The sequence below is a fragment of the Trifolium pratense genome, linkage group LG7 (assembly GCF_020283565.1).
Source record: "Trifolium pratense cultivar HEN17-A07 linkage group LG7, ARS_RC_1.1, whole genome shotgun sequence".
NCBI classification, from domain to species: Eukaryota; Viridiplantae; Streptophyta; class Magnoliopsida; order Fabales; family Fabaceae; genus Trifolium; species Trifolium pratense.
Genome location: NC_060065.1, coordinates 50,275,222 through 50,333,610, shown reverse-complemented (window position 1 = coordinate 50,333,610; position 58,389 = coordinate 50,275,222). Strand labels below are relative to the sequence as shown.

Sequence of the window (58,389 nt, the reverse complement as noted above, 5' to 3'; positions counted from 1 at the left end):
TTGCATTAATAGGAAAATAATTTGCCCAATCTCATAAACACCACTAAATTCAACAACAGACACAATCTTGGATGCAACTTGTACGTGGAAAAAATATATTACTTCCAATTTAGTATGTTAGTCAATGTCAACATCTTATCTCATCTATATATTTTATAAATTTTGCTATTAATATCTCTGGTGGGGTACTTTTTTAGCCTCACATTCACATTAATAGGAAGAAAAAAATCGAAGGTTGGTCCTGTTAGAATCCAATGAGAAATAATAACATGGGCACAAATCCAAACAAATTATTCTTAGACACATTCACATAGGTGAAAAAAATTTAAAGAAAATATGAATAAAATTATATTAATTGATGTGACTATTTAATTTTTGTTTTAATTTTTTTGATTGATGTTTTTGTGCCTAAATTTATGTCTAAATGTTTTGTGCCTATGCAAGAATGTCTCTAGGTCCAATATATACCCAAAAAAAAAATGAATAATAGGTCCAATACATAAACAGTTCATCGAGTCGGTAAAAGGACATGTCATTTGTTTATTTTTAGGCTTAAATACAGTTTTACTCCCTTTATTTTGAAAAAAATCGGAATTTTATCCCTCCTATTTTAAAATCTGGAATTTTACCCCGCTATTTTATAACTTTTTGGATTTTGCCCCCCACCAAAATTCTGCATAAAATCTGTTTCTGAGCCTCAAGTTCAAAGCTTCGTGCAGAACTCAATTTAGATCAATAATTCACCAAACTGGTACCGAAATGACCGGAATCGAGTTAGTTTTCAACGAGATCAAACTCCACTAAATTTGGAGTTACAGAGAGAGTTTAATAACTGTTTTAGTGAAGGTCTATCCAAATTAATTATTGTATTAAACTACTACTTGTATTTTCGACATGTCTCTTACCAACCTAACGAAATTACCCTTGTTGGCATTTCAATTTTGTCGAATTTGGAGTTACAATGCGTTCGGTAGACGATGTTGAATTTGAAGGTCAAAAGTAGATTTTTGCAGAATTAGTAATTTGACAGACCTTCACTAAAACGGTAATTAATCTCTCTCTGTAACTCCAAATTTAGTTGGGTTTGATTCTCTGTAAAGCTAACTCGATTACGGTCATTTAGGTATCAGTTTGGTGAATCATTGATCCAAATTGAGTTATGTGAGAAACTTTGAAGTTGAGACTCGAAAGCAGATTTTGTGCAGAATTTGGGGAGGTCAAAATCCAAAAAAATTTAAAATTGGGGGGGTAAAATTCCGGATTTTAAAATAGGGAGATAAAATTCCGATTTTTTCAAAATAGAAGGGTAAAACTGCATTTAAGCTTTATTTTTATTATAGTTTGACTACTCTCTCAATGAAGGTTTTATTATAGTTTGACTACTCTCTCAATGAAGCTTTATTATTTTTTATTTTTTTATCAATCATACATACAGTGAATAATATATATGGTATCATTTATATAGTATATACACATCCTTATTTCTTCATCTGTTATGTGTTTTTTGTTTTACGTTGTTTTCATTTCTTTTGTTTCTATTTTTTATTTTCATTTATTTTGTTTACATATTATTCTCTATCACATTGCAGTATAGATTTATATTTATTTTGAAATTTTATTTTTGACAAATTTATTTTGAATTTTTAAAATTGAAAAATTATTGTGAAAAAATTGTTTGACATGCGGAGAAGAGTTATAGCCTAGGAAGCACCGACACTTCTCAGATTAGTCGTGTCCGTGTCCGACACGTGTCGGTGTCCGTGTCCGACACCGACACTTATGATTACACTAAATTATGTCATTTTTCAAAAAATTTATCGGTGTCGACGTGTCAATGTCTGTGTCGTGTCCGGTGTCCGTGTCTGTGTCCGTGCTTTATAGATTATAACTCAAATTATGTGTGGTTTATAATTATGATGAAGTAAATAGTTTTAAAATTATTGATATGTTTTAAAATTATAAGAATAAAAATGTAATTTAATTTTAAAACCCCTTCCCCTCACCTCTGAACCAAACATGTTTGTATTAAAATCTCTCACCTTCCCTCTCCTCTTCTGAATCAAACATAAATGTTTTTAAAATTCCTCCCCTCCCCTCCCCTCTATAAAATCTCTCCCCTCCCCTCCCGCTCAACTGAACCAAACAGACCCTTAAGAATCGAATTGGGATTTGTTTTTTTGGGATAAAGTCATGTTGTCAATTCTATCAACACCATATTAGTGCAAAATTATATATTTCTTCTGTCTCAAGCAAAAATGAGTTAAATAAACTTTTTTAGTCAATGAGTTAAAAAAACTTAGACATTTTATTAACAAATTTTTTGAATATATTTGACAGATATCAAATAAAACTAATATTTTGAATAGTATGCATGAAATTTTAGGTTCCATCCTAAAAAACAAATGACAGATGCCAAATGACAAATTTTTTGCTTATATTTGACAGGTATCAAATAAAACTAATATTTTGGATAGTTTGTGATTTCTGTGTTCAAATCCTGTGAAAATATCCAACCCAACCTAACTATAAGTTATTATAACAATACCGACAGTTGTGCAAAATTATATATTGAATCCAATTAATCAACAGACCAAAGAATCACAGAAAATCTCAAATCTCAAATATAATAAACCTGCTATTATTGTGATTTCTATCCCTATCAATTGGGGTATGGCAAACCAAGAAAATCTCCCTTTATATGAAAAAATATGGCTCAAACGCACATTTCAGAGAGCTATAGACATCTTGATTTTACTTCTCTTATTCTCTCTTCTTAGTTACCGTCTTTTCTCCATCAATAACACCTTCACACTTCCATGGTTTCTTGCTTTCTCATGTGAATCTTGGTTTACTTTCACTTGGATTGTTCTTCTTAATGCCAAATGGAGTCCTGCTGTCACCAAAACATACCCAAACCGTCTCCTTCAACAGTATGTAATCACAATCACAATCCATCATTTTCTCCATAACTTCCTGGTCAACTGCATTTTTGTTTTACTTTTTTGAAAACTGTTTTCCAAAGTTTGCGAAAATTCTTGTAGTGATAGCTGAACATCAAGATTAATCTTGATGTTGCAGTTTATATTGCGGTCGTGGTTAAAACATATTGTTTATACATAGCAATGAAGTCTTGCACTGATTTTGTATTGCTATTTCAGTAGTCTTATCAGGTTCGATTCTCTCTGGTGCCAATTTGAGTGGACTAATTTAGCTTCTTCAAAAAAAAAAAAAAATCAGTAGTCTTATATAAAAGTTGACTGAATTTGATGTATAAAAATAATTTCTCATCCGAATTAGAATCTCAAGTCTTGTAGTACTAATTTTTTGTATTATTTATCCGAATAGAGTACCTGAGCTACCGCGTGTGGACTTGTTTGTGACAACAGCAGATCCTGTTCTTGAACCACCAATCATCACGGTGAATACGGTGTTATCTTTGTTGGCACTTGATTATCCAGCTAATAAGCTAGCTTGTTATGTTTCTGATGATGGTTGTTCTGTTTTTACCTTTTATGGTCTTTTGGAAGCATCCAAATTTGCTAAGTTTTGGGTACCTTTCTGTAAAAAGTATAACATTCAAGTTAGAGCACCTTTTAGATATTTTTCTGAAGTTACCAAAAGTGAAGATTCACAACAATTCAAACAAGAATGGTTACTAATGAAGGTAAGTAAAATAATATTAGCATGCAATGATTACTACACTCACTACAAGAAAAACTGCATTTATTGGCGGCCAAAAACCCTCAAAAACAAGCAAAAACCGTCAATAAGTATACATTTATTACGGCCGAAACCGCCAACAGGCACTTATTACGGCATGAACCGCCAAAAAGTTACTGACACACTTTTTTAATTACTGGCTGGCCAGGCCGCCAAAAACTAAACCTTTAAACTTTCTGGCAGCCCTATCCTTCTCTCTCTCTCGTGTACTACAATTTTCCAGATTGTTTGTTTGCTTCATGATTCAAGGAGCTTAGATCCACTCTTCACCTCCCTTGTTCTTCATTTTTAACTTCATCTGCAACCCCATATTTCTCCTTCTTCGCCCAGAAAAAAAGGAAAATAGCACCACAAGAGTAGTGCCACCATAAGAGGGGAGAGAGAGAGAAAGAGGATAGGAAAGCATTGTTTTTTTTCTTCTTCTGATCTAGTGCCTTCGCATGTTTCGATCTGGATCATTATTTGAATTTTGGGACTATTATTCCTCATAAAGTTTCCACCTTTCATAATTTTTCATCACCAATTTTCGATCTGTTTTTTCTATGGGCTCTTATATTGTTGTTATAACATATTCCCCTTAAATGGTTTCTTTCTCTCCTAGATCTCTCTTAATCTCTTTTAGTTACTATTTATTTTGTCTTGAAGCTATTTTTTTATATTTGGTTTAGTGTGAAATAAGATGAGAAAGAGAAGATGAGGTTGAAAGAAAAGAAATAACGCTAGATGTAGAAAATGAAGGCCAATAGATGTAATGTAATTATCAACATGATGTTTTTCTTGTAGTGAAATTATGGGCCAATTTTCATGAATTTTTTTTTATTTTTTTTTAATTTTTGCATACTTTGTGGCGGCCTGGACCGTCACTAATTGAAAAGACAATTACAGAGGGTCAGGACCGCCAGTAATTGTTTCGTTTCATCAAGTTTCTGGCGGCCTGGACCGCCACTAATAGAAAAGCAAGTTTCTGGCGGCCAGGACCGCCGGTAAGTTTAAAGACAATCATTTAAATAATATTTTTTTAGTTTTTGGCGGTTTTTTGTACTTATTGGGGGCTTAGGCCGCCAGAAACTTACTGAGGGCCTAAACCGCCAGTAATTTCCGTCGGTAAATTGATGTTTTCTTGTAGTGACTATCTACTATATATCTAGTATCGCCACTTCAAATTGAAAACGTCCGGTGTCTGACATTGACACTAATGATGGTTTGACTTTGGTTTTTGCAGGATATGTATGACAATCTTTGCCAAAAAATTGAAGATGTGACCCGAAATCCGAGTTCATTCAAATTTGAGGGAGAATTTGCAGTGTTCTTAAATACAGAAAAAAGAAATCATCCGAGTATAATTAAGGTAATAAATATAGACTTAATAATATTAATTGCGTCTATAGAGTATATATTTTGTGTTGCCTCTGAATATGTTCATTCCTAGTCGATGTGAAACTAACCTGATCATGCATGAATTCTAGCAAAACTGAAAAAACTTACATTACTTGTTGATAGGTTATATTGGATGGTCTTTCTGATGGATTGCCTCACTTAATATACGTATCGAGAGAGAAGAGACCAAAGTATGAACATAATTACAAAGGCGGAGCTATGAATGTGTTGGTAATTTTGCTGACTATAATATCTGATTCTGTGAAATACTAATTCTTATGTTTCGAGGATTCATTCTCGTCTTTCTTAATTGAAATTTGCAGACAAGAGTTTCTGGATTGATGACGAATGCTCCCTTTATGTTGAACGTAGACTGTGACATGTTTGTGAACAATCCAAAGATTATTCAACATGCTATTTGCATTTTGGTTGATTCTAAAAATGGAAAAGATGTTGCTTTTGTTCAATGTTTCCAACAATTTTATGATGGAATTAAAGATGACCCTTTTGGAAATCAATGGGTGGCTGCATTTGAGGTTTCTTCTTAACTTCTAATGCATATCTCACTTTACTACATAGCTGTTATAAATTTGTGTCTATAAACAAATTTGGCTTTGTTTTTTGCAGTACATAATAAGGGGCATGGCAGGACTTCAAGGACCTCACTATTGTGGAACAAACACCATCCACAGAAGATATGCTATTTATGGTTTTTACCCTAATGAAAGACAATATGTAAAAAAAGGTCTTCCTCTAACAAGAAATTCACTTATCATAAATGTTAAATGGACGCACAAAATTGACAAAATTATAGTGCCCCTTTGTGTATTTTCATAAATTTCATTTAGTCTCTTTATTTTTGTTCTTAACCCTCCGATTTTCAAGGATAGATCTCTGATAATCCAGAGTTCGACCGTGAGGTAAATAAAGTATAACCCAAGATTGTTCTGTCCAGAATTCAAACATAATAAGTTCCCGAATGATTAGTCCTTAACTAGAACTAGAAAACAACTTGTGTCTAATCAGTTGGTTGAATTACTAAAAAAACTCACAATTTTTGTTTTTTTTAAGAAGCTAAATTAAAAATTAAAAAAAAAAAAGAAAGAAAAACTCACTATTTTGTATCTTTACTAGGAAAATTAGCAGAGAAGATACTAATACAGCAATTTGGAAGTTCAAAGGAGTTTATCAAATCAGCAACACAAGCTATAGAAGGGAGTGATCATTCTACTAATGGAATTAGTTCTTCCAATTTTATTGAAGAAGCAATCCAAGTATCTAATTGTGGATATGAATATGACACTTGTTGGGGTAAAAAGGTACATTTTTCAATATTTACAAAATTTAAATTTTGTTAATAAGCTTTAGACTATGAAATTACACAAATGAAAAATACAATGCATAAGAAACTTGATTATTTTTTGAATGCTCAGATGGGTTGGGTATATGGATCAATAACTGAAGATGTACCAACTGGATTGAATATTCATAGAAAAGGTTGGAGATCAGAGCCTATTACGCCTGATCCAACCGCGTTTATGGGCAGCGCTCCGGGAGGATTACTGACTACAATGGTCCAACAAAAGAGATGGGGTTCAGGCCTCACTGTTGTCTTCTTTAGCAAGCATTCTCCTGTTATGGGCATACTCTTTGGTAAAATTCAATTCAGGGCAGGCTTGTCTTATTTTTGGCTCACTAATTGGGGTTTGCGTTCTGTCTTTGAAGTTTCTTATGCAGCCTTAGTTGCTTATTGCATAATCACCAATACCAATATCTTTCCCAAGGTTAGATTTTCACATTGATCAACTTCTAGTAGCAAGTTAAAATAAATATTGAGAGTTCTTTTGCATTAACTTATTTGAATAAATTGGGGGCCAAGGGACCAGATAAAAACTAAAATTTTGTTCTTCACTGAACTACGAGACAACTTTTTGTCATCTACACTATATATCTAAAATACCAAAATAATATTTTGTCCGTCAAACAAGACAAAATTTGTTTAATACCTTAAACTTTATCTTATACAGTTCTATGTTACTGATTTTTTCAATAAGTACATTTTACGGATCAAACGGACAATCCTACTTAAATATTCATGAAGATAAAACCTCATTGATTATGAGCTTAATATGCTACTTTTTTCACCTTTTTTACTTTCTCATATTCCAGGGACTTGGGCTATGGATTCCTTTGACTCTTTTTGGGATCTATACTATACATACACTACAAGAGTATCTATCAAAAGGGTTGTCAATAAGATGTTGGTGGAACAATCAAAGAATGATTACAATAAGATCAACAAGTGTATGGTTTATTGGATTTTTAAGTGCCATGGTTAAGCTCTTAGGGATATCTGATACAGTCTTTGAAGTAACACAAAAGGAAAATCCAAATTCTGTTGCTGCTGCTGGAGATGATGCAGATGCTGGTAGGTTCACATTTGATGAGTCCTCAGCTTTTGTGGTTGGCACAACCATTTTGCTTGTGCAATTGACAGCACTTGTTGTTAAGATTTTGGGGGTGCAATTAGAAGCTCACAGTGGGAATGGTTGTGGAATAGGTGAATTGATGTGTAGTGTGTATTTAGTAGTTTGTTACTGGCCATTTCTGAAAGGGTTGTTTGCTAGGGGTAAATATGGGATTCCATTATCTACCATTTTCAAGTCAGCATTGCTTGCTTTTATTTTTGTGCATTTTTGTAGAATCACTGTTACAAGATCAACAATAAATTAGTCCAAGTGAAAAGAATTTTGATTCCCTTAAGTATGTAGTCAAGGGTTCGATTCCTAACTCATATGTACCGAGAAATTCGGTTGAAAGGAAAAACTCACTTTGTCTGTCCCATAAATTTCCCGACAGAGATTAGTGATCATTAACGAGGGTGAAAATTTCACACCAATGTCAGGGTAACTCAAACAAAAAAATTGTTGTATAAGTTGATATTGTTCTTGAAATTTATAATGGAATATTTCTATGTATAGTTTGTTCTCCATTTTTTTTATCAATAGTTTGTTCTCATTTTTCTCATAGCCTTCTGCTACTTTTTATTAAGTACTGCATTGGTCTTAAAGTAGTGTCATTTTATTAAAGATAAAATAGTGTTGGGGATAATTTGAGAGGGTTGAGAAAATGAGTTAAGATGAATTTAAGAAAAATAGTAAAATTGTATTATTCACAAAATGATATTACAAGTGTTTATATATACTGAAATGTTACTTGACCTATAAGTAACTAACTAACAAACTAGGTCAACTGTAACAACTAACTAACAGTTAATAGCTAACTAACAAAATAGAAATAACATAATAGGATGTTCAAAACCTACGAGGTCAGAACCAGAACCTACTTCAGGACCCAGGAGGTCGGAACCTAAGCTTGCTGCATCAGAAGCACAGACCTTCAGGTCAGAAGCCAGACTTAAATTATCAAACCAACACTAAGTATGTAACACCTTTCTTGTTCAAAAAATGTATGTAACACCTTAGCTAACTATAAAAATTTACATAAACAATTTAAATAGGTCACATATTTCTCTTTTGAATATTTCACCTTTAAGAGTATTCAATTCATCGTTAATCTATTCTTAGTATTACCTAAATTCAACTTATAAAAATATTGAAATTGTTAAGTCGAACGTTATACCAGCGTTCAAACTTAGTCATCTATTTTGTATTTCTGAGTTTCCAATATTTTTTCAACTTCGTCTATGAATCCTCTGGTAATAATCAAAACAAGCATGAATTAATATACCGATTTGCGGATTAGTTTATTGCAGGTTTGAGTGGTCTAAGTTGTGAGAAAGTTAGAGTTTTTTTTACTCATTTGAGTACCCCACAAATATGAAATTATATTTATAGGTAGATTAGTTTCATAGCACGTTTATATATATGACCTAAGTCAAGACAAAGTTAGTTTTTTTTCTGTTATTAATCACTTGGGTATCTCACAAAAATGAAATTCTATTTGTGGATGTTATAGTGTTGTACACAACTTTCCACTGAAGAATCTTTGGATACAACAAAAAATTGGACAGCAATGTCAATAAGGTTTTTTTGTCATATACTATTTATATATGTGAATGGACATCTTTTTTTTTTTTTTTTGACAATTCCTTGAATATGGTCCTGACAGCTGTATTTAGTACCCAATACGTTAATTATTAGTACATCATGACTGTGCTAGTCATGTGTGATACTGCAATAAAATACCTCTCACACTCACATGTTCGTCATTTTTTCTTCTTTCACCACCGGTTTAATCTGGTTTAAAGTTAGTTTTGGCATTAAGTGGTTTCAGCCCCTCTTGATCACAGTTGCGGGGATCGAACTGTGGTCCACCCTACCAAGTTCAGCGTCAATTATCACTGAACCAACTAACAATTGGTCATGTTAGTCATCATTTGTTTTAATGTTTTAAAATATAAGTAAAAATGAGTAATAAAATAAAAAATAAAGTAAAAATTGGTCAATTTTTTTTGATGAATTTGATCTAAATTTTTTTTTCAAATACATATATTAGTTATCTTATACTCTTATTTGTTTAAATTTTGGGATGGATGTAATATATTGAAATCTTGCAAAGAATGGCATGTGACAATATTAATGGAGTAGCCCTATATAAAATACTGCTTATCCAAAAAAAAAAAGTAATAATAATACTGAACCACATATTAGTGATCTTTAGTGGCATTTTAGCACACTTGTCGAACTGTGTAATCAATGATTGTCTTCGCATTTTACAATTTTCATTTCTATTTCTCTTTCGTTACCTATTGATATTCTTACAAGTTTATTGTAAGAGAAACTATATTGGAATTCGAGTTTTTTGTGAGGATGAAAATGAAACTTCAATCTTATTATAAATGTATGGCTTAGTTTCAACCGCATAAAACATGACCATGATTTGCTGATGTGATAAAAGAACAAGGTAGCACGCAGTAATTATTCTCATCCATTAATTTCACATCATATAGTTTACGATCACATGCATCAAAATAATCTAAACTGTTCATTATAATCAGACAACCGATACGGTTATCCGTTTCCCATTAAACATAGTACAAAAGCACATTGGTCATAATAAAGACACACACTCATTCCCCTGTTTGCTCTGTTTTAGTTCAACATGACCAATCAAAATCCTCTCCCTCTCTATGACAAAATTTTGGTAAAGTATACATTTTCAAGAGTGGTGGATTCAATCACTTTGCTCTTCCTTATCTTGCTTCTTGGTTACCGTATTTCCTATAGCAACATTTATACATTCCCCTGTTTTGTTGCTCTGTTTTGTGAGTCATGGTTTACCTTCACTTGGATTCTCACCATGAACCTCAAATGGAATCCAGCATATACCATAACCCACCTAGACCGTCTCTTGCTCAGGTATATTGTTATGCCTTCGATTACTGTATGTTAAAGTTTTTTATAAAAAAATTTCTACCAACAAAATGACAAACATCACTGAAATACGCACACAATTATGAGGTTCTGGTTGAAACTCAGTCAAAATGTTCAATTTGAAAATATCGACATTTACATTTGAACTGGACATTTCGGACAAAATATTATTTTTTAAATCTCTTTTAATTGTTTTTATTAATCTATTATTGCATTTTTAAAATTGACAATCCGAGAAAAATTAAAAATTGTTTTTAATAGCTTTTTTAGAAAATTATTCTTGATAAGTGATAACTGTTTATTTTTTTCTTGAAAAAATAATTCATTATGATAAACAAACACAAAATAGATTATCATCTTTAAAAAACTCATAATTACTGAATAGTAGTATTATTTTTTAATAGATATGTACGATGTTATTTTTATCATTTTTCAATAATTGGTTTCTATGTCCGATGTTATTTTTATCATTTGTTTTTGTTGATAATGTCGTTACTTTTATCTTGAATTTTTTATTTTCAAAAAAGTCATACTTTAATTTATTCCAAGTTTAAAAATTCTAAATTTTAGTAAATATTTTTTTTTTTGACAGAGTAAATAAACATTTAATAAAGTGATAAACATGTCTATGAAATATATTCAAACATTGCGTAGAAAATTTCAGCCAGACTAAAAATTGCAGGTAGAGAATTTGTGTAGAGGTTAAACATACTACAAAAATTAAAGACTAAACTTAAAAAATTCCTAATAAAAACATATTTAACCATTTTTTTTCATTAATAGGGAAGACGAGCTTCCACCATTGGATTTGTTTGTGACAACAGCAGATCCTGTTCTTGAACCACCAATCATCACTGTGAACACAGTGTTGTCTCTGTTGGCACTTGATTATCCAGTTAATAAATTAGCTTGCTATGTTTCTGATGATGGTTGTTCCCCTCTCACATATTATGCCATTGTTGAAGCCTCTAAATTTGCCAAGGTTTGGGTACCTTTTTGTAAGAAATACAATGTGCAAATTAGAGCACCTTTTAGGTATTTCTCTGATGAGAATCTTGTTAGCAACAGAGAAGAGTCACCAGAATTTTATCAAGATTGGTTAAGAATGAAGGTACGATTAATTACGTTGATTTTGATTTTCAGAACACTCATTTCAATTTTTTCAGAGAAGAGTCACCAGAATTTCAATTTTGTCGGTGAATTTCTAAAATATACTTAAAATGTAATGGTTATTTAAATTTAAAATAAAAGTGTTTCTTAGTTTAATTTTGCAACCTTTTGTCAATATGAGTGAATCGTAAATATTGTTTCGGATTAACATGACAGAAAAATTTTCAATGATTGTTTTCCTTCATCAAGTGACATGAATTTCTCTATAAATAAATAAATATACTTTTGAAGTAGAAATAGAACATGAAATTCAGTCCCGTGAGCTTAACTCAATTAGTAGGGACATTGCATTAAATATGCAGGGGATTGGGGTTCGAACTCTGATCATTCCACTTATCCATCTTTAGGGGTGGAATTTCTAGCCACTAGTCTACTTGACCAAAAAAATAAAATGAGATTCATACTTGTATGACTCCAATTTCCAATAAAATATTTCTAAGTCATTTCTTCTTTTCTTTATAGTGCACCATAAAAATTATAAATTATTGTTCATCGATCTATACGATTGATATGTGTGTGCAGTTCATATCAAGAATTCCAAATTATTGACCAATTTATCCATTTGCATCATGTTTTTCATCATCTTCTTGTTCAAGTTATTTGCAACATATGATCCAATATTTTTAAACATGTGTCCAAGGAAATTAAGACCCATAATTATTATATTTGTTTCATCTGAGCATGCACTTGAGATATCCTCAAAGTTTAAGTCATTTGAATCCACCATGAAAATTACTCATCAAGTTAACAACAAAATGTCAATTTTCTTATATAAAATTTGGCAACCTTCTAAATATGTGACTCTAGAAATTGAATTCACGCTCTAAAAATTGAATTCATATTCTAATCATGGGAGAAACACTTACTATTATGGGTTGGGATTGTCTTCCGTGAAAATAGCAATGAAGGGGTCGAGTGTTGTTATCCACTAAAACTCTAAAAGGACCGACCATGATTGCACTGTGGAAAAAGTTAATGGTAGAGGACCCCTTCTTGTCATTATTATATAAGAAAAAATTTACTTTTTAGATTTATTGTAAAATTGATGTATTTAGATAATATTATAATCTAGATGCATTAATTTTATAATGAATCTAAAAAATACACTTTTTCTTATATATAGAACTAGAAGGAAGAGTATGTTGAACAAGTTATTACTTTAAACGGTAATTGTTAATTTAGATACATAAATGTTGTTAATATAATATTTTATTTATTTTTCTCTAAATAATAATAATAATTTTTAAAATTATAAAAATATTTTTCAATTATCATATATTAAATCAAATTATTTTACACCAAAATTATTTTATCTAAAACCAATGAAATTGGATAAGTTTCGTTCATATTGTATGGTGTAAAAAATTCAGATGGATATATATGAGGCTAAGAAAAAATTGAAATGTGTTTGTACGTAGTTTGTCTTTTGTTTGCTTTTCTTTCCCCCTAATAAAAGAAATCATCAAATACCCTTTCATAATTATTCTTTTCAACTTAATATAATTAATTGATAAAATTTGTTATTTAATTTATTGTTGTCTTGATTTGCAGGAGGAATATGGGAACCTCAAGAATAAAATTGAGAATACAGAACAAAATTCACTTCCTCTTATAGGAGAGTTTGCTATTTTTTCAAATGCAAAACAGAGAAATCATTCAACCATAATCAAGGTACATTAAAAAAAATCAAGTGTTAAAAGAAGCTTTTTAGATAATTATTATCAAATATTAAACGATTTAATTTTTATAAATATTTACTAGACCCTTACCCGTACGATACATGGGTGTTATGCGATAGCTATTTTATATTATAACGTGAAAAAATTATTTGTATAAGTTGAAACAATTAAGTATTATCAAAATTATAACAACAACAACAACAACAACAACAATAATAATAATAATAATAATAATAATAATAATAATAATAATAATAATAATAATAATAATAATAATAATAATAATAATAATAATAATAATAATAAAAGTCATCATTTTAAACGTCACTACTGTGAGAAGTCGTGTTTGTTCTAAGCACGTGTCTAGTAGTCCAATGTGCGGAGGATGGTGAAGTCTAGCTTGTTTCGGCACAGGCATATGAATTGATAGCTGACTTCAAACGTCGAATTAGTGAACTGATATTTTACGATTGTTATTTGCAGCCATGTAGATGGTGTAAGAGAGGCTAAGAAATTTGATGTCCAGTCTTGTGATTTTACAATTGTATTTAATATTTATAGAGAACATAAAGTATATGCAGGTAACAAATAATCCTATGCATTAAAGGTGTATTAAGAACAATCATATGCACTAATATGCACTATAGAATGTGGCCATTCATGTACCAAAAATAAAAAATGTGGCCATTCAGTTTCTAAAAAACGGTGGCTTGGGTTAAAAAGAATGTTATTTACAACAAAAAAATTGAAAATTTACAAAAAAAAATAAATTTGAAAAATCATCTATATAAATGTCATTGATGTAGGCATATGAAGAGTACATAAAAATGACAATAATACTCTACCAAAAAAAAAAAGATGACAATAATATAATATAAGGAAGTGATGTGGCATTGTTAAGTGATTTAATTGGATGTAAGTGGCTGACATGAATTAGGGTTAGATTAGTTGTTCCACAGCTATTTAGGAATTATTATGATACTTGTTGTACAGAAAAGGAAAGGCAAGACTGCAGCAAAGTGAAATCTCACATTGATGGCACAATCAATGGAGAGCTGTTGGAGATTAAAGGCTATAATTGCAGCAATTCAAATTAGTCGACTAACCAGTATTTTTATCTCCACAAATAAAGGAAACTTCTCTATTTTTTTTGGATTCATCAAGCTGTGATTGTGCAGAGCTGTTGCACAGATAAATAAAGGCTCTTTCTTTTTTTTTAGATAAAATCATGAACTCCTTTTTTAACAATGGAACTCCTAATATTATTTATTATTTTTAAAAAAAAAAACTTGATATCTGGCCTAAGAATCGATTAATTCGAAGGGACTAATCCCACCGTCCACTTGCGAGGATCTTATTTAAAGTCAATTTTTTTTTTTTGTTAAATAAAAATAGCCCACCGAAATTGTCAGTAGGAGAAATCGAACCTAAGACCTAATTGAGAAGAGCAACACTCCAAGGTCCTTCAGAGGAGAGTGATCCGGAACTCCTAATATTATTGCATAGTATTATTGATATTATTGATATTAATTGTGCATGTATCAAAACATATAGTATTTGTTTCCTCACGTTGGTAGGTTTTTTTTTTTTTTTATGTTACCCTCACGTTGGTAGGTGATATGGGAGAACAAGAGCAAGGAAAATCATCTAGATGGCTTGCCTCACTTAATCTACATATCTAGAGAGAAGAAGCCTCAACATCCACATCATTACAAGGCTGGTGCTATGAATGTGCTTGTAAGTTGTTGTTTTCTTCTTAATTCTTTCATTTCATTGTGTCTCTTGCAATACATTAATATAAGTTTTATTCATGTAGCAACATCTAAGTTTGTTTCTTGTGATAAAAAAAAAATAGCGATTTTGTTATTTTAATATGAATCTAAAATTTCTCATCATTTAAATCATGAACAGACAAGAGTCTCTGGTTTGATGACAAATGCTCCTTTCATCTTGAACTTAGATTGTGACATGCATGTCAACAATCCAAAAATTGCTCTACATGCCTTATGCGTTTTGTTAGATTCAAAAGGAGAAAAGGAAGTAGCATTTGCACAATGTCCCCAACAATTCTATGATGGATTAAAAGATGATCCTTTCGGAAATCAGCTTACTACATTGTTTCTGGTGCGCCAAATTTTAAATCTCTGAAATTTTTTACAAACTTACAATTTTGGCCCCTTAACTTTTAAAATAGCATGTTTGGCCCCTTAATTTTGACAAACTTGTGATTTTTTTCCCCTAACTAAAAGGAGGCCCCACTGATTTTGACCAAGTAAATGCACATGTGGCAAGTGACTCACATGTCACATCAGCATATATGTCTTGCCACGTGGACAATGACTCGCTTGTCATGTCAGTATGGCTTGCCACATATGCTTATGTGTCATGTGATTAATTTTCCATGTGGCAAGACATGCTGACGTGACGTGGTTTGTCACATGTGCGTTGACTTGGTCATGGGATCAAAATCATAAGTTTGTGAAAGTTTGGGGGCAAAAGTACTATTTTGAAAATTAAGTAGTCAAAATCGCAAGTTTGTGAAATTTAAAGGACCAAAAATACAATTTAGCCAAAAATAATTATCAAAAATAAAACTTATGTTTTATTATTAATATTTTGTCCAATATAGTACATAGGGGGCGGATTTGGAGGACTTCAAGGAATGATATACGCAGGAACAAATTGCTTCCATAGAAGAAAAGTAATTTATGGCCTTTATGCTGCTGATCAAGACATTCAAAATGGAAAGAAGGGTTGGAATGGTAATTTACATTAACTATATTTTCATAAGAGAACCTAGTTGTCAAGTCTTTTTCTTAGAAACTAGACACTTTTTTTTTTTTTTTTTTGCAGAGAGTGTTTTAGAAATGAAAATGGTATTTGGAACTTCAAAGAGGTTTGTGGAATCAGCTAGTCAAGCATTGGAAGGAAAAATATTTGCTCCTAAAGATAACCTTTGTAACTATCTTGAGGCAGCAAAAAAAGTTTCTAGTTGTGGATATGAAGACAACACTGCCTGGGGTAAAAAGGTGAGTAACAGAAGATATAATTAACGGTCAATTTTATACTTTACAAGTGAGTGAGATAAATTGCGGAAGAAAAAAAAAGTGAGTGAGATAAATTGAATTATTGTGTTCAAATCATCGGTAAGATCTACTAAAAAAAATTATTTATTTAGGGTCAAAATTCGAATCTTGGACACCGTACATTTATCCATCTTAAAAGTAAAATTTTTACTTACTTTCTAGTTACTAGACAACTTGATAAAAAAAAAAAAGATTACAATTTAAAATGATGTCTGTATCGTAAGCATAATCTGAACTCCGAACTTGATATGATAATTGTAAGGACATTTGAAGTGTTATGGTGCGGATTCGAACTCACGGGTTTTCACTTTTCCAGAAAGTGTGAGATTTTTGAAAGAAAAAGAAAACTTAAAAATGTGTCATTTTAAAATTTCTTTCTTCTAAAAATATTTAGGCACATCTTAATTCTCTTTCCTAAAAGCATGTCTCATTTAATTTCTACGGTGTGACTTCTCAAAATCCATAGAAGCTTCTAAGCTTTTTATAAGATATTTTAACATCATATTTTTCTTCAAAGATTATATTTTAACATGATATAAAATGCTCAAAATGTAAGGTTTGGGCCTTAAAATATGATCCCGAATGTTTTTTAGGATTTTTAACCTGACTCGAAAAAGGCCGAATTTAAATATGAGTTTGTTGGCCCGGTTTGGTAAAACCCAAAGTCCATTCGGTCCGATCCGCTTAGGGCAGGTAGTCCGTTTTGACAGTTAAAATGAGCTAGCCCGTATAGGTCGACCTGTCAAACCCTAATAAATATAGGGATTGGGCTTTAAAATATTAGTCCGAAATTTTTAGGCCTTTTTAGCCCGAACCAAAAAGGCCCAAATTTAAATATAGGTTTTTTAGCCAGGCCCAATAAAACTCAAAATCCAACTGGTCCATTTATGGTCAGATAGCCCGTTTTAATAGGTAAGAGCATGGATTTAAATTAATCTTGTATTGTTTTGGTAAATTAGGCAGGTTGGATATATGGATCAACATCAGAGGATATACTTACTGGGTTGGACATCCATACAAGAGGATGGAGATCTGAAATATGCTCACCAGATCCAATTGCCTTTAGGGGATGCTCACCTCAAGATAACATAGTATCTTTGATTCAACAGAAAAGGTGGGCCTCAGGGTTAACTGATATTCTACTCAGCAAGCATAATCCAATATTGGGCTTTCTCTGTGGTAAGCTCCAATTTAGAGAGGCTTTGGGCTATGTTTGGCTCTTATGTTGGGGCTTAAGATCAGTACCTGAAATTTGCTATGCTGCTCTACCTGCCTATTGCATTCTTACTAACTCCAGCTTCTTGCCTGAGGTGAGAAAAAAGGAAAAAAAATATTTCATGCATATTTTACTTTAGAGTCAATGAATTACCTTGTTTAATGCTGCAATTTTATTTTTATTAAAAAGAAATTTGGCCAAACCTTTATTTAACTTGGCAAACCGATTTAGTGACCGGATTATTTCGGTTTTGATAACAATTGAATTTTATAATTGGTCACTACAACAGTTTGTGACCGATTTACAAAATATCCTTAAACCTCTATAGTTGTTAATATTGCGACCGATTTACAAAATATTCTCAATAGTAGTAGCTATCTACTTATTATTATTGTTAATAAGTCTCACAATAGATGTGAGATGGTTTGTGTGAGTTCATATAGTAGAGGCAATCTTTACCTTACAAGTCGGTTTTGTAGGGTTGAGTTAAGCCTAATTCTCAATTATAATATGGTATCAAAGTCTCCTCCGCGATTCGCTGGGTCGTCTACTATTAGATTTCTGGACAGGTCACCCACCATTTATTTTCGCACCCCAAGCCCAATAGTGTTGTATTGGGCGCGAGCGAGTTTGTAAGGATGAATGAGCCCAATACTCAATTCTAAGAATTTTATTCTCAATAATATATTTATTATTTCATTTAGTGCATCCCTTATTTTAAGGTACATATAAACAATTTTAAACTAACCATCTTTTATATTATTTTTTCTACATTTTCAATAATTTCACAAACTAATGTGTAAATGATGGCTATACAGAAACTTTGGATACATGGTGCTTTGTTTGTGACTTACAACATATCTACTCTATCTGAGTCCTTAAGAACAGGGTTGTCAATTAAAACATGGTGGAACACTCAAAAAATGATGAGAATTACAACCATGAGTGGTTGGTTTTTTGGATTTTTGGCCATCTTACTAAAAAAATTAAGGATATCTGAACCTATCTTTGAAATAACAAAGAAAGAACAATCATCAACTTCTTTTGATGGAGCTAACCAAAATAGTGGTAGGTTTAGTTTCAATGAGTCTCCAATTTTTCTACCTAGTACAACAATATTGTTTGTTCAACTCATAGCATTGGGTACTTGCTTATTTGGATGGGCCCAACATGTTAGAAGTGGGCTTGGATATGGGCTTGGAGAAGTGTTATGTAGTGCTTATTTGGTTGCATGTTATTGGCCATTTTTGAAAGGGTTGTTTGGGACTGGAAAGCATGGGATTCCCTTATCTACAATAATCAAGTCAACAATGTTGACTTTTCTTTTTGTGCATTTTTGCAAACTTACCATTATAGTGTGATCATGTTCATTTGGTTGTTAGTCAAAAATATATATATCCATTTGATTGTATTGAATGTATTAAACTGTTAAATTACCGTTACAATAATTCTAGAAAAGTTTATGATATGTTGTTGAATGTTCTGGTTTGGAATTTAATTATTTTTTTGTTTGATAATCTAATCTATATAAGAAAGTTGAATTGTTCTGAAAAACTCACAAATAGTCTTGCTTCAAATGTTGTCATGTGTTTAAAGTAAGGGTATTTGGTGTCCAAAATTTGTGTAACTAAACTAATATTGCTACAAACTAAGTCATATTGTGAGCCAACCAAGCCATTTTGTATACTTGTGAGAGAAAAAGTTGCTTTTTGGCAAGCTATGGTTACATGGAAATAAATCTGGTTGTTTTTCAAACCAAGCCAACCAAGCCATTTTTTATGCCAAATATTAAATGCAATCACATGTCATTGTCGCCTTTTTCAACTTTGTCATACACTTATCTAATGAGTCATACTCATATTCAACTCTTTATTTTCCACCAAAGAACAATTTGAAATTATATCCTTTATAACTTCTACTGATAAATTTTTTAAGTCATGTACTGTACGATATAAACTATAACTGATAAAAATGTCACTGATAATTTTTTTACACGAGTAAGTTATAACTGACATAGATTTTAACTATCAAATGCGGTATAAACTATCACTATAAAAATTTCAAAATAATTAATATATGTGAGACAAGTTATGACTAATAAATTCTTTTTAAAAAAACTATTTTACACGGCATAACTTATAACTAACGTAAATTTCCAAATAATCACTATATATTGGATAAATTATCACTCATAAACATTTCAAAAAAATTATCATATGTGAGACAAATTTTAACTAATTTTTTTTTCAAAAAAAGTTTTTTACACGGAATATAAGTTATAAGTTATAACAAACATAACATTGGGAATAGAATCCAAGGAAGTGCTCACATCACATGCAACAATAACAGAAAAGTGGAATATTAACATAGTAGTTGGTAGGTAAATTCATGTCAGCGATGTATCTAAATCTTCTTGGTCTTGGTTGATTTTATTTATGAATTTTGGGGATTTTGGAAATTTTATGGTTTAATAAGAATTGGAAATTTCAATTTTGTAATTTAGAATAAAATTGAGGTAAACAATATAGATTTATGTAATTTTGAGATGTATTTTGGTATAGTGTAATGAAGAAGATGATGAATATAAAAAAGATGATGAACATCATGAATGTGTTAGGTAAAATGGTGTTCTCTATTATTTACATAAGGCAATGCACCTTATATAGGCAAGTATACAAGGAGATTTAACACTAGCTTGCACAACAAGCAACTAGTTGGCTCAAGCCAACCTGCGCGCGCGCCTGTGGGCTTGGCAAGCCAGGCCTGCTTAGCTGCTTAGCTTACAATCCAACAAACCCTCCCTTAAGCTAAACCTCTAATACAAGTGTGAATTACAAATTCTAAACAACAGTAATGACATCACAAATGCTAAGTCTATCTCTCAATTTACAAAAGCTCTCAAGCTTTAGTGCCTTGGTCATAATGTCTGCAACTTGATCTTGAGTGCTGCAGTGCTCCAACTCAACAATCTTCTCTTTGGTAAGATCCCTCAGAAAGTGGTATCTAACATCTATGTGTTTGCATTTACCATGTAAAACTGGATTCTTTGACAGCTTAATGGAAGAGCTGTTATCACAAAGTATCACAGTTTCTCCCACCTGTGCTTGACCAAGTTGATCAAGTATCCTTCTCAGCCATACTGCTTGACAGGCACTAGATGCTGCAGCTACAAACTCAGCTTCAGTAGTGGAAAGAGTCACTATAGCTTGTTTTTTTGAAGACCATGAGATTGGTCCATTTCCATACATGAACACATATCCAGATGTGGATTTTCTGTCATCCAAATCACCTGCATAGTCAGAATCTGTCCAGCCTTGCAGTTTCAATTCACCTTGATTCTTTTTGTACAATATCCCTAAATTGATTGTACCCTTCAGATACCTCAGAATCCTTTTCACAACAGCCAAATGTAGTTCAGTAGGCCTATCCATATATCTTGCTACTAAACATACAGAGAAGGCAAGATCAGGTCTTGTGGCCAAAAGATACATTAGACAACCTATCATTTGCCTATATTCAGTAGCATCAACAGGCTTCCCACCTTCATTCTTTGTTAACTTGCAGCCAGTGACAATTGGACTGCATACTTTGTTACAATTCTCCATACCAAACCTCATCAATATATCTTGAGCATATTTTTGTTGATATATGAATATCCCTTTTTCAGCTTGTTTGATCTCAACACCCAAAAAATACCTCATCTTCCCTAAATCTGTCATTGCAAACTTGCTTTTCATTGATCTTTTGAAACTTTCAAACATCTCTTCATCATTACCTGTGTATATCAGATCATCAACATATAGACTTACTATCAGAATTTTTCCTTCTCTTTCATGTTTGATAAAAAGAGTGTGCTCATATGGATATTTGGTGAATGATTCCTGCACAAAGTATGACTCAATCTTGCTGTACCAAGCCCTGGGAGCCTGCTTCAAGCCATATAGGGCCTTTTTGAGCTTGTACACCTTATACTTATCATTGGTCTGGTAGCCACATGGCTGCTCAACATACACATCTTCAGTCAATTCACCATGTAAGAAAGCACTCTTTACATCAAGCTGATACACTTTCCATCCCTTGCTAGCAGATAAGGCCAATATACACCTTATTGTATCCCATCTGGCAACAGGTGCTAAAACCTCTCTGTAATCAACACCATGCTGCTGACTGTAACCTTTAGCTACTAGTCTAGCCTTATACTTCTCAACCTTTCCATTCTCATTGTATTTAGTTTTGAAGATCCATTTCACTCCAATTCTTTTACTTCCTTCTGGTAATTCAGTCAATTCCCAGGTTCCATTCTTTTCAATGGCTTCAATTTCTTGATCCATTGCTTTTCTCCACACTTCATGCTTTGCAGCTTCTTCATATGTGTCTGGATCATCATTGCAGAAAACAGCTAAATTGTGCAAACCATCATCCTCAATTTGCTCTTGTCCAGTCACATAGTCTCTCATCCAACCAGGTGGTCTCCTTGGTCTGGGAGAGATAATGGGATTACCATGTAGATCTTCATCAGAGCTTTCAGTGTCACTAACATGTTCAACATCAGGACTTTGTTGGCTGCTTTCTCCAACCTCCATTGGCCCATCATTACTCACTTGATCTTTTTCATCATTGTTGCTTAGAGCTTCAATATCATCTAGATCAGTTGCTTGAGCCTTTGCAGGCTTATTGTCTTTCATTTCCCATCCTTTTGACTCATCAAAGATTACATCCCTGCTAACAATTATCCTTTTATTGGCTGGATCATAAAGTTTGTATGCTTTTGATTCTTCACTCACACCAAGATGAATACACTTAATACTTTTTGAATCTAATTTCTTCCTTTGAGTGTCAGATACATGTGCATAGGCCACACAACCAAAGATTTTGAAGTAGTGAACTGCTGGCTTCACTTTACTCCAAGCCTCTTCTGGTGTTACTTCCTTCACTGACATGGTTGGACTTCTATTCAACACATATGTTGCCCAAATGACTGCTTCAGGCCAAAATCTCTTAGGTACCCCTCTCTCAGTCAACATACTCCTGACCATATTCAGAATAGTTCTATTCTTTCTCTCAGATACTCCATTCTGCTGTGGAGTATAGGCTGCAGTGAGTTGCCTTTTGATTCCATGTTGACTGCAAAAATCATTAAATTCATTTGAAGTGAATTCACCTCCTCTATCAGTTCTTAGACATTCAATTTGACAACTTGACTCTTTTTCTACTATTGCTTTGAATTTTTTGAAAGTAGATAGTGCACTAGATTTTTCTATGAGAGGATAGGTCCATGTTTTCCTGCTAAAATCATCAGTGAAGGTAATGAAGTACCTGCTTCCTCCATTTGATGTAGGGTTGATAGGGCCACAGATGTCAGAGTGTATCAATTGAAGTCTTTCTGTAGCTCTCCAATTTGAAGTTTTAGGAATAGAATCCCTATGTTGCTTGCCTATAATGCAGCTTTCACAAGTTTCTGCAGTTTCTTGTAAAGCAGGCAATCCCTTAACCATGGATTTCTTTGCTAAAATGTTCAACCCTTTAAGATTCAAGTGGCCATATCTGCAATGCCACAGTTGTGTAAGATCTGAACTTGTAGTCTTGAAGCACATTGGAGTGATCACTGAAGCATGTATCATGTACATTCTATTGGCTGACATCTCAGTGGACATAAGCAAACCTCTGCTTTCATGATACACCTTGCAACTGTTATTGGAGAAGACAATTGTCAAGTTTTTCTGTTGTAATTGGCCAATACTCAGCAGATTATTCTTCAACTCAGGAAGATAATACACACTAGTTATGACCTGCACTATTCCTCCAATTTGCAATCTCAAATTGCCCTTTCCCATGACTTGCATTCTTGAATTGTCACCCAATTTCACAGTTTCTCTAAACTCTGAATCAAATTCAAACAGCCATTCTTTCTTTCCAACCATATGATTGCTGCAGCCAGAATCAAGAAACCAGGTCTCATCTTTCAATTCACTTTTGACTGGTTCTTTAAGCTTTTCTTGCGCCAAAAGCAAGACTTCACCATGTTCATCAAACTCTGCATAGTTTGCTTCTTCCCAAGTTGGACATTCACTCTGGTAATGTCCAAGCTTGTGGCATCTGTAACACTCAACAAGCTCTGATACCAAATGTTAGGTAAAATGGTGTTCTCTATTATTCACATAAGGCAATGCACCTTATATAGGCAAGTATACAAGGAGATTTAACACTAGCTTGCACAACAAGCAACTAGTTGGCTCAAGCCAACCTGCGCGCGCGCCTGTGGGCTTGGCAAGCCAGGCCTGCTTAGCTGCTTAGCTTACAATCCAACAAAATGTTCATATGAATTCTGAGTTTTTCAAAATTTCAATAAAAATTTATTAAATAAAAATAAGATTTTCTTATGTAGCTTGTCAACTCATATTTTTTAAATAAAAAATGAAAAAAAGGATTAACTTGTACATATTCATAAAGATAAAGGACTGAAATATTACGCAAAATATAAATGATTAATATGTTACAAATAAATAAGATGAAGAACTTTGTGTGTAATTCTGCCAAAAAGAAACACATTTTTTAAGACACACATTTTTTATGTTACAAATAAATAACTTTTGAGACACACATTTTTTATTTTTTTGAATTGAGACCGATCAAATTATTTTTTCAAATGTGAGTACGTGAGAATTGTGAACTTCTATTTTTGAAAAACAATGTTTATTAGTATTATTGAAGTTTTGAACAATTTTGGACCACTCTTAAGCCTCCGAATTTAAAATGCCTTAAAGTAGTAATATTAAGAATGAAACTTTTTCCTAAGAGCAGGTGGGTCTAAGGGTCACTTGATGTTCATCATCAATCAGTGTCAAATTTCTATTATGGCACATAAGTGATAAGGTCTATTTTAGAAAGAGTTTTACTTCTCGCATCTGATATACTTGCGTGTCTCCTGATATTTCAAATTTACTCCTCTCGCTATTTAGAATGCGAGTGTGTAGAACTGCAAAATTAAAAAATCACAGTTCGCATTCTAGGAGGATGCGAACTAATTCATCGTATAAAAATTAATTTTTTTGTTCCCATCATATTATAAGGTAATAATATCATGAATTAAATTGTATTAATATTGAGAGATTCCATAGAATATTTATAATTAATATTTGTAATTATATCCGTATCTTTTGCACCAAATAAAAAAGTAAATAAATATAAATTCACATTAAATGACAAATTGTATTTTAGTTCACAAACGTCCGCGCCCAAACATAATTTTTTCATTCATGGGCACAGACGTTAGGTTTGAGTATAAAATATTATCATTCGTTACTTACAAGTTACAGTGCGAAAAGTGCTCGCATCCTAGAAAACAAAAGGGTTAGTTTGGTCATTTCAAGAAGTGACCGAAGAATTTCAGGGCGCGTAAAGATGGATTCTTTCGGAAAAGTTAAAAGGATAATAATATTTAAATAAAATATACTATTAAACAACTTGTACACAAAGTTCCGCAAGCCAAAAAGCCTAGAAATAAGTAGGAATACACAAGCGAATTGGTATTACATATGCTTTCGGATTAGGATTCTCTGCAATTACATGTTAGTGATTGCATGCACTTAAAAAAAAAATAAAAAATAGCCTTCTAACCTTGATATGATCTTGATAGATTTCATATGACATCACACTTTTATATTAAATAACAATTGAAATATGAATTTTATAGCTTAAAATGTGAACCTTCTCATCCAATTATGTATACCTAGCTAGTTCTACGCTATAGTTAGCCAACTATGGAAATCCATTAGAGGCATGTATTTTTTAGCGCAATTTTAGAAACAAATTTTTTGAATTTTGTGAGATTCAAATGAGCGGAAAATTCTTCCTAAAGTGTTTTAATGTTATTGCATGCCCGCCAAATTAGAGATGGAATTCAGGATCTATTAAAAAATATTGGCTTAACTACACATTTGGTCCCTTACGTTTATTTTAGGTTTCAATTTGGTCCCTTATGTTTAAAAAGTATCAATTTGGTCCCTTACGTTTATTTTAGGTTTCAAGTTAGTCTTTTCCGTTAGTTTTGTCACTAACACCGTTTGAACAGTACACGTGTCAGTCCACATATGCAAATTGACTGCCACATGTGACAAAATTGACGGAAAGGACTAACTTGAAACCTAAAATAAACGTAAGGGACCAAATTGATACTTTTTAAACGTAAGGGACCAAATTGAAACCTAAAATAAACATAAGGGACCAAATGTATAGTTAAGCCAAAAATATTCATATCATTTTATCTAAACACTTATATGCTTGCTTTTTTCTTTTAGTCAAATAGCCTAATGGCTAGAAAATCCACCTTAAAGATGAATAAGTGGGGTCTTCCGAATTTGAATCTGAACTCTTATACATGTGGTGCGATGTCCCTATCAACTGAGCTAACCTCACGGGATCTTCGATGCGTGCTTTTGATGCAAGGAATTTGCAATTTGCACGTATATTTATAATTTCTTTTTTTGGCCTCTTCCATTCCATGTATAGAATACCATTCATGTTTCATATTATATTGAAACTCTTTTGGCCGTGTATGTTTTGTCCAACTATATATGTCAGCGCCACGTTCGTGGGATAAGATTTTCCTTGCAATTATTTTGATCATTACAAAAAAGAAATTATGTATTCTAAATACATATAATTTTGATCCTTTCAAAATATTCTCTATAGATAATATAGATCACGGGTGTCATTATACTTGTAAGGTTAATTTTCTAAAACCTTAATTTTTTTTTCAAGTTGATTTCAAACTTCTATTCTCAAATCTTGACAATTGAAAATCAATCTGACCAACCAAAATCTATGGGATTCTTTATTGTCAAAAATTTCACACATTCACATAGTCAACCTTAATACAGGTCGGTATCAAACAATTTCAATTGATTTTTTAAGGTCAATAAACCAATTTTTCAAGTCTTTTTTTAAACTTAAAATTTTAAATCGTATGATCTTGATTCAACGACTATACACTACCAAGTGAACGTATGGAATATGCATTATATGCATATGGAATCCCCCAAATCTCTCTATGACCACACCAACCATATAATTGTCTGTCTTTATAAAAGGTACATGTACTACTTGTCCCCTCTAAGCATGAAGCCACAAGTGGGATACAAATACAATACAATAAAAGGGCATCAATTTATTGGTTAAGCAATTTTCCAAGTAATTTGCTCAATGGCCAACAAAAATTCCCTCCCTCTCTATGAAAAAATATGGGTCAAACACACATTTTCAAGAGTTATGGATTCCATAACATTGCTCCTCCTCTTCTTACTTCTTGGTTACCGTATTTCCTCTAATAATAACTACACCTTCCCTTGGTTTGTTGCATTTCTATGTGAGTTATGGTTTACCATCACTTGGATTACAACCATGAGCACCAAATGGACTCCTGCACATACCAAAACTTTCCTAGATCGTCTCTTACTTAGGTATATCTATATATTTTCCCTATGCTTAATTTGTTGAATTCCTCAATTCAAAATGTTACAAATCTAACAATGCTTAATTGTTTTTTAGCTAGTTACATATTCATTTAATTAGGCCATGTAATATATATAATTTTTGTACATCGATAAATGTTAGTATATTAGTTGTTGAATTCAGATTTCTCCAATCATCGATTGCACACATTCACGTAGTCAGCACTAATGGTCGTTGAATATATCAAGATCAAATGGTCTAGATTTCCATGTAAACTTTGGTATTTTTTTTAATCTAAAATATCGATTTTGAAATATAAATTGTCTAATCTCAATCCAACATCTATCAATGTGTTCACTGCATAATGCGTGCAATTGGTGATTGTAGGAAATCCGAATTCATTAGTTATGTTAGTATTTCTCTTTTACTGTGATTTAAACTTCATTCTTTAAACTCTTATCTTAAATCAGCTGAGTTACTCGACCCCTATAACCCCCTATAGTATATAAAATATGATGCTCTATTTCCCACATTGAAGTCTATACTTTACTCCTAATTAAACTCTATACTAATATTTATACTATTAGGCAAGGTATAACTATAGATGAAATTTTGCACATATATAATGTTTGATTTTGCTAACTATATTTTTGTTGCTTTTTTTCAAAAGGGTGTCTAATTCTGAGCTTCCAGCATTGGACTTGTTTGTGACAACAGCAGATCCTGTTCTTGAACCAGCAATAATAACAGTGAATACAGTGTTGTCTTTATTGGCACTTGATTATCCAGCTAATAAGCTAGCTTGCTATGTTTCTGATGATGGTTGTTCACCTCTTACATTCTATGCTCTTGTTGAAGCTACCAAATTTGCTGAAATTTGGATACCTTTTTGTAAGAAGTATAATGTACAATGTAGAGCCCCATTTAGATACTTTTGTGATGAATCCATGGCACATAATGACTTGCCAGAATTCAAACAAGAATGGTTAACAATGAAGGTAATTTTATTCAATTTAGCTGCATTTCAATATATAAATGAAATTCCAATTTTATTGATTGTTAGTTGGTCCGATGGTAATTGGCGCTGGACTTGGTAGGAATGACCACGGTTCGATCTCCGCATTTGTGATTAGAGGAGACTGGAACCACTTGATGTCAAAACTGTCTTCCGAACCAAATTAGGCGGGTCCAGGGGGCTGTGGTGGAAAAAAAATCCAATTCTTTTTTCTTTTATTTAACAAAATGGAGACAAAATTGTTTTTTGTTTTGTACTCCTAAAAGCTGAGGGTACAGCTACTAAAGTATGGCTTTGCCGGTAATTATTCAGTGTACAGTTGTAAACAAAATATATATATATATATATATGAGAAAATGACTATTTGTGCATGTGCAAAAATGTTGGTTATTTACTAAAAATGAATGCTTGTACAATTTGCAGGAAGAATATGAAAAACTTAGTGGTAAAATTCAAAATGCATCCCAGAAGTCAATTCCATGTCAGCTTATGGGAGAATTTGCTGTCTTCTCACAAACACAGGCCAGAAATCATCCAACTATAATTAAGGTACATAGGCATGAAGTAAAGGAATGTTAACTAATGTTCCTGAGTTACCTTTTTTTTTTACGGCAAAAGAATATTATATATATAAAACGAATGATGGAAAAATCGAATGATGGAAAAAGTACAAGAGGTACTCAACCCACTCTTGTAGGAGAAGTACGGCAAAAGAAAATCGAAAGACTAAAAAACTAATGATTTTCCAAAACACCAATCAAACCTTCACACACCATTCATACAAAAGACAAGGAGAGGAGTTCTTCTTTGCAAGAAGCCATTTCCTGAGTTACTACTAGTTAAGGACTTTGAAGATAGTAAAATCATCTTGGAACTTGTATAATTAACCTTTTAAAGATATAAAAACACTATTTTCAATATCAAATTTACTTGTTTTGATTTCCTTAACTAGTATATTGGAGGCACTAGTTAGTAGTTAGCATGACTAATAGTCATAAGTAAATGATCTTTTTTGGTATAATATATCCGGGTGAACATCCTCGACGTGCAATGTTAATCTCTTAGTCGGGTAAGATCACAATAGATGACAAAACTCTCTTTCAAGATATTTAACATTGTTGCATTCTTAAAACTGACTTCGAAGCCAGAACATCTGATTAAACTAAAAGAGATCTCTTATCATCACATTCAAAATGTATTAGTTATAAGTAAATGATCTTGATTTGCAGTGAAATAGGAATCAAAATCTCTATTTACTCAAACCAACATTATATGTTAGTTGTATTAATTTTAATAATAAAAATTTACCTCATATTGATAGGTAATTAGAGAAAACAAGGGTGTTTCTGATGTGATGCCTCACTTAATCTACATATCTAGAGAGAAGAGGCCAAAACAACCACATCATCACAAAGCTGGTGCAATGAATGTCTTGGTAACATTTATATTTCTTCAATTCCTTCAACTCTTTCATTACAACATTCTTATAAGTTCTCATAATTTGTATTATGAACAGACAAGAATCTCTGGATTGATGACAAATGCTCCATTTATGCTAAACTTAGATTGTGACATGTATGTGAACAATTCTAAGATTGTACTACATGCCCTTTGCATTTTGTTGGATTCAAAGGGAGAAAAAGAAGTTGCATTTGCTCAATGTCCACAAAGATTCTATGATGCTGTCAAAGATGATGCCTATGGAAATCAGCTTGTGGCTTTGCCTATGGTCAGTCAATTTTCCTTCTTAAAAAAAAATAAAAATTAGCTAACAATATTAAATTTTCATTATATACAACAAATATAATTAGTGATTGAACTCGAGTGACTAATGAGTTTTGGTTAACGGCAAACCGTTTGAGAGAATCAAAGTTCGAATTTTGAATAGAATAATTTTTTTATAGATTTTACTTACTTTTCAGCCGAACTCCGGATTATACTCATAACTCTGAGAAATCGAAAGATTGAGACAAAAAAATAATAATTTCTTGTTTTGTTTATTGTAGTATATAGGAAGTGGATTTGCTGGACTTCAAGGGATTATATATGCTGGAACAAATTGTTTTCATAGAAGAAAAGTCATGTATGGTCTTTCTCCTAATGACATTCAAAATGCAAAGAAGGATCATGGTTTCACCAACGGTATATATATACTATAATTTTTTATTAGTACTAATTCATATTAATTAGTTAGTCTAAGAAATATAAAATTTTAGTATGATATTTACTATCTTGTTGTGCAGGAACATTATTATCAGATAAAGAAACAATACAAAAATTTGGAACCTCAAAGGGATTTGTTGACTCAGCTACTCATATTTTGAAAGGGACTACATTTGACCATTACAAATCTCTTGATCTTGAAGCAGCAAGTGAAGTTGCTAGCTGTAATTATGAATACAACACTGCTTGGGGTAAAGAGGTGGGAAAATAGCAACATTATTTGAATTAATGCTAAAACTTAAACCAAATATTTATTTCGCAAAAATTTCATTAGAGCCATCAAAATACGCATAGAAAATTTAAAAACGCGGTACAAAATTTGAAAAAATGACTAAATTGACTGTACTTTTCAATCGATAGACTAAACTACTATTTCGCAAATTTGAGGACTAAATTAACCGACTTTACAATTTGAAAATTAAAATGCTTATTTACCCTAATTAATTAAATTTGTATGTATATTTAGGTGGGATGGTTATATGGATCAACATCAGAGGATGTACTAACTGGGCTCAAATTCCACACAAAAGGATGGAGATCTGAGCTTTGTTCACCAGACCCAATAGCCTTTATGGGCTGTTCACCACAAGATAATTTGGGCCAAATGGCCCAACATAAGAGATGGTCATCAGGGTTGTTTGATATCTTCCTTAGCAAGCATTGTCCAATTTTTGGTACCATTTTTGGTAAACTTCAATTAAGAGAGTGCTTAGCATATATTTGGATCACTAATTGGGCTCTAAGATCTATCCCTGAAATATGTTATGCCCTTCTACCTGCTTATTGCATCATTACCAACTCCAGTTTCTTGCCTAACAAGGTTAGCATATTTCAAATTATATATTGAACTGTTGTTTATTATCTCCTTTTAATTATATCTTTGCAAATATAAAATGTTTGAATTTCAAAGTAATGAAAGTGTGCATACCATTTTATTTTACAAAAAATATGAATATTATAGCATTAAAGTCTGTACAAAAATATGTCACAAAGACTTGTTTATCCAGGCATTTTAAATAAAAATAATAATATATTTTTAATGTATCTAAATTTTATAACTAGATAATTTTTTTAATAAAAAAACAAATTCAAAATAAATTCATTTGTTTTTATTGAAGAAAAAAAATGGTGTTTTTCAAATTTATTCTAATAAAACTTAAGCATCATAGTCCTTTAACTAAAACTCAGATGGCAAGTTCTATGAGCATAGCTCAATTAGTAGGAACATTGCATACAATATACAGGAATCGAGATTCAAACTCTGGTACTCCCACTTAGTCATTTTAAAAACTGGAATTCTAGCCTTTAGGCTAGTTCACAAAAAAAGCTTATATGGCAAAAGACTAAACATTTAGTATGTGTGTGAATCTCAATGTTAGGCTCTTCAATGCAAAAAATATAATAAAAAAATGAAACATCATAAAAATGTTTACTATGTTTTTATTAGTGTGTTGTGTGTGTGTTTAATATATGTTTTTAGTACATTTTTCAATCTTATAACTTCAATTATGTGAAAATTATGCTTTAACAGGAACTCAGCATGTGGATCCCCACAACTCTATTTGTGATCTACAACGTATCTAATATAATAGAGCACATAAAATCAGGATTATCAATCAGAACATGGTGGAACAACCAAAGGATGGGAAGAATAACAACCATGACTTCTTGTTTTTTGGCATTCATAACTATCATACTTAAGAAATTGAGAATATCTGGCACCAATTTTGAAATAACAAAGAAAGAACAAGTACATTCAAATGAAGGTACCAATGAAAATGTTGGTAGATTCAGTTTTAATGAGTCACTTATTTTTCTACCAGGCACAACAATTTTGTTTATTCAACTCATAGCACTTTTTATGAGTGGTAATGGTAATGGCTATGGCTATGGAGTAGGGGAGGTTTTTTGTAGTGCATATGTGGTTTTATGTTACTTGCCATTTTTTAAAGGGCTTTTTGGGAAAGGAAAATATGGGATACCTTTGTCCACAATATGGAAGTCAATGGTGCTAGCTTTCACATTTGTTTACTTATGTAGTAGACCAATATTGCTAAGTGAATGATCATAGGATTTCTTTTCTTTTGTTGCATTATTATGTTTTTTCATTGTAAAAGTAATTAGTTCTTCAATCTTGAAAGGCATCAAGTTCAAGTATATGGAAGATCTTTGACAAAAGGGAGAGATTTCTTGCCTCAAAATATAGATTGTGTCTCAATTGTGATGTAATTATACTATATAATCATTTCAAACTTTGACTTGAGTAACATTTATTTTTTTTTTCCAAATGACCATGAGTTACATTTCTTGAAATAAATATATCGTTAAGAATTATTATATAAAAAATGTTGTGTGTATTAAATTAGTGTTTTTGTTTAAGATATGATTATATCAACACTAATGCATCAGGTCTCATTAGAACTTTGAAGTCAAGTATATTTGAACGAGAGTAAAAATATGATGGGTGGCCTAAAAAGTGCTTGTGTTACACCACTTTTAGATTCTTTGTTGAGTTGACATTAGACCTTTCTAACCAAGCTATTTGATTTGAAGTTTCATCATTATTATGATCAAACTTATAGAAAATGTGTTAAGTTTTTTAAGTCATCCTCTAGACTTTCTCTCGCATGAATTATGATTCATGAATGCCAAGTATTGTTTGAATAGATACAATACAACCCCAATTTTATAAACAATAAAGAAAAATATAATCTGTCTTTGATAATCACAAACATTGAATACCAACCCTCACTCTTCATTTGGCCTTCTTTAAGGCAGTGATGGAACCGCTATCTCCTTTAATTAAATCGTACCTACGAAGCAAGTGTGCCACAATTAAGGCCGCGGTGTAGGTCACAATGTCCTTGCCCGCGCATTGCTTGTTGGACACACTTGGCGAACCGCTTTGTGGTCCATTAGACCAATACAAATAGTTCAACAACTCGGCCCCTTTCTCTTTAGTGAACCGGTCCGGTATAAATTGATCCGGTTCATCAAACACGGCTGGATCCCTCATTACAAGCTTCTGATACCCACATAATAACTCACCCTTCTTCACGTCGAATGCTGAGTCATATGTACTTAACTGAAAATCCTTTCTGGCTCGACCGAACTGAAGTGGAACTGGTGGATTCAACCGAAGGGTTTCGTAAACCACTGAATTAATTAGTTCCATTTCTTTCAACGAGCTGAACCCGAGAGTTGAACCGCCTTTCTCTCTCGCTTCCTTCCTCAGCTGATCTTGCAAACCAGTTGGGCCATTCGCTATGGTGTTTATCAAATTAGGGAGGAAAATTGAAAATCCGCCATATGAGTTGAAACCCAACACGAAAAGCAAGTTGTGGATTGCTTCATCTTCACTTAACCCGAATTCTGTTCCACTTTTTATCACTTCCTTACCTGTTATCAATATTGTTTATTGCCTATCAAATACATTAACCAAAGATTTTATTATTTTTTCTCTTCATTATTTGAAGGGAATTTAAAAGAAAAAATTATTAAATTATTTAAGGAAAAAGTCTTAGCATATGATTGGTATCACATTGGATATTCCAGAATAACAGACCGTGATTTTTCAAAAGCTACAGAGTGTAACTTCTGTGAAAAATTACAGTGGATATTCCAGAATCACGGTAATCCACCATGATTTTTCATAAAGCTACATAGTATAGCTTCTAGGAAATTACTGTGGATCACCATGATTCTGACATATCCACCGTGATACCAAAACATAGTATGTTTCAATTGACTTTGAGAATCACAATGTGTTACTAGAACTTTAGCAAAAATTACATACACTTTAGATGAGAGAGCATTACCATGTTGTTTAATGAAGTTGTAGAGGTTGTTGTAGTCTCCGCTGACAAGGGCATAGGGGTAAGAAAATGAATGAAGGAAGATTTCTTCGAGTGGTTGGAAGGAGCCGATACTAATCGTAGGTAAAAGCTGAACCGCGAGCCATTTGTTGAGCATGGTTGCACCTGATTTGGCGATTTTGGGGTCAAGGGAAGGATCAGCTCTGGCAAGGACTTTGCTTAGGAAAGTGAACAGAAATTGCTGCATTGGGGAAAAGTAACTTGCTGATGAAGATTGAGACAATGTTGCTTCAATTTGGTCGAAAAATACGTCGAGGTTTGATACAAGTTCTTGTACCCATATGCTTGAGCTTTGTTTCAATATGTTCATGGAGAAATTCTTTGCCTGCATGAAGTATATATATTTATAGTATCTGTTGTTGAACTGGATGATGAACATGAATGATAAATTGCTAATTACTGTTTGATGGATCTTAATCACTGCATTTCTATTGCGGATTAAGCTTTTCAACATTAAATTAGTCTCTTTCTAGAGAATAAATAAAAGGTTTAGTTTTATAATTAAAAAAAAAAAGGTTTAGCCTATTTTTTTTATACAAAAGAGAAACTAGGCTACTTGTTAGAGCTTAGATTGTGATACTATGGTATTCAATATTGATTGTAGTTCCTTAATTAATCCAGTGCCTTACTTTAAAAATTAAATGGTTATATTGTACATTTGTATATTTAATTTAAATTTTATTTTTTTATTAAAATATTTTCACCTTATCATATCTGAAATTATTTTTAAAAAATTGTATCTCTATATATGTGTCATATCAAACGTATGGACTTCATGCATACCCACAAGCTATGTTGTCCGGTACGGGTACAGTACCGGTATTTTAGAAAATTTAAGGTACGAGTACGTTAATATAAAATATTAGAAAATTTATTTTTAAGTGAATTATTATCATCATGCTTTGAAGATTTAATTTTTTTTGTCCATCATCTCAACTATTTTCATAAAAATGAGAGATAATTGAAATATAATAAAAAATTATAATATTTTAAGAGATTTTTCAACGGCCAATATGTTTTTTTTCCTTATTCATCATTATAAATCAACCAAATAAAAACGGGTACGAAATCGGTGCGTACCATACGAGTACCATGGAGTATCCGGTACTGGTACGTACCAGATACGTGTACTTCACCGGTTTAGGAGTACTCATACTATATAGCCCACAAGCTAGAGTTTTATGTTAATGAGATATTTTTAGATGTTAACGTGATAAAAAAAAGCATATATTAATATGATCGCACTCATAAAAAATAGGCTAAATTGCAGTTTTGACCCTCCACATTTCATAATTATGCGATTTTGGCCCCTCACGTTTTACATGTGCGATTTTGGCCCCCACGTTTCAAATGTGCGATTTTAGCCCCCCATTTTTTATAAATAATTTAAAAAGTCTATATTATTTAATTATTTTTATAAATATTTAATTCACTTTTGTGAGCGATCAAATATAATTTATTTACTCACATGATATTTAAGAATATCTTTTTTTTTTCTTCTAAGAATATCTTCTCTATTCATGGGAATGAAATGATTGTGTAGATATGCTAGCTAAGTTGGACGTTGACACATTTGAGCCTTTTGTGTTACTCTGCATGCTTCTCCCAGCTACTTCACTAAGATGTGAATGGTTGCTTGATGCACCTGTGATTTCCTTTATGGATGCTAAAGAGTGCTATCGGACATTTGTTAAGCATATTAAAAATGGAAATAAAATATTATAGTAATGTTTGAAAAGTAATATTTTATATTTTTAAGGTGTTGAATGTACAAATTTTAAGACAGAATTTTCTTATTAATAAGCTTAATTAGTGTCCCGAGACACTGTTTACTATTTAGCATCTTCCATCCTTAATTAAATTATGGCCTTTGTTGTTGTTTCCTTTTGCACTTTTCTCTTGGTAACAAAATAAATCACTAAAAATCTCAAATTTTCCAAAAGGCAATTCAATACTGAAAACTGTAACAAAAGAAAAATACTGAAAACACAAATTTGAAGTATTATTAATAAAAAAAAAAAATAAACTCAATTTTCAAGTCTTTTAAAGATTAAGACAAACTAATTTTAGTGCAAGGTGAACTACTCTTGAATTTGAGTTTTTCTTAATTTCATAAAAAACAAATTTCAATTTTTTTCAGAAGTTCTGTAAAAACTCAAATAAAAATAGTTAAAAGTAAAAAGGACAAAATAAGATTTTTGAAAGAAAAAAAAAATTAAAAAATTGTGCGGATGGAAGTAGCCAACAAAAAAATATTCCTATATATTAATTGTCATGGTCCCAAGAACACACCAAAGTCAAGAGATTCCAAATAATTCGAGACAATACCATATTATGAGCTTGCCGGTCCCCAAAAGGATTTCTAAGCTTTTTTTTAAAGCAAAAATGGATTTACGACCCGTTTGAATTAACTTATTTTTGAACTTATGCAAACAGTTTATGCAATTTTTATGTATTATTATAAGTTTGTCAATGTAGTTTATGATAAAATAGTTTATAAAAATACAATTTTCACTAGTGTGAACTTATAAAATAGCATAAAATTTAATTTATATTGCACAAACTGTTTGCTTATAAGCTCAAAAATAAGTTAATCTAAACGGGATCTTAATATGATTAGTATTAATTGATAGTGTAAAATTATTTCACACTATCGGTGCATATTCTTTTTTCTTATACCATAGTATTTTAATGTGACAATTATTTTCAAATAATGAAAAAATATAAATAAAACACTTTCTATGAATCAGAGATCGCAATGTTATGTCGTTGTTTAAAGTGTCTGGTTGTAAGTTGTGACTGAAATTAACGTTAACTAGAAAACGACTTCCCACCTCCTTTTTTTTATGGTAGTACAAAAGAAAGCAAATTAAAGTTCATGGAAAAAGAAAATCTAGGAAACCAAATGAACTCTTCTAGGCATGTAACTTCCGAAAATGTTATTAAAGAGCAAAAACTTTGAAGTTCCGAAGGATAAGTCTTTATAACATGAACATCAAAAAAATTATGATTAGACTAAAACTAGCCAACCAATCAGCATATTTATTTCCTTCGCGCCAAAAATATTGTATTTCAACTTACCAATTCAAATTCTTGAAGTCACAAATGCGCTTAATCAAAATAGATGTGTTTCCGTTGATGTTGCGAGTCTTTATTACCATGTCAACCAGCACTTTAATATTACTCTCCACTATCCATAACATAACAATTTTTACTTTTTACTTAATAAAATAACAAATTTTTACCTCCCGATAAAACTGTACAGTATATTTTAGCAATTTGTCTCCACAAACCATACAGATTAATATTTCCTAATCCTCTCAAATTATAAATAAATAAATAAAGACGAGGAAAACCATATGGTTCACGTTGTTATTGTTATTATATTATATAATAAAAATTTATATTTTACATTTAAATGTGGAATCCGATTATATAAATATTCGGATTTCGATCATCTCACACGTTGTTATTGTTATTATATTTATATAATAAAAATTTATATTTTATATTTATATAATCGGATTCCACATTTAAATGTGTGAGTCTTGTCATTAGGCTACTTGACAAAAAAAAATATTAAAAAAGTCATGTTAAATAGTGTCCGGAGCACTAAGCATACTAAAAAAAGGTAACAAATGACAAAACGATGAGAGATGATAATTTTTCACAAGACATTGAATACACCATTTATAAGATAAAAATTCTATTTTGATATCTTAACTCATATACTCAGGGCATTGTTTAACATTTTCCATATTAAAAATAAAATTCGGTTGTGACTCTTTCAATAAGATCTTGGTCTGCATAATGAAGTATTAAATAATTTTATATAGATTTAATTTGTATACATTATCTATAATAATATTTTACATCGTCAATTAATCATAAAGCGTCATTATTATAAATGTTTGAGTTTTTTTTTTTATTAATCTTCTGATTCTCTGATTCTCAGATCAAGAATTGTTTTTACTAGAAATCGAATTAGAATTCTTCCGAATAATTCGTCATAAAAAAATTTCTGAGTTTAATTTGTTGGCCATAGATGTTTGGATTTATCTATAACTACTTTTACAATTTAAACTCTACTAGTACTTTTAAAACTCTGAACAGTACTTTTAAAGTCTGAACTCAGCAGTTTCAGGTTTCAGAGCTAAATGTTGAAACTAGCACTATTCCGGTGTAAATAAACTCAGCAGGTTGGTTTTAAAAAAATTACTAATAATTTATTTTTGCGTCAAAAATAAATAGCTGGGCCCAACTAAGTTTCAAAGTATGTATGTATGTACCTTAGCATGTTGAGCTTCAGAAACATCTTGGTAAACACCAACTCTAATATTCCCAGTGAATTCAACACTGGGAACAAAATCTCCAACCAGAATATCCCTTTTATCAACAAGATCCATGTCAAAGAGATGAGAGAAAGATTTACAGTCAAGAACAGCAATGATGTTAGGATTAACATTTGTGAAGAAAGGAAACGTAGGAGGAATATTGGTACGGAACACTGTGCTTTTGTATTTTTCCTTTCTTGTTCTGAAGAAGTTTTCTGGTTTTTGGAACCAGAAATAGTCTAACCTATCAGACAAGGGACCTAGTAACGGCCATCCATAACTGCCTGGAATTTGCCGGATTGGTAACGAACTTGGCCTTGCCTTTGGTGGAGATGAAACTGACGGTGGTGGGATCGGTGGTGGGAGTGACATGATTGAGTAGAAGAGAAATGGGGTTTCTTCAGTTTAGTGTGGTTTTGGTTTGGTTTGGTTTGGGTTTGCCTTTTTTTAGTAAAGGAGAAAAAAAAATCAATGTCATATTTTCATTCTTTTTAAATTATTTCTTTATTTATTTCTTTTTTTTTTATAAATAACCTTATCTTTAATTAATTTTTAATGGATTTTTTAAAATCAAAAGTATACTTCATACGCAATTTTTATAACAAGCATTAATATGATTCAAACACCGAACATCTAAATCTAATATATCTGTCTATTTTACTTTGGAGTATAAGAGAATTTATGTGGTAGTAGTTACTAGCTATGAAGCCCCGATACTTTAAAAATAGCAAAGTATCATATCTGATACGTACTCGATACCGATACTCGTCCGATACACGTATCGGAGAAGTATATTGTATCGGATAAGTATCGGCAATTAATATTATTTTTTAAAATAAAATATAACCAATACTTGTCGAATACTTTTCTCATACGTGTATCGATCGAAAAAAGTATCGGACAATTAATGTTCTTTGATGATGGAAACGTATGAGAGGAGACTGATACAATTCGTATTTTCTCTTTAAGTATTGAATGTTAGAGTATGATGTTACCAACTATGTCTTATTAGTTTTTCTCCTTGTCATGACTTGAACTCTGGACCTCCAACCCTTAACGCTTAGCTCAACTAGCTTAACCAGTTGAGATACCCATCACACCCCCTTTTTGGGTAGTACTTAACTTAATATATGTAATTGTCATTTGTTTTCTTATTTTGAGTAATTTGAATGTTAATTTTTATCATTATTGATTTTAGTTATGTTTATATTTGTTCATTTATATATTTAATTTTAAATTTAATTTTTAAATAATGTATCCCGGACGTATCATATCGGGAATTTTGCAAATTTTCCCGTATCGCCGTATCGGTGTCGTATCGTATCGGTATCGTGTCACGTATCATGGTTTCATAGGTACTAGGTGAATTTAACATCTAATAGTATATTCGATATTTAATTTAATAGTTAAATGAATATTTATTTCTTGAGAGAAAGAAATATGCATTGATAGTGTAAAATAATTTTACACTGTCAAGAAATACTAACTATGTTTTCCGCCACATCACCCAACTTTAACCCATTTTCTTGATATGACATGACAAAATGATAGATGTTTATTAGATGATCGTGTAAAAATATTTTATGTTGTCAGTGTATATCTATTACTCTTATTTCTTTTTCTAAAATGATCTTTTATAAAATATAAAAATCGACCGAAAAACTTTGATTGATAAAAATCATTGCTCATTTATTGATTTAGAGAGCAAATATACTAAAAGTCTAAAACTCTTTGATTTGTTAATGTACCTAATTATTATTGTAGTTTTCTGTACGGAAAGCAATTATTGTTTTTTTTTTGTCTTAGATGAAGTGATAATCCACTAAAATTAAATTCATATAATTGTGAGATCCTGGATTCGAACTCAGATCACGACGTCTCACCTAACAAAATTTCGGCATTGAATTTTCTATTTGCATGTTTTTCTTTCTTTTAGTGCGTCGTTATCATAGGTGAGTCTGTGATTGTGAGAGACAGATATTTACGTGTCTTCTTTCATATATTAATTAAGGAAAATGCTAAACAGTGCCCCTGGGGCATTGTTTAAGGAACCAAATATAGTAATATCATATTGAAGTTTGTGCAGTCAACGTCTCGAAAGTCTAAAAAGTGTTATTTTCAATTTTAAAATTTTCTTTTTTGGTTTCCTTAACCAGTGCCCCGGGGGCACCGGTTAGCATGACCCATTAATTAATTAATGGATTTATATATTTATTTATTTTATCTTTTAATAAATGGGAGTAGCCTAATGTAACCAAAAAAAAAATGGGAGTAGCCTAGTAGTAGGGGACACTGCATTATTGAAACTCACTCAAGGTACAACTAGAAGTGGGTGGCGTTTAGCATGGGCAAGTATAGTTTTTTCCCACCATGGTCAAGTTGAGTTTTGACCATTAGATCAAATAAAGAACACCATTTTATTATAGTCACTCAACACTAGATTTTTTTCTCTTACACCATCTTCTACAATCCACCACCATTCTCAAAGTTCTGCAAAAATTTACTGTACACCCCATTTCAATTCTGGTACCACCCTTACCACACCAAATAATTCACATCAACAAACTCAATTTCTTCATCAAACTAGTAAATTGAACCATTAGTGTGTGCTTTTTTATTTTATAAAACTTAATTATATTAGAATTGGTGTCTGTTGTAAACAAGGGGTTTGTATTCTCATTAAATTGATTCCAACAATACAAGCTCTCCTTATATAGGGAGATACACATACACAGGCCTAGCAGACTTGGCCCATTGTCAAGGCAAGCCCACTAGCGCGCGCGCCACAAGGCCAACTATACAATGACTTGGCCTGCAAGCTATGTGACTCTAACATACACTCCCCTAAACTGAACATCCTATACAGTTTACATCAAACAAACACAAAAAACAACATGAATAAGACTGAAAAAACTCAGGACTTAAGCCAAACTTAAGCCAAACTGTGAACATCACAAAGGCCAAGCCTCTCTCTGAACTTGCAAAATGACTCAAGCTTTAAAGCCTTGGTCATAATGTCTGCTATCTGATCTTGAGTGCTGCAATGAATGAGCTTCACCACTCCATCCTTGGTCAAGTCTCTCAGAAAATAGAACCTCACATCAATGTGTTTAGACCTGCCATGCAAAACTGGATTTATAGAAAGCTTGATGGAGGAGCTATTGTCACAATGTATAACAGTACAATCTTGCTGCTGATTCAGTTGCTCAAGGATTCTTCTTAGCCAAATTCCTTGACAGGCACAAGCAGTGGCTGCCACAAATTCTGCTTCAGTAGTTGACAATGTAACAATAGCTTGCTTTTTTGATGACCATGATATAGGGCTTGAGCCAAGCATAAAGACATAACCAGATGTACTTTTCCTATCATCAAAGTCTCCTGCATAATCACTATCAGACCAACCCTGCAACTTCAAAACTTCACCTCTTTTGTACAAAATACCAAGGTTCAGTGTCCCTTTGAGATACCTCATCACTCTTTTTGCAGCCATCAAATGAGCTTCCTTAGGCTTTTCCATGTATCTTGCAATCAAGCAGACTGAAAAGGTAAGATCAGGTCTGGTAGCTAGTAAATACATCAGACAGCCAATTATCTGCCTGTAGTTTGTAGCATCAACAATGGCTCCATCTTGATCTTTTGTCAATTTGTTACCAGGCACTATAGGGTTGTTCACACTATTGCATTGTGCCATGTTAAACCTCATCAAAAGATCTTTTGCATACTTCTGCTGATAAATGAAAATTCCATGATCAGATTGCATAACTTCCACTCCAAGGAAGAACCTCATCCTTCCTAAGTCTGTCATAGAGAACTTTCTTTCCATGGAATGTTTAAATTCTTCAAACATGAGGGCACTACTTCCAGTGAAAATCAAATCATCTACATATATGCTCACAATTAGCACATTTCCCTTTCCATCATATTTCATGAACAATGTGTGTTCATGAGGGCATTTCTCAAAGTTCTCTTCTGTAAAATAGGATTCTATCTTGCTGTACCAAGCCCTTGGTGCTTGCTTAAGACCATACAATGCCTTTTTGAGTTTATACACCTTACCATCTTGTTTATCATAACCTGGAGGTTGATCAACAAACACATTTTCAACTAATTCTCCATGCAAAAATGCACTTTTCACATCAAGTTGGTTCACAGGCCAGCCTTTTGAAGCTGCAACAGCAAGAATTGCTCTAATAGTATCCCATCTAGCAACAGGGGCAAATACCTCATTAAAGTCAACTCCATATTGCTGAGTATATCCTTTGGCCACTAACCTTGCTTTAAGCTTTTCAACCTCTCCATGTTCATTATATTTTGTCTTATAGACCCATTTCACACCAATTTTCTTAACTCCTTTTGGAAGATCTACCAGCTCCCAAGTATTGTTCTTCTCAATGGATTCTATTTCCTGATCCATAGCTTGTTTCCAGCCCTTAACTTTTACTGCCTCATCATAGGAAATTGGGTCTTCATTGTTGCAAAAAGCAGCTAAATTCTGCAATTCCTCTTGACTATTTAAATCTGTGACATAGTCTCTAGTCCAGCCAGGTGGCTTTCTAGTTCTTGGAGGTAATGAAGTCTCTTCTTCATCAGTACTACTATTGTCATCATGATCTTCTTGATCATTCTCTTCACCAGCATGATTTCCATTGTTCACTGAACTAGTTGGCTCATTTGCTCCAACCATTGATTCAGTTACTTCAAGATCAATGCTTTGATAATCTTCTACTACTTTACTTGTGTTCTTCTCATCCCAATTCCAACCTTGATTCTCATCAAACACAACATCTCTACTGATGATAATCTTTTTTTGAATGGGATCATAGAGCTTATAGGCTTTTGACTCTTCACTCACACCTAAAAGAACACACTTAATTCCTTTTGCATCCAGCTTCTTTCTTTTAACATCTGGTACATGCACATACCCTAAACATCCAAACACTTTAAAGAAAGAAACAGAAGGTTTTGTACCTCTCCAAGCTTCCTCAGGTGTCATGTTCTTCACAGACAAGGTAGGGCTTCTGTTGATCACATAAGTAGCCCAAACTACTGCTTCTGGCCAAAACCTCTTAGGTACATTCCTTCCATTTAGCATACTTCTGACTACATTCATCAATGTTCTATTCTTTCTCTCAGAAACTCCATTCTGTTGAGGAGTATAGGCTGTAGTCAATTGCCTTTTGATGCCATACTCACTGCAAAATTCATTAAAAGTATCAGAAAGGAATTCCCCACCTCTATCTGTTCTAAGACACTTAATTGACTGATTTGACTCATTTTCAACTAATGCTTTGAACCTTTTAAACACAGCAAGAGCACTTGACTTCTCTTTTAAAGGATAAGTCCATGTTTTCCTGCTGTAATCATCTGTAAAAGTAATGAAGTATCTACAACCTCCATTAGAAGTGGGTGTGATGGGACCACATATATCTGAATGAACTAATTCAAGCTTCTCAGTGGCTCTCCATGATGATGTTTTAGGGATTGAATCTCTGTGTTGCTTGCTAATCACACAATCACTACACAATTCTTGACTTTCTTGCAGCAGGGGTAATCCATTGACCATATCTTTCTTTGCAAGTGTGTGTAGGCCTTTGAAGCTCAAATGGCCATACCTATGATGCCAAAGAGATCCCTCACTGTCATGAGCTGTTTTCAAGCAGCTTGGAGTGATAACTGGACAAAGTAGAATATACATTCTATTGACTGTCATGGGAGTTGACACAATCAAGCCTCTTTCTTCATGAAATATCTTGCAGGTATCTTTGCTAAAGACAATTGTGAGATTCTTTTGTTGTAGCTGCCCTATGCTTAACAAATTGTTTCTCAGATTTGGTAGATAGTATACATCAGTGATGATACTAATTTTGCCTTGCAAGCTTATTTTCACATTTCCTTTACCCATCACAGACATTGTAGAGTTATCACCAAGCTTAACCGTCTCACGAAACGTATCATCAAAGTCAAATAACCATTCTTTGGTGCCAATCATATGATTGCTACAGCCAGAGTCTAGGAACCAAACCTGATTAGTATTGACATTTGATTGATTCTGAGCCATCATCAACATTTCTTCATGCTCATCAAATTCAGCAAAATTTGCATTTTCCTCCCAAGTTGGACACTCATTCTGATAGTGTCCAAGCTTATGACATCTGTAGCATTCTACAAATTCTTTTGAGGTACTTGCAGCTGATCTACCTCTCCCACGCCCTCTTGAGCTGGTACGACCCCTACCTCTTGAATTTGCAGACCCTCTTCCAAGATTGGAGTTAGACACCTTCAGAGCCTGCTCTTCCTCCTTAACCTTGTGAATCTTCATCCTGCCTTCATGAACAAGTAAACTACTCTGAAGTTCATCAATGGACATGGTGGTAACATCATGTGATTCCTCAATTGAGCATACAACATACTCAAATTTGGAAGTCATTGATCTCAAGATTTTCTCAACAATGTTGCCATCAGTCAATCTTTCACCATGTGATGTCATCTTGTTGGCAATAGCAAGGGTTCTTGCAAAGAACTCTGTGACTGATTCACCCTCTTTCATACAAAGAATCTCAAAATCACGCCTCAATGATTGCAATTGAGCACGTTTCACCTTATTAGAACCTTGATACTTTCTTCTCATAGATTCCCAAATATCTCTAGAAGTGCCTCGTACAAGAATGGTTTCAAGTATGGAGCGATCAATAGATTGAAAGAGGTAGTTCTTTACCTTCAGATCTTTCAATTTACTTTCTTCAGCAGCTTTGATTTGATCTGGTGTAGCATTTGCAGGAGCTACCACAACTCCATTCTCAATCAAACTCCAATATTCTTTCGAACGCAGTAGATTTTCCATCAATTCGGCCCAATGATCATAGAAACCGTCGAATTTAGGAATGGAAGGAGGCATAAACGAAGGGTGATCCGCCATGGATGAAGCTTAGAGAGCAAGAATCGAAGAAAAAATGAGGAAGAAGAGTAACAGAAAACGGTTGCACCGTTGTAACAAACTGTAACAAACTTTTTGAACAAACAAGTCTTAGTGAAAGGCTCCTTGATACCAAATGTTGTAAACAAGGGGTTTGTATTCTCATTAAATTGATTCCAACAATACAAGCTCTCCTTATATAGGGAGATACACATACACAGGCCTAGCAGACTTGGCCCATTGTCAAGGCAAGCCCACTAGCGCGCGCGCCACAAGGCCAACTATACAATGACTTGGCCTGCAAGCTATGTGACTCTAACAGTGTCTTTATACTAAGAATGAAGAGAAAATAAATAGTAGATATAAGTAAATTGTTGGACACATAAATCTTTAAATTTTAAAACCACAGTAGATCCGAAAAAGTTATATTTTTGTGGTTCATTTTTTCCAATGAAATCAGATTTTAGATCTGAAATGAAAACAAAACTCCATGGTTTTTTTTTATTTAAACAATGAAAACTCCATTGTTCTAGTAGCTTTTTGCCTGCAAAAGAAATTAGTGTCTCAAATTTCAGATTCCAGTTCTCAAGAAAACATCCTCAAATACTCTTTCTCAAAACAACCGAACTAAATAGTAGTACCACATTAATCTTTCAGAAAAATTAAATTAGTTGTGTTGTTTGGGAGAGAATTGCGATTTTGAGAATGAAGATAATATGAGAAAAGATATAATGTGGACATAGTATAATAGAATCTATAATCTCACATGATCTAACGGTGAAAATATAACTGGACCATGGTGGGGAGAAATTATACTTGCCCATGCTAAACGCCACCTTAGAAGTGTCCATGAACCAGGACCAAGACCAGGACCATGTTGAGAGAGATCATACTCATTAGAGCAATAAACGTTTTTGGCATTACACTATGCCTTCTTTCTCACCACATGTATATGGATTATTACACGTTTATTAGGATTTAGGAGAGAAAGGAATTCTATGGAGATCACACTTCAAAATGGTTCAGTTTTGCACTAGTTTGGTATTGGTTATAAATTTCCTTATTTACCTTATTTGTATCATAGTTCAATTATTGTACTATTTTCTGTTTGTTTCTTTTTCTTTTAGTACATTTTTCTCACTTTTTTTTAAAAAAAAACTTGGTATCCGGCCCTAGGACCGACTAATCCAAGAGGGTCAATCCCACCATTCAATTGGGGACCCCATTTAAAGTCAGAGTATTTTTGCTCTATATGGACTAGCCCACCGAAATTGACACCAGAGGGAATCGAAACTGAAACCTTGAAAGGAGCATACTCCAAGGACTCAATCCAACACTACTAGACCAACGCCAAGTGGGTTACATTTCCTACAATATTGATGGATTTATTTATTTTCTATTTTAAAATTAACGGGGGAACTACATTATTGAAACTCAAGGGAAAGACAAACAAGTCCATGCCTCTCCATGGACCACATTGAAGGGTGATATACTCGTGAAGGAAACAAACGTTTTGGCCTTATACACTATATACTGTATATAATAGTACTATGTTTTTTTCTCTCCACATGCCGTGCCTATATATATATATGTGGATGTGGATTATTACACATTTAATTTAAGCCTCATCTTTTTTATATAAAAGAAAAAAGTTAAGCCAGAGTTACACATTTAAAATTAAGCCTTAGTTTATTACAGTCTGATCTTACCTGATCAAAATCGACGTGGTCGGTGGTTCAAATAAAATTAAGCCATACGATCTGATCTTACATTTAAAATTAAGCCTTGTTTTATACGGTATCCGCCATACGATATCAACTTTGTATCCAAATAACTCTGAAATAAACATAGACTTGTTCATGGACCATGGACTATATAATGGTACAAAATATCATAGTATCTCTTTACCAAATACTCTATCTCTCAAGACATATTATATCAGTTCAAAAAAAGAGTTACTGTACATGGACTAATTTTCATCCTACAAATGCTTTAGATGTTTACTAATGAGATCTTGCCTATGAACAAAAGTTAGGTGGAATTTGTGCAAAGAAATAAAGCCAGTTAACTGCACATAAAAACTTACCAAAATATTTCCTACTTACTGAAATGAAGCTGTGAGTGTCTAAACTGCTCCACTTTTAGAGGTAACAACATCAGTTAGGCATATATATGTGAAGATCATCCAAGTTTGGGCAGCTTTGGATGCTCAACTCTTTCTCATTAGCCAAATGCAAGAGGCATATGAAACACAAATGTGGAGATATGTCAGTAACAGTTGCAGCAGCATTGCATTCACTAGGAAAGTTGGCCAATATATGCCTGAAAGACGCCATTTCTTTCTCACCCTTTAGAATGAAGAAATGTTCATAAAAACGGTTAGAAAATGCTGCTCAACTTCAACGAGCAAAAAATAAAAATGATTGGCAACCCATGTAGAACTGGTAGCGAAAATACAGCACCACAGTTGAAGAGTCATTGCCATAGAGAAGAAAGTTGAAATACTATAGCATGTAATAAAAAAAATACAGCAGCAACCATTTTATTTTAGTGAGGCTGCTAAGGGAATGATACTTTTGAATGTTTATGACTAAGGCAAGGAATATATGGTATAAGCCAGAGCCTTGCAAGAAATTTTGAAACTATAGCATACCTGTAAAGGAAGTTGAACGGATTCTTGAATTTCTTGAATACAGTTCCAAAGAGTAAATTTCAGTGCCTGAACATCAACTTGTTTGGACGTTTTGTCATATTGAACTTCAATTTTGTTGATCTGTGGTATTTTGAAATATTCAAACTTAAGACATAACTCCAATGGCATTACCTTTTGGGAAAATTGTGTATTGAAATTAAAATTAATGATGAGGAATATATATATCTTCATGAAAGATTTCATCTGCATGCATATGATACCCAAAATAATGATATATAAGCTTGATGAGGAATATGTTTTCATGAAAGATATTATCCTTTCATCAGCATGCATATACTCAAAATAATCATATATCAAGAGAAATAGCGTAACTATTCAATAGTGTCTTAAACCCACCTGACGAGGCGGAGAAATAAGTGTGCTTGAGTCATCCATATCACTATGTGCACCATCATACTCACCATCACAAACACTTCCATTATCCCATGAATTGAATGGTTCATTGTTATTGCATTGCTCAGTCGATCCATCTGCATCTGTGGTATAAGTGCAATATAGTAATACATGAAAACACACTAAAATGTTATTTATATTGATAGACATTGAATTGGAGGATATAAAGAATGAAATGTTGCGATCACAATAGCACATATTACCTGAGAACTTTCTCGTCCTCCTCCCAATACACTAAAAAAAAAAAGGAAGAGAAACAAATAAATATTAATCTGGATAGAGACAGTCGAAATTGAAACTAACTTATATAACTAAAGAACATACCTTAACATTAGGCAAAAGAAATAACTTGACAAGATCCTCTGGCTCATAGTGGCAGTCCTCTGGGAGTTTTGTAACACAAACGGGTCTATTTTTAGGGAGTAATAACGATTTATGATTCTTGGGAGGAGCAAAGATATCTGGAAGTGTTTTTCCAAGAAAATTTGTGAAATTTAAATCAACTTCGATCTGTCTCATAGTCCTTGACCGCCTAGTTTTGAGGGTTGACCCATCTTCAGAAGAACAATGAACTTCTGACTCTGAACCTAAAACATTTTCTAAATCAATTAACAGGCTGAACTTCCAAATGCATATGACCATTAGTATATTACAAACGCCTAAATCCCACCTTTAGTTTTTCGGTACTGCCAATGATCTGGACCTGCCCACGCATTTTTCTTTGACCTAAAACCCAGACTAGCAAATAGACACTCATCAACATTTCCAAATATTTCATCCATTTCAGGGTCTTGGGAAGGAAAAGGTTCTTTCTCCTACAGTATTATAAAAGGTCCACCAAGCACTTAGTAAAAAATTATATATCTCTTTTAAAACATCTTTCAAGAAGGCATGGACATTTTAGGACTAATAGATACAAAACCTGAGGCCATTCAAAAAAAAAAAGATACAAAACCTGAGGATAACTTGAAAAATTTGGGTCTACATCATTAGAGCCCAGTTCAGCAACAAATGTTTGGTTGTCATGTTCATAAGGCCAACTTGGGAAGTTCTCGTGGTCTTCTTCTGATTCAGCCCCACCTTCACAATCAATAGCTGCATCAAACTCTTCTGCTGAATTTTGGCCATGAAATTGAAAATCGGAGGGCCTTCTATTATTTTCATCAAATTGATTTACTATCACCCTGAGAGTTGGAGAAATTGCATCCTTAATATCCATGTCCATTACCATCTGTTCAACACAATCTATAAAGAAGACAAAGGTGAGCCCCTGAGCCTTATTAAATGCTTTACTTGAAATGTGGCAACGGTTTCGCCTCAGCTTTAAAAAGTAACATACCTTGTGCAAAAGAAAGATCAATTACATCTGAAATATCATGTTCATTTTGACTAGCTACATACGTCCCTGGCACATCTAGTGAATCAAAGAGCACCCTACATCTACCATATACACCGAGGTTATTCATCAAAAGACCTTTAGCTCCCCCTTCATCAAATTTTGCTGATGTTTGGCGATAGAGGGGATCCACAGCAAATGCAACTGAAAAAGATAACTACATGATCAGAACTAATAAATCTCAATCCCACACCATGAACAAATAACAAATAGAATGAGATTTGAGATCACCATCAAACTTCTTTACATTAAGAACCTCAAAAGATGATTCCAATGTTGACAAAGGTGACAACTGCATGAACAATCACGACTTAGCCACTTAGAACTTATCAATAAATATAAAGTTTGATCATTCAGGCCAGTCCAAAGATCAAAAGAACTGACTTTTTTTACGATTCCCTTCTTGCTATCTTCTTGCCCACCTTCAGCATTAGCACTCTCTAGAGTAGTGTCTGAACATCATGACATCATTAGAAGTTAGAGCAAGTACAGAATAAAATGTTATAATACCAACATTAATGTATTGCTGGGAAACAATTCCAATCTAATAAGAGTGCATATTTCCATTATAATGCAAACATCTACATTTGTGGATAGTCCTCTTTGTTATAAAAATTTATTTGAGAGAAAAAGAGAGAAGAAAAACTGTTGATATAACTGTCGAAAAATTTATTTGACTAAAAATTTGTTTCTACTGTTACTGTAGAATGCATAATCTCCCATCCACCTCCAACCAAAGGACAAGGTATACGAAGGATGAAATAAGTTCATAAAATACTAGACTTGATAAAAGGGTATGCTCGTTCTAACCTTGCTCCGTTTCATAGCCTGCCCTATTCATTCTAGCAAGAACTTTATATGCCTCGGAATACACCGAATCCACCCTTAATGAATAAATTTTGACTCCAGCTTCAAGGGTGCAGCTTGCCTACCCGAATAAGAAATCAATGAATATTACATTACATTATATACATGTAAATAAATTTAATTTTAGTACCACAGCTGTCTGATGATTGACCCTATAATTTATCCCATCAGTACAATTATAAACAAAAACTTTATTTAAAAAATCTAGCTACGAACCATAGACACCGACACATGTCATACACCGAACAAACATGTTTTCAATCAGAAGTGTCGGTACCACATAGAAATATTCCAGTTTTTAAGTGGTTTTAAAATCAATGGGAGATTTAAGCCACTAGGTTTGGTCTAGTGGTGAGTGGTTTGGGCGTTATAGGTCCTGGGTTCGAATCCCAGCTCATTGTAAACCAAAAAAAAAAATCAATGAGAGATTTATAATTGCAAGTAACTCTACATAAAGAAACACCATGAACAAAAACATAAATACCAAAAAAATAGGCAAAAATTAATGAAATCTTAACCCATAAAATCAACTTAACTTACCATTTGAAAATTAGTTTCCGCGTCATTACTATCATCGTCAGCCCTAATAATATCAGTAAGATGATCAATCAAATCCAAATCCCATGTATTTTTCTGATTAATTTTCTGCACAAAAAAAGAAATAACGGTGAGAAACAAAACAAGTAAAACAAAACAATAACTACAATGTGGTGGTGATTAACTGATTATTACATTTTCTGAAGCAAGCTTAATGCAATTTCGGAATAACTCGAGAATCTGCTGCTTGTTGAGAACAGGATCCGAATCGGCGGGTTGAGGTTTGAAGTTAACGGCACAGGAAGTACGGCGGATAGCGGCAACACGAGCAGCACGAGCAGCGGCGCGTTCGAGTTGGTCGTCGTTGGAGCCGACGAAGAAATTTGTTGTGGAGATGGGAAGCTTCTTTTTGTGAACAGTTGTTGGATTAGGGCTTAGGAATTCCGCCATTGATAACTAGTGTTTGGTACTTCTTACTTCTTAGGAATGAATTGTTGCAGGAATCGATTATTTTCCCTCCATTTGCTTTGTGATTTGAAAATGATACACTAGACTAGACGAGAGAGAGAGAGCACCGGTGGTTCGTGGTGTATAAATGAGAATTTATTAGAATTTAAATGCATGTCAAACTCTCTTAAGAATTTTAACATTGTTATATGTTTAATTCAAGTCAAAAATCAAACTCAAATTTGGGTTAAATTATAAGAAACTCACGTCATTTCATTTAAATTGATGAATTCAACGCACTAGATTATAGCGAGACATACTCACTATATTGGCTTCATGAAATATTGGATTTAGCATAATGGAATAGACTCTCACAACGTCTCGAGTAGAATTAACAATTTTGACATTTTGTCGATTGAACGAAGACTTACAGATAAATAAACACTCATTTTATCAACAAAAAAAAAAATTAACACTCATTTTACTCTTTAAAAAATTTGAACTCAATTTACATTGGATTTAGCATTACGAAATAGACTCTCACAACGATAGAATTAATTTTAGTGGAGGGAAATTAGAAAACTTTAGAATAAATAAAAAATAAAAACTAAATTCTAATTATTGAAGAAAAAAACTTAAATAAAAGGACTTGTAATTATTGAAGAAAAATAATTGGGACAGTGTAATCCCTAAAGAGGAGATCAACCTTCCTCTAACTTGTTTGTTTTATGACGATGCAGATGAGACCATTCTTCAGGGTGCTCTTTACTTGAGAGCTATTGACATCTAATCATATTTTGGTATTCTGGACATTCATATGATTTTGGTCAACGATTTGATGAAGGTACTGTATTTGTTTACTCCGTATATTGATTACTTGTTTCTTACATTAATTCCCTCCACATTGGTCTAACTTGTCACCAAGGAATTCAAAGACACTAACATTATGCAAATGAAATGCAAACAAGGTGAAGATTATTCGAGATCAGATAAAGAATGATTCGATTATTTCTATTAATCATAAGTTTTGGGAACGGAATGATTGCGTGTGTTGATATTTTGCAAATTTGAGAATTGACATTTGAGCATACTGATCATTTCAGACTGAAGATTGAGAAGGAGAGCATCTTATTTTCAATTTCCGGTGACAATTACGTAAACTGTGGAGCAGACCAAAATCTCTCAAACCTGCAAGGTAAAATCCAATTTATAAAAGTAGGCGGCTTTTATTATGCAAAAGTTGATCAAGTGGTGCACAGTGCACCATTTATCAATAATTCTATAACGAATAGGAATTTTACAAAATCTACCGTTTGATAAAAATTTTATATCATATAGACCATTCATATAAATTTTTAAAAAAATTGAAAATTATCTTGATGAGTCTCAATAACATATCAAATGATTTTCAATTTTTAAAAAAATTTATATGGATGATCTATACGATATAAATTTTCTATCCAACGATAAATTTTATAAAATTCGTATTCGTTATAGAGTTATCGACAACTTGTACACCATGCACCACTTGTCCAACTCTTTCATTTTAGCCAAAGCTATGAAAGTATTATGAAAATTATACCATCTATTATCACAAAATCTGAGACAACAAATGAAATGATAATCACATTAAAAAAAAAGTGTAATTAGATAAAACATGACGGTCAATGTTTTTGACAGGTCACAACTTGAGAAACACACATTAATCTACTAATGGATGAAAATGAAATGCCAGCCACAAGTTGTGGAAAACAAGTCAAATAAAGGACACTATTGTCTCAAATCGTGTTCAATCATCAACAATTAATTAAGACAGTTAATAAACAAATCCATTATTGTGCACAGGAGAAGTCTGAATGCCCGAAATTGGAGACAATGGATCTCCCAGCACCATGGAGAACCCTCAACATAATTTATCGTTTACTCGCTTGCATGCTTTCCACAAAAGCAAGCCTTTTACGCCATTTCCATGATGCACTCCTTTTCGTCGTGCACAACCACTTGTGACAAGGTAGATAATTAGTATTAGTATATCATTCACATAGCATTGCATCTTAACTTTATTTCCTCATTAAAAATGCTATAAGGCACCCCAGTAAGCCACCGGCAACAACCTGTGCAAAAGATAATAGTAGTCAATGATACTTCGAAATTATTACAATAGGAATTTAACATTCAGATACAGGGAGCTCAACCTTGAGACAAAGTAATAGTTCTTAAAATATGATTCCCTTATCCAGAACTTTAGACGTGAGAGATTAAGGTACTGTTAATCTAATATTGCAATGCATGGAACCTAATTCATGTAAATAATTATGTTGGTAATTGGACTTTGAAAGATGAGGCCTACAACTATGGAGTTTGGAGTTTGGCCACACATAGTATATGGCATTGCAAGAGCTTCTGGAGAACCTCTGCTCATTCAGATAATATACTCCAAAGTCCAAACAACAGTGTGTATTACTTGTATAACTTGTTAATGAAAATTGAATCAAATTGTGTTGGTCACCAAAGATGACAGGGTACTAGACATCTATCAGAACAATCGTTGAAATAAGCAGAAAAAGGCACACCATACCTGAAGTGGAGTATGACCAAGTGAATCACGCAGTGGTCTGACATTGGACAGTGGATGTTCTGGAGGTAATTCACACACAATTTGATTAAGCAACTGCAATGTGACAGAAAGCAACATATAAAATGAGCGTGTGTATATATAAAGCAAGGGGGAAAAGTAAAGCAAGTCGATAACACTACCACCAAGCAAACGAACTTACTTCTGCTTGTCGGCCTGCATGAAGTCTAACTCCTGAGGCATCATACATTACCTATAAAAGTAACACAATCTAATTTTGTCACTCTACTATGTTAAGAATATCAAAATTCAACTCAATAAACCCCAAGTACCAGGAAAAACATTTATTTTTTCCAGGCTCTAAACAAATACCATTTTAACCAGAAAATAGCAGCAAAAATAAGGAAGCTCAACTCATTAGTCAAATACTTCTTATGAATTTCTATTGAAGAAATAATTATAAAGAAAATAATAATCAACACATTGTAACATCTTCCTATTAGTAGTGTGGTTTACATGACACAAAAAGGTGTTATTTAAATATGAACTCAAAATTCGTAGACTACAAGCTACCATATAAAAGAAATAGTTGATTGCAAACACATACAGTGCAATTTCTAATACTCTATCAATGGAAGCATTGTGACAATCGTCATGGAAATGCTGAATATGCTAATGAAATTATCTTAAGCAAGTATAAAATATTTAGGAATTAGAGCGTCCAAGGTCTTAAAAAAACATAGATTCACTGCACACCAAATCAGACATAAAAACCAGAAAAATGAAAACCATGAATGAACTTTCGGTGAAAGTGAAATAAGTTGCAAGTCAAAACTAATCAAGAACAGAGCACTATATTTTATCATAAATGAATGGATGGAAGATGGATAGAATACATACAATACATGCCAAGATGACGGCGATAGCAAATACAGATGATGCAGTCCCTTCTTGGAAACCTATAGCCACAGCCAAAGCAGACACAGTCGCAGAATGTGATGAAGGCATTCCACCCGAATCAAGCAACCTTTTAGAATCCCATCTCTTTTCCTTATACCTGAGTATCTAGGAGAAAAGTTTGGGAAAAAGATTAAGCTCACATTTCCAATTCCAATCTCACACAGTAGTGCATAACAAAATTGTCCAGTTCTAGAAACGAAACACAGTTTTAGGGTCTGTTTGGGTTTTGTTTTCATTTTCTAATTCCATTCTCTGTATTTAGTTTGAATTACAAAAATAACACACTGCTTTCACTTTTAATCCTGTTTTTAATAAGTGAGAAATAGTTTAAACAAATTTCACTTCTTCCTGAACATGGAGGCAAAATTCTACCAGAGAGCAACAAAAAAGAAAAGGTCAAAATCAACTTTACACCTCAATGATCAATAATAGCTGCTCCAAACATGGAATCAGGCTAAATTGTAGAGACAAAAATCAAGTATAGAGGCAAAATCAATTCTACTAGTACACTTGTGAACAGACAAACATGTCAAAATCAATTCTACACCTCTAGAATCAATTTTGTCTCCTCCACAAGTGGAACCAAATTGTTGATTTTGAATTAATTGATTCTCTAAAATTGTTTCTAGCTAAAATCAAGTTGAAGGTAAAATGATTTATATCTGGATGCATTTATGTAAAAGTGAGTTGAACAAATTCTAGAATCAGAAGCTACCGTTTCTAACTTGGAGTAAAATCAATTTTAGAGGCAAAATTAAATTCTACCCTAAACTGATCAAAATCAATTCTAAACCTCTAGAATATGGAAACAAACAATTACAAACATACACAGAGGCAAATACTCGAATCATGTAAACGAATAACACTTAACGATATAGAAATCAAGTCATAAACCGCATAAAATAATCTCCCAAGTACTCTCAAAATTAACCTAATCAAACGGATAATTGAGATCTATTTTAGTTTATCCCTAATTAACCGTAAATTGCATAATTGAGAAACTGGAAAACAGAAAATTGAAATCGTAAACGTGTGAATTTGGAACGCACCAGGTGGTGAAGATCTTGAGAAACTGAGCGAGAGCGAAAGAGAGAAAAGCCGAGAGTATAGGAAGATTGGAAGGAAGTATTGAAGGGGATAACGATGAAGCCGTGCTTGCCGTTACATCTGCCGTTGTCATGACCTCGTCCATCACGAATGAATGAATGTGAAAATGTTAACTTGTTGGTTGATTGAACTCACCAACACTCTATCTTCGTCTTCCTCTTTCTCCAACTGCTTCTCTCTTCTCTTTCTCTTGCAAGTTGTTGTATTAATAAATGATCATTTATTCATTTACTAAGTATTTTAATTCAACAATTCAAAGGCCAAACAGTGTTTGCGATGCGTGGATAAATTGGTTATGTTAAAAAAAAATATATAAATATGAAAAATAGTTGATGCAAGATTTTAGATTTAGCACTTGTAAAATTATTTTTTTATTTTTTTTAAGTAATCTAGCGACTACAATGCAATGTCCCTGACGATTTTTTTATAAACAAAGTTAGTTGTTAGTATTACAATGTTATGTTAGTCTTTTTCTCTTTTTGTCAGAACTTGAATCATGGACCTCTTGCTCTATAACATTTAGCTCAACTAACTTAAACAGCTGAGCTACTCATCTCACCCATGTTCCTATCAATCGAATTAAGAATTACTGTTCGAAAGCAGTCTGTAATGTCCTACCAACTGAGCTATGTTCACGAAACTTTTTTATTTTATTTTATTTGGTCAGATAGCCTAGTGGCTAGAATTTCACACCTTTAAATGTGGAGAAGTGTGAAATCCGGGGTTCGAACCCCAGCCACTCCAATAATATCTCTAGTAGCTACTATTTGAGCTACACTTATGGGACTGTAACGTTTTTATTTTAGTCTTTGTAAATATATAATGTTTTGTTTTTGGTTCCTGATGTTCTATTTTAGTCCTCGCAAACTAGATTCATGTTAAAACTAATCATTTTAATATTTATTGTAGTGATTAATGTAAATAATTAAAACGAATTATGTCATTGAAAAAGAAAATTAGAAACCCTAAAACATATGTCATTTGAACAAATCCATAAAAAATCAGTCTATGAAATTAATTTCAAACATTGGCATACAAAACCTTTAAACAAAAAAAAAAGAGAGAGAATCATGGTCCAAACTATTTGGTTGATAAGTTATTTAACAATTAAATTGTCCCTTTTAAAACTTAAATTTAAGTATGGTATTATTACTGTTGATATTCACAACAATATTGTAACATGGTCACCATTTAACTTTGTTCCTATTTCTGATATTGTTGCGGGTGTTTATGATCCAGACTATTTGGTTGATAAAAGATGTTCATCATATATCACTATTAAAGTTGGGGGTTGTGCATCTTTAAAGGTGGAATTTCAAGCCACTAGGCTACCTGACCAAAAAAAAAAAAAAAGTTGGGGGTTGTGTTTTTATTTGGTAGTATAGGCTGCCTCATACACTTTTGTGGCACGTAGGTTCCAACGTTAGGTGTTATTATAGGACAATATATTGAGAAATAGTGGGATATGTGGTATAAACTACAATTTGACTGTACTTTAAATGATCTTCGAGATACGATTCCAATTTGTAACTTCAATAATTTATTATCAAAGGACATTGTCCCCCCTAACGCCCACCACATTTAGGCGAGTGTATTTTTTAGTAAAATTGTCTAGAACATGAAAGTAAAATTTGATTTGACCACAAGACAGAAAGTTGTTTTTGGGTGTTTGCAAACAACACATGCTTTACATTTGACTCACCGCTAGAGTATCATATTATACTTGAGTATCGCCTCACGATTCCATTGTTTCATATTGATGAGGCTTGCCCGCTTCCAAGTTTCAAATATATGCATAACTTTAACAGGGAAAGTATATGTGAAGAAAGAGGCACATATGAACTTTTTGACCTGGAGGAAGGAAGATCAACTGGTGGGTAGGAGGGAAGCATGCATGTATGGACTTGATTAAGGTTTTCTCACTTGTGTGAATGAGGATC

General features: G+C 32.8%; 6 protein-coding genes across 9 annotated transcripts; 3 read left to right on the top strand and 3 right to left on the bottom strand.

Annotated features, from left to right (window-relative positions):
* Window positions 1-2,468: 2,468 nt before the first annotated feature.
* LOC123898952 (cellulose synthase-like protein B4) lies at window positions 2,469-8,117 on the top strand. The gene is made up of 9 exons (XM_045949998.1): window positions 2,469-2,930; window positions 3,346-3,664; window positions 4,943-5,068; window positions 5,221-5,328; window positions 5,421-5,633; window positions 5,725-5,842; window positions 6,232-6,416; window positions 6,531-6,881; window positions 7,267-8,117. Exons 1-9 carry the CDS (start codon window positions 2,671-2,673, stop codon window positions 7,828-7,830), a joined length of 2,244 nt encoding a protein of 747 aa, XP_045805954.1. The 5' UTR covers window positions 2,469-2,670; the 3' UTR covers window positions 7,831-8,117.
* A 1,871-nt stretch (window positions 8,118-9,988) lies between these two features.
* Window positions 9,989-19,122, top strand: LOC123898473 (cellulose synthase-like protein H1). The gene is made up of 9 exons (XM_045949442.1): window positions 9,989-10,478; window positions 11,277-11,604; window positions 13,215-13,334; window positions 14,957-15,079; window positions 15,254-15,466; window positions 15,972-16,104; window positions 16,196-16,371; window positions 17,388-17,738; window positions 18,463-19,122. Exons 1-9 carry the CDS (start codon window positions 10,222-10,224, stop codon window positions 19,003-19,005), a joined length of 2,244 nt encoding a protein of 747 aa, XP_045805398.1. The 5' UTR covers window positions 9,989-10,221; the 3' UTR covers window positions 19,006-19,122.
* Window positions 19,123-26,300: 7,178 nt separating this feature from the next.
* Window positions 26,301-32,605, top strand: LOC123899750 (cellulose synthase-like protein H1). The gene is made up of 9 exons (XM_045950958.1): window positions 26,301-27,102; window positions 27,765-28,092; window positions 28,533-28,658; window positions 29,431-29,544; window positions 29,626-29,838; window positions 30,116-30,251; window positions 30,353-30,531; window positions 30,799-31,152; window positions 31,864-32,605. The coding sequence occupies exons 1-9, from the start codon at window positions 26,846-26,848 to the stop codon at window positions 32,395-32,397; spliced, it is 2,241 nt and encodes a 746-aa protein (XP_045806914.1). The 5' UTR covers window positions 26,301-26,845; the 3' UTR covers window positions 32,398-32,605.
* A 350-nt stretch (window positions 32,606-32,955) lies between these two features.
* Window positions 32,956-39,018, bottom strand: LOC123897527 (linolenate hydroperoxide lyase, chloroplastic-like). The gene is made up of 3 exons (XM_045948204.1): window positions 38,497-39,018; window positions 34,151-34,532; window positions 32,956-33,731 (listed from the first exon to the last, which is right to left on the bottom strand). Exons 1-3 carry the CDS (start codon window positions 38,911-38,913, stop codon window positions 33,088-33,090), a joined length of 1,443 nt encoding a protein of 480 aa, XP_045804160.1. The 5' UTR covers window positions 38,914-39,018; the 3' UTR covers window positions 32,956-33,087.
* Window positions 39,019-47,012: 7,994 nt separating this feature from the next.
* Window positions 47,013-51,946, bottom strand: LOC123897526 (condensin complex subunit 2-like). Of its 4 annotated transcripts, XR_006805046.1 has the most exons (14): window positions 51,556-51,946; window positions 51,364-51,468; window positions 50,767-50,884; window positions 50,341-50,408; window positions 50,188-50,248; window positions 49,900-50,100; window positions 49,516-49,805; window positions 49,231-49,375; window positions 48,885-49,147; window positions 48,764-48,794; window positions 48,504-48,643; window positions 48,108-48,227; window positions 47,541-47,802; window positions 47,013-47,290 (listed from the first exon to the last, which is right to left on the bottom strand). XR_006805046.1 is itself a non-coding variant. In XM_045948203.1 (13 exons), the coding sequence occupies exons 1-13, from the start codon at window positions 51,808-51,810 to the stop codon at window positions 47,611-47,613; spliced, it is 1,989 nt and encodes a 662-aa protein (XP_045804159.1). In that variant the 5' UTR covers window positions 51,811-51,946; the 3' UTR covers window positions 47,292-47,610. The 4 variants fall into 4 exon arrangements, 2 of the variants coding, with proteins under 2 accessions (XP_045804159.1, XP_045804158.1); XR_006805045.1 differs by having other exon boundaries at window positions 47,024-47,290; window positions 48,504-48,794; window positions 51,556-51,911; XM_045948203.1 differs by lacking the exon at window positions 47,013-47,290 and having other exon boundaries at window positions 47,292-47,802.
* A 1,462-nt stretch (window positions 51,947-53,408) lies between these two features.
* Window positions 53,409-56,664, bottom strand: LOC123899408 (uncharacterized membrane protein YuiD-like). The gene is made up of 5 exons (XM_045950520.1): window positions 56,392-56,664; window positions 55,283-55,439; window positions 54,585-54,635; window positions 54,386-54,478; window positions 53,409-53,921 (listed from the first exon to the last, which is right to left on the bottom strand). The coding sequence occupies exons 1-5, from the start codon at window positions 56,532-56,534 to the stop codon at window positions 53,868-53,870; spliced, it is 498 nt and encodes a 165-aa protein (XP_045806476.1). The 5' UTR covers window positions 56,535-56,664; the 3' UTR covers window positions 53,409-53,867.
* Window positions 56,665-58,389: the final 1,725 nt, after the last annotated feature.

What these genes read in the sequence shown, in the direction of transcription:
- LOC123898952 (XM_045949998.1), top strand. Translation starts at nt 2,671, where the DNA reads ATGGCAAACCAAGAAAATCTCCCTTTATATGAAAAAATATGGCTCAAA. An exon ending in ATCATCCGAGTATAATTAAG is followed by an intron (nt 5,069 to 5,220) that starts GTAATAAATATA and finishes ACTTGTTGATAG; the next exon opens with GTTATATTGGATGGTCTTTC. An exon ending in ATACCAATATCTTTCCCAAG is followed by an intron (nt 6,882 to 7,266) that starts GTTAGATTTTCA and finishes CTCATATTCCAG; the next exon opens with GGACTTGGGCTATGGATTCC.
- LOC123898473 (XM_045949442.1), top strand. Translation starts at nt 10,222, where the DNA reads ATGACCAATCAAAATCCTCTCCCTCTCTATGACAAAATTTTGGTAAAG. An exon ending in CTGGTGCTATGAATGTGCTT is followed by an intron (nt 15,080 to 15,253) that starts GTAAGTTGTTGT and finishes AATCATGAACAG; the next exon opens with ACAAGAGTCTCTGGTTTGAT. An exon ending in ACTCCAGCTTCTTGCCTGAG is followed by an intron (nt 17,739 to 18,462) that starts GTGAGAAAAAAG and finishes ATGGCTATACAG; the next exon opens with AAACTTTGGATACATGGTGC.
- LOC123899750 (XM_045950958.1), top strand. Translation starts at nt 26,846, where the DNA reads ATGGCCAACAAAAATTCCCTCCCTCTCTATGAAAAAATATGGGTCAAA. An exon ending in CTAGATCGTCTCTTACTTAG is followed by an intron (nt 27,103 to 27,764) that starts GTATATCTATAT and finishes TTTTTTCAAAAG; the next exon opens with GGTGTCTAATTCTGAGCTTC. An exon ending in ATCATCCAACTATAATTAAG is followed by an intron (nt 28,659 to 29,430) that starts GTACATAGGCAT and finishes TCATATTGATAG; the next exon opens with GTAATTAGAGAAAACAAGGG.
- LOC123897527 (XM_045948204.1), bottom strand. Translation starts at nt 38,913, where the DNA reads ATGTCACTCCCACCACCGATCCCACCACCGTCAGTTTCATCTCCACCA. An exon ending in CTGAAGCTCAACATGCTAAG is followed by an intron (nt 34,533 to 38,496) that starts GTACATACATAC and finishes TACTTCATGCAG; the next exon opens with GCAAAGAATTTCTCCATGAA. An exon ending in CAACTTCATTAAACAACATG is followed by an intron (nt 33,732 to 34,150) that starts GTAATGCTCTCT and finishes TATTGATAACAG; the next exon opens with GTAAGGAAGTGATAAAAAGT.
- LOC123897526 (XM_045948202.1), bottom strand. Translation starts at nt 51,810, where the DNA reads ATGGCGGAATTCCTAAGCCCTAATCCAACAACTGTTCACAAAAAGAAG. An exon ending in ATTTTTCAAGTTATCCTCAG is followed by an intron (nt 49,376 to 49,515) that starts GTTTTGTATCTT and finishes ATAATACTGTAG; the next exon opens with GAGAAAGAACCTTTTCCTTC. An exon ending in TTATTTCTCCGCCTCGTCAG is followed by an intron (nt 48,228 to 48,503) that starts GTGGGTTTAAGA and finishes AAAATACCACAG; the next exon opens with ATCAACAAAATTGAAGTTCA.
- LOC123899408 (XM_045950520.1), bottom strand. Translation starts at nt 56,534, where the DNA reads ATGGACGAGGTCATGACAACGGCAGATGTAACGGCAAGCACGGCTTCA. An exon ending in CCGTCATCTTGGCATGTATT is followed by an intron (nt 54,636 to 55,282) that starts GTATGTATTCTA and finishes TTACTTTTATAG; the next exon opens with GTAATGTATGATGCCTCAGG. An exon ending in TTGGTCATACTCCACTTCAG is followed by an intron (nt 53,922 to 54,385) that starts GTATGGTGTGCC and finishes TCTTTTGCACAG; the next exon opens with GTTGTTGCCGGTGGCTTACT.